Raw genomic sequence first — 72,089 nt, 5'->3', positions numbered from 1 at the left:
GTTGGAAACTACAATGTATAAGCATGAATTAGGCTGAATCTCAGAATGCACAATGCTTATTAGTTATGTTGTGGAGTTTGAACAACCCCTTGATCCAAAATCGCTCGTAATCTTCCCTTGTAAATATAAACTTTTGGTGTGCATGGCTGCTTGTCCCTTGTCACTCTATTGTCTGATCACCTAGGTGAACAAGAGTGAACTAGGCATTGAACTAAGTAGTGTACGCTTGTTGTCCCTCCATACTCATCCGCGCATAATAGTGTGGTGTTAGAGCTTTGTGTGGGTGGAATGAGATGGACACTTTTAAATAGCTATTCCAGGTTGGTAATTAGAGTTAGTTCAGATCAAACAAGAGACTTCACATCTGACTTAAGTATGAGTGAAACACAAAACTGGAACTGAAAGGAGAGCGACACTGAGACTGAGAACTGAAACTAGAATTGTATTATTCATACCGGAATGTTGTATACAAATTAAGTCAAGGTAATAGGCTTCCAGCTTAATGAGAGTTACAAAGTACAAATAGCTCTTGGCTACAAATGTGTAATGATATTGGTCTTGGGAACTCGGGGATCGGATCTCCAAAACAAAAGTAACGGGTCTGATTTATAGCTTTCTATTGGCTTCTGACTGACTGTTCCTTGTGTTGGTTACTTTAGATTCCTTCTTGCCTTTCTTGATTTACTAAAATTTATTAGTCAGTTAGCCTGTGTCAGTCCATCGGACCCGCTTTTTTTGTTAGGTGGTTTCTTCTTTGGAGGTTTGTACAACACTTTGAAAGATTCTTGTAAGCTGGGTCCAACATTCTCTCTTTGGATTATGCGATACAGAGCTTCCTGCTCTAGCTGGTCCCTTCTGACTGCTGCCATTTCAGCTTCATATGACATTAATGCATTCCATGTCTTTGTATCAAGGTCATAGAGGGGCTTTCCTCCGGTCAAGCGAGCTCTAGCCAACTTATGACAATGTGAGGCAGTATGAATCCACCCTTGAGGTAAGGATTGATTACACTTGACCCTAGCTTCAAAGAGAATTTCGGCCATCTGTCACAATTGGGTTCAGAGGATGCCTTGTTGGCTAGCTCCTTTTCTAGATTCTTTGATGCTTCCAATGTGAGTTTTAGTAGTCGATTAGTGATTTTAATTAATTCTCTAATTTGAATATTCCATTGACCCGTTTTGAGGTGAAGTTTTTCTACTACTCAGCAAGTGGAGGAGGTTAGTCTACACAAGGAGCATGTTCAAGCACTCAAACTAACCAGCCTCAAGACCATACAAAACATTAGGAATAGTCTGGATTAACCCCAAAATTAGGACCAGTCTCATACTCAAGGCCAGACTGGATCCTAGCAAGTAGCCATGCAGCAGGCCATGGTGCTATATACAGAAAGCAACTAGAATAAAAGCAAAGGAAAGTTAGTGGAGTCCAACACAAACTCAAAATTGGGCCAAGGCTATTCAATTGAGTTGCTAGCTCTGAACAAAGACACTAAGACGACAAAAGGCCTTACAAATTCAAATTCTTCTTGATGACTTGGCATACTCGGATCTGGAGTGATTTCAGATATTGTATGCGGGAGCTAGAAGAATGGTGAATTCCTGGAAATCTATTAGCTACCACAATGAACATATTTGTCAGCTTTCTCCACATCCAATTGCATTCAAGTTCTAGAAATAATCCTTCAACGGTGACTTACAATGAAGGTCGCCTAGTCAACCCTCACCTAAAAACCCAGTCACAGTGATCAAAGAGGTATTGATCCAGGTTCAGAGTTTCGAGTATCTGAATGGCTTCATTGATAAAGTGCATCCTCTGATATGAGACAATCTCTATCGGGCATCCATATCTACAAATGGTGTTTTCATACAAGAATATAAATATTGATATGGTTGTATTGTTTGGTAAGGCCTTGGCTTCAACCCACTTGCTGACATAACATGTGTCCATGAGGATATACTTATTCTTCCTTGGAGTAATCTTATTAAATGGTCCCATAAAATCTAGACCTCATTTCATGTGGATGTACTGGAGTCAATGGTGTCATATTAGAAGTTGTTGGCCTTCCCATTCTCTGGTAAATATCACAAGTCATACTGAAGACTCTAACGTCAGACATCGTTGTTTGCCATCAAAGGCTTACTTGGAGGATTTTTTAATAAGTTATGTCAGTTGAGAAGTGTCCTCCTATATCTCCATTGTGAGCTTCAATAATAACTCGCATTCGTCCTTTCATTGGCACACACCTGCAAAGCACACCATCAATGCCCAATTTGTAAAGTGCTCCAACAATGATGGTGAATTTCAGACTTTTAATAATCTATACCTTCTTATTATTCTGGGACCAATCGTTTGGAAAACTTCTCAGCTGAAGGAAATCATAAACATCCTGCCACACTGGGTCTGCTGGCTCCTCCTCAAGTGTGTTTTGAAATAACTCGACATTTATTGGCTTATCTCTTAACGATGTTTCTAAACAACCCTCTATGGTTCTGAAAAGGAAGTCTGTTTTTCTTGGCTTATGGAAAATATTAAATTCAAACTCCATTAAAAACATCATCCATCTGATTAGCCTTCTGTGTATAACAATGTTGTTGATCACAAACAACGTGGAAGTAAAATAGTTTTCCCAATAGATAGTACTTGAACTTGGTAGCGTTGAATACCATTCCCAGTGCTTCTCTTTCAGTGGTTGAGTATCCTTGTTTAGATGTACTAAACCTGTGACTAACGAAGTAGACTAGGTAGTCCATCTTCCCATTAATCTCGATCAGTATTGCTCCCATCCCCATGCTAGAAGCATCTACATGTACATGGAAAAACACATCTACCTGTACATGGAAAAACACATCCCAGTTCGATTGGCAAAGGACTAGCTTCCTGTTGATCGCATCCTTTAAGCATTGAAAACTTTGCTCACATTCTTAAGTCTAGATAAACTTGTTTCCTTTCTTGGTTCGTTCATATTGAGGCAACCCCTTAATTGCATACATGTGAACCTCCTGTAAAATTTGATATATTCAAGAAAGGAACTTAATTCTGATACTTTGTTGGTGCTCTGGCTTGTTGAACACATTTCATTTTATCATTAGCCATTTCATTCCCATTTATGGACACTATATGTCCCAGAAGTTGTCCCTTTCAAACCATAAACACTCACCTGAAGGGATGAGACAAATTCTCTTTTCTTTGCACCTCTCAAAGGCCATCTCCAAAACTAGTAAATACATTTCTTAAGAGGAGAATATGGTAGGCATCAACAAATATGGTCAAAAAGTTATGCAAAAACTCACTAAAAATTTCCATCATGCATCGTTGAAAGGTTGTCGGAGCGTTGCACAATCCAAAAGGCATTACCAGATACATAAAGGCTCCCCATTTAGTGATGAATATACTCTTGGCCCTATCTTCAGGTGCAATTCTGAGTTGATTGTGGCCATTATATATGTCCATGAAACTATACATTTCGTGGCCTACAATCTCATCTAACATCATATCTATAAAGGGTAGTGGAAAAGGATCTTTAATTTTCTGCCCATTCAACTTCCTATAGTCCACACATACCCTTAGTTTCCCATTCCTTTTAGGGACTAGCACTTTGGGAAAGAGCTAGTCACTACTCGCAACTTCTGTGATGAACCCAACTTTGAGAAGATTATCAATCTCCTCTTTTACTTTCTTGGCATAATTGGGGTTCATCATGTACCTCTTTAACTTGACTGGTATGGCATTTGGCTTCAGTGGTATCCTATGTTGGCATACCTGTGGATCGACTCCTTTTAGATCCGTATATTCTAAGGCAAATAAATGTTTGTACTTCTGGAACAGTTGCTTTGACTTTCTCCTTAATCTCTGACCTTGTTGATTTTAATCATTCTGGGATTTTCTTCTGAGCCAAGATTAAACTCTTCATCTTCCCAATCGTCTGGGAGTAACCAGCTTAGGCCTCCTCCCTTCCCTTTAGCCATGGATTCAACTTCTTTCTCCATTCTAATACCAAGATTGCTTACTTCTAGAAGGCCATTCTGACTCTCTAGTTCTTTAGATGTTGGGTTTCCTTCATTAGAATTTTCTAAACTGGCTTTCCCCTCTGATCAGAATTTGAAGTGGTTTCCCTCTCTGTTTGTTGCTAGCTGTTCTGGTGGTCGTTCATTTAACTGAACTATCCTCTCCCCAGGGTTCATCTTAGTGAATTGATTTGAGTATTGTCTCTTTTGTCCCTTGGCCCAATCCTTATCCATGAGCACAATACTAAGGTTTATTTTTGTGAGTGGAAAAATATTCATTTAGGCAAGCATCTTTTCTACTTTCTGCATCCCATATTTCTTGCATAATTCATCGGGCCTCAATGAATTCTTTGTCATAAAATCTAATATCTTACCAACCCAAATGATTTTCTCACATTAAACCGATCACTTAATGTGGGAGAATAAACGGAAACAAGGGTTAAGATATAGATGTGCTTATAGATCTATTTCAACACAGGGCCAATGGTAAAGGGGTCCAAATGAGAAAAGGTCTATCAAAGAGCAAGGTTAACCAATGGAGTAAAAGACCTTAGGGTTGTCTTCCTAAAAGCCTCCAAAGGTAAGTGTTAAAAGCCTTAAAGACATAGTCTTTAATTTTTACTCTTTAGTCACTAAGGTCCAAGCAGGCAAGGGGGCAACTTGCTTAAGCTAGGGCTGTGCTTAAGTAGGGGGCCTGCCTGCTTACCAAGATCAAATATCTTGCTACAAAGAGGGGGGTGAGCCCTACAAAGGAGGGATGTGTGTAGTAAGTATGCACCTCACCAAGGACCCATACTCTTATGAAAGGAAAGAGGCCACATGTCAAGTCAAGAGGCACATTACTAAAGCAGGTAAGGGGGCAGCTTGCTTAAGCAAGGGCTATGCTTAAGCAAGGGGGGTGCTAGCTTAACCTCACAAGAGGGAAAGAAGGACACTTGTCAAGAGACTACACAACTTGCCCCAAAGGGAGCCAAGCTCTCATTGGCCAGAGGGCTACATGGCCCAATAAGCTTCAAGGAAAGCCTAGGGAAGGGGGTTGACCTAGCTCTCTCTCTCTCTCTCTCTCTCTCTCTCTCTCTCTCTCTCTCTCTCTCTCTCTCTTTGATTTGAGCATCCCACGAGCTCTCTCACTCTCGTTCTTCCCTTCACACACTCTTGTGAAGCAAGAACTCCATCCCCTTCTCCAAGATTGAGAAGTTGAGTGCCTACTACCACAAGCTCTTGGCTATGGATGCAAATCCACACAAGAGAATCCTTATGCTTGCTTATCAATCTCTCTAATCTCCATTATCACTATGCTAAGCTATGCTACAAGAGATATGAGTGATTATGTGCAAGGGGTTATTGATTTCTCGTAGAGCTACTTCTACTTCTCTCTTCTTCCTCACTCCCTGCCAGCTCTCCTCACCTGTCATGGTGTTTGAGGTCTTGGGATTGAGGCTGGGCATTTTCCAAGTTCATGCTAATCATGTTTATTGTTTTTAACATGTTAATGCTTGGTGAGTGAAGCTTACCATCTTCGTCTCATCAAGAAGGTCTCAAGGAACACAAACAGCTGTATTGTAAACAAGTCTCCCGTCATGGAAGAATCTATAATACAAATGCCTATTGGAGGGGTCCTTATTGGTGTCAATTTCTCTAAACTCTCACTCTCTTTTACAAGTATTGCTCATGCCATGTTAATGAAGTAATGTGTTAGTGTTGCTCTCCATCCAAGCTCTTTCTTTCTCGTTATACATCTACACACAAAAGAATGCTCAAGGAAATGCTCAATATGTTATTTACTTTCCGCTCCAACTCAAGTTAAAAGGCTAATTCCATTACATTGGTATCAGAGCATTTGGTTTCTCTTTTCTTGCTTAAGAAGAGAGGTCCTTAAGTAGCCTATACATGATTGATGTTGTTAATTATATTAGGGTAAGTGGAACTGGGATCTATTATCCATTTTGTTGAGCCCACTATGTGGGGTATGGTGCAACTTTGGGAGCTTTTGACTTAATAATGGAGTCTTTTTAGACTTTCCTACGGCTTTACCATTATTGAGCCATAAGAAGTCCCAAAAGGAGCTAGCCCTCAGCAACTTTGCTATGTTATACCTACTCCTCTACTCTCTATAATTAACCACTTTGAGCCGTGGGTGTAGATACTTAAGAGCCGATTTTCAAGGTTTTGAATTGCCAAAGCATACACTAAGTACATACATAAATTTTGTTAACATGGATGACAATAATCAAGAGAGTAGAATGAACATTGATAGGTTTGATTTTGCATATGAAGGTGCTAATGATGATGCTCCCATGTTTGTGAATTATCTAGTCACTAGGTTGCAGCAAGCTATGGGCAACCCTGCTTTGCAAGCCGAAGTTACTCAACAAATTCGTGCTTATGGAATTTCCCTTCCTCTCCAAGAGGAGAGAGAGCTTAGGAGGCCTCTTGAAGAGACCCCCAAAAGAAGACTCTCTCCCATACGAGAGGAGGAATCCAAAGAGCAAGAAAGCAATGAAAATTTAAGTTCCTCTGAAGATGTGGCTCCACGAAGACAGTGGTCTTGACGATTGCCTACTCCTCCCAAGAGGAAAAGATCAACAAACAGTCCTTCTCCTCGTCATTCCAAAAGAGAAGAGAGGAAACAAAGGGCTAGGAAGAGGTCACCCTCTTCTCCTTCATCTTCACCTTCCTCCTCTTTCGATGAAAGCTATGGATATTCTCCTAGAGAATGCAAGAGGGGAGGACATCGGAAATCATTCCCTGCATGGAGAAGTTCCCAAAAGCTAAAGAAGTTCAAGGAGGGAGGAAAGAGTATCTCTTTTCTCACTTATGATGGCACCTTTGGTGCTACCGACAAATTGTTGGCCTTCATCCAACAATTTGATGTGGCCTTTGGAGACGAGGGCTTTACAGAGTCCTCCAAGCTACACCATGTAGCTATGCATTTTCAAAAATCAGCTTGTCAATGGTGGGCCAGCCTTCGTGGCAACGACGAAGCCCCAAAGACATGGAAAACTCTACGAGTTTCCATCATGAAGCAATTCCTTGCAAGTGATGGAAACGAAAAAGTGCTTACAAAATGGTGCAGCTTGAAGCTTCTCTCCCATGAGTCTATCCACAAATATGTAGACAAGTTTTGGGATTTACATCTCAAGGCTATCGTCTTTCAAAAGATAGACTTTGCCGAGCAAAGGCAGCAATTCTGTGCGGGATTACTTGAAGAGATGGCCGGATACATCAACTCTCAACGGCCTGGCACTATTAGCGAAGTAATCCATCACACCATGGTTGCTTTACGTATCAATTTTCATCAAGGGGCTGGACGTAATGTCAAACCCATGGACAACAAAGGCAAAAATGATGCAAAGGGGAAGACCAATGCTCAAAATTCTTCCCAAGGCACTTCCAACAACAACAACAACAATAATCGGTCCAAGGAGAAGGGAGTTTACAAAGGTAAAAACAAACTCTCTCCTGAAGAGCTTGAAGCTTTTCGCAAGGACCATAAGTGTTTCAAGTGTGGGGAGCAAGGACACGGCTATCGTTCTTACCCCAAGAAGAATACTTGCAATGAGACTCCTAGGGCTTCCACCATGAAAGCTCCAAAAGAGGATTCTCATTGCAAAGGCTCATCACTCTCCTATGCTTGGGGAAAGGTAAGAGAGCATGATGCATTCATCTTGTTTGACCCTAGCTCTACTCACAACTTCATATCAACTGAGTTGGCCACCAAATTGGGCATTCAAGATTTCGAGATGGGAGATATGGTAACGGTTGACGCGGCGGACAGCAAGCCTCTGTTACTCCCTTGATTGGGAAGTTGAGGCTTCATGTCCAAAGCTATGTCGACAAAGAAGACTTCTTCATCTCTCCTCTCCAACATGAGGATGTTATCCTAGGGGCACCATGGTTTGATCGCATGGTTGCCAATATGAAGTTCCCTGAAAGGAGAATTTACTTCACTTACAGGGGAAAGAATATGTATATAGATGCTAGTGAGAGTGGTCGCACTATTCCACTTGTAAATTCTCCTGCTTTTGATAAATCAAAGAAGAGCTCAGTTTCTGCGTATATGAGTTTTGTCAAAGACTCTCCAAAAGATCCTAATGTTTCATCAAAAGTGAATGGTAGGAATCAAGAAGAGTTAGACTTGTCTAATTTTCTAAAAGGATTCCAAGATGTGTTCATCGATGATATCCCTATGGACTTACCTCCAAAACAAGGGGATGATGACCATCACATTGAGCTCCTTCGTGGACGCTCACCACCTAACAAGCCTCCTTATCGAGTCTCACAAGCTCAACAAGAGGAGATCATGAGGCAAGTACAGGAAATGGTAGACAAAGGGATGGTGAAGCCTAGTTCCTCTCACTTTTGTTCTCCATTCCTTTTAGTGCAAAAGAAAGATGGTACATACCGCATGTGTGTGGACTATCGAGCATTAAACCATATCACTATCAAAAACAGATTTCCCGTGCCTCGGGTAGAAGATCTGTTTGATAAGCTACAAGGCTCTACCTACTTCAGTAGGATTGACCTTAAGAGTGGCTATCATCAAATAAGGATAGTGGGTGAAGATATCTTAAAGACCACGTTTCACACAACATTTGGTCTTTATGCATATCTAGTCATGCCTTTTGGTTTGACTAATGCACCAACTACATTCAATCATCTAATGGATAAATTTTTTAGACCATACCGCAAATTCACTGGAGTGTTCTTTGATGATATCATCATCTACTCCAAGTCTTTGGAGGAACATAAGCAGCATCTCCAAGTGGTTTTTCAAGCATTGAGGGAGAATAAGATTTTCCTCAACCAAAAGAAAAGCGAATTTTTCCTTCAAGAGATTCAATACCTAGGTCATATTATCTCTCAAGATGGTGTCCGTATGGATCCATCAAAGTTAGAGGTAATAAAAGCATGGCCTAACCCAAAGAATCTACATGAGCTAAGAAGCTTTATTGGTATGTGCGCATATTATAGACACTTCATAGCAAAATTCTCCCAAGTAGCAGGACCACTACATGACTTAACTAAAAAGAATGTTAAGTATGTCTGGACTGCTAAGGATAAAAATGCTTTTGAAAAACTCAAGGAGAAGCTTACCTCTCAACCAGTCCTCATGCTTCCCGATCTCTCAAAGCCATTTGAGGTCCAATGTGATGCTCGTGGTGATTGCCTTGGAGTAGTTTTGCTTCAAGAAGGGCATGCCATAGCATATGAGAGCCGATGACTCAATACTGATGGTGAATGAGTCTTGGGCATTTATGAGAAAGAGCTTTTAGCTGTTCTATATGCCCTAGACACATGGAAGCACTACCTATTGGGGATTCCATTTATTTTGCGAACCGACCACCAAAGTCTCAAGTATTTCATAACGCAAACCAAGCTCTCCGACAAACAAATGAGGTGGGAAAATTTTCTTTCGCAATTTAATTTTCATATTGCTCACCTTGCTGGTAAGCACAATCAAGTGGCTGATGCACTTTCATGACGACCAAAAGTTAATGCAATGTCTATTGCTATTCACAATGACCTATCTTTTATGATAAATGAGTATGCTAATGACCCTGACTTTAGAGACATAATGTCAGCCCTTGCTTTGGGGAAGAAAGAGGAACCATTCACCTTGCAAGATGGTTATCTTCTCCACGGCAATAGGCTATGTGTTACCCATTCCCTTCGTGAGAAAGTTATGTATGAATCCCATGCTCCTTCCTATGCGGGACATAGAGATATTCAACCTACTCTTCAAGGAGTAGAGACATACTTCTATTGGCCTACCATGAAAGTGGACATACAAGAGTATGTTTCAGAATGCGTAGTATGCCAAAAGACCAAATATGATAGAGGGAAGCAACCTGGATTACTCCAGCCATTGCCTATCCCAAATTCACCATGGGAGAGTATATCCATGGATTTCATATTTGGATTACCCAAGTCTATCCATGGGAATATGGGAATATGGACAATAGTCGACAGGTTTAGCAAACAAGAACACTTTATTCCTGTCAAAAAGACTATTAAGGCACATTAAACGGCAACTCTCTTCATATCGCAGATTTTCAAACACCATTATCCACATCCATTGTGTCAGATAGAGATCCTAGAATGACCAGTAATTTTTGGAAAGGTCTCTTTGAAAATCTAGGAACAAGGTTGAACTTCTCTTCGCCCTATCACCCACAAACGGATGGCCAAAGTGAGATAGCCAATCTTACGATACTCGATCTACTAAAGACTTATGTTACAGAAGTAGATCAACGCTCACAATGGAAAAAGTACTTACCACTTGTAGAGTATGCTTACAATAATATTGTACATACTTCTACGGGAAAGGCACCTTTTGAGATCATTGAGGGAAGACCTAAAAGTCCCTTGCTACTCAAAGTACATGGGAAGATTTTCGCCGCCGATGAGTATAGCCGTGACCTACAAGAATCTTTTCAAAAGATTAAGGAGGCTATATCCATCTCTAAACAAAGGCAAAAAGCTACTGCTATAAGCACAGAAGGGCCTTAACGTTCAAAGAAAATGATTGAATCTTACTCAAGTTTCCTAAGGCTCGATTAAGGCAAATGACGGGCAAAAATCATACGGGCCATCAAAAGTATTATGCTAAACTAGCAAAAAGATACTATGGTCCTTTCCAAATCTTGAAGCCCATCAATGAGACGGATGATCAACTCATGTTGCCCAACCATTGGCTCATACACAATGCCTTTCATGTAAGCCTACTTAAGCCCTACAAAGGAGAGCCACCAAGTGAACCAATTATGGAAGATCCTCCCGAAGTTGAAGACCAAGAAGAGGTACTACAACCCGAAGCTATCCTTCGGCATGAAGACAAGGTACTAAGACATGGTTAGATTATCCGACGGTATCTTATTAAATTCAAAAATTATCCTTTTGAAGATGCTAGATGGATGCAAGGAATACAGCTTAAGGATAGTATGAACCTAGTCAATGCTTACAATGTTACATTAGAGTAAGCAAATGTACAAATTTCTTTTGAATGACTCATGTTTTTGTCTTATAAGACTAATTATCTTTTTATTATGCACAAATTCAAATAGTATGCATGCTTAGAATCATGTTTGTGAGGACGACGTCTCTCAAACACCAAGTAGAATTTGTCACTCTACTTTGGGAGAATGAAATGGACTAAAGAGCATACATGCTTGCAGCAGCTATGTCTCCCAAGCACCAAATGGATTAGTCATCCATCTTGGAAAGATGTCGTAGGGTAAAAAGGGATCCTCTACCCACTAAGTAAAATTGACTAATGACTATGACTTTATCTCTTTTACCTCATTGTCGAAGAGGACTATGATTTCAAGAGAGAGGTCATGTCATAAAATCTAATATCTAACCAACCCAAATGATTTTCTCATATTAAATTGATCACTTAATGCGAGAGAATAAACGAGAACAAGGGTTAAGATATAGATGTGCTTATAGATCATTTCAGCACGGGGCCAATGGTAAAGGGGTCCAAATGAGAAAAGGTCTATCAAAGAGCAAGGTTAACCAATGGAGTAAAAGACCTTAGGGTTGCTTCATTAAGGCCTCCAAAGGTAAGTGTTAAAAACCTTAAAGACATAGTCTTTAATTTTTACTCTTTAATCACTAAGGTTCAAGCAGGCAAGGGGGCAGCTTGCTTAAGCTAGGACTGTGTTTAAGCAGGGGGCCTGCCTACTTACCAAGATCAAATATCTTGCTACAAAGAGGGGGGCGGCCCTAAAAAGGAGGGATGTGTGTAGTAAGTATGCACCTCACCAAGGACCCATACTCTTATGAAAGGAAAGGGGCCACATGTCAAGTGTAGAGGCACATTACTCAAGCAGGTAAGGGGTCAACTTGCTTAAGCAAGGGCTGTGCTTAAGCAAGGGGGGTGCTAGCTTAACCTCACAAGAGGGAAAGAAGGACACTTGTCAAGAGACTACACAATTTTCCCCAAAGGGAGCCAAGCTCTCATGGGCCAGAGGCCAGATGGCCCAATAAGCTTCAAGGAAAGCCTAGGGAAGGGGGTCGACCTAGCGCTCTCTCTCTCTCTCTCTCTCTCTCTCTCTCTCTCTCTCTCTCTCTCTCTCTCTCATTTGAGCACCCCACGAGCTCTCTCACTCTCATTCTTCCCTTCACACCCTCTTGTGAAGCAAGAACTCCATCTCCTTCTCCAAGCTTGAGAAGTTGAGTGCCTACTACCACAAGCTCTTGGCTATGGATGCAAATCCACACAAGAGAATTCTTATGCTTGCTTATCAATCTCTCTAATCTCCATTATCACTATGCTAAGCTATGCTACAAGAGCTATGAGTGATTATGTGCAAAGGGTTATTGCTTTCTCGTAGAGCTACTTCTACTTCTCTCTTCTTCCTCACTCCCTTCTAGCTCTCCTCACCTGTCATGGTGTTTGAGGTCTTGGGATTGAGGCTGGGCATTTTTCAAGTTCATGCTAATCATGTTTATTGTTTTTACCATGCTAATGCTTGGTGAGTGAAGCTGACCATCTTCGTCTCATCAAGAAGGTCTCAAGGAACACAAACAGTTGTATTGTAAACAAGTCTTCCGTCATGGAAGAATCTATAATACAAATGCCTATTGGAGGGGGGACCGGCTCCAACTAATCTGGTTCTTTATTGGTGTCAATTTCTCTAAACTCTCACTCTCTTTTACAAGTATTGCTCATGCCATGTTAATGAAGTAATGTGTTAGTGTTGCTCTCTCCATCCAAGCACTTTCTTTCTCACTATACATCTACACACAAAAGAATGCTCAAGGAAATGCTCAATATGTTATTTACTTTCCGCTCCAACTCAAGTTAAAAGGCTAATTTCATTACATTCTTCCAGCTTCTAGTATTGTTAGTTTTTATATGCATCCTTTTGCTGGCCCCTTGGATAGTTAATGTCTAATTTGCATAATCATGTATAGCACTAGCAATTCTGAGCCAATGTCTGCCTAGAAGCATCCCATATGCTCCTTGTACGTCAAATACTAGAAAGCTGGTCTTAAATTTCTCCTTGCTCACTCTCATTTGAATGTTTTCCACTAGTCAGTAGCTTGAACCACTTTGTGATCAACCATCCTCATTGTGAATGGTACTAGTTTCAAATCTGCGATTCCCAGCTTTTGCCTGAAATGTTCCCCTAGGATATTTACACCAGCGCCACCATCCAATATAACTCCTAACAATGATTCCCATTTCTTTCTTAGCTTGTAGTCCACCTGGATAACTGGAACCTCATCGCGCGAATAGCTGTCAGGTCCACTGCTCTGGCTTCACTCTCAGCTTTTCTCTTATGCCTAATGAACTTTGGAGCTACTAGTAATGTTAGCTTAATGTCATTGAGTTGGACCGTTAACTTGTGTATCCTTTCACAAACTTTGACATATATCTCATCATGTTCATTATGAGAGCTATTGTATGAACTATAAGATTTTTCATCCTGACTATCTTCACAATTTCATTCTATTGGTTCCTGTTGTCTCGTTGATGTGGCTGGCTCTGAGATGGATTCTTTGATGGGTCAATCATTAGACCAGTGGCTCCAACTTCGGCCAAGTTTGATCTAATTTACCGTTCGTCGTTTGCCAAACTCTGTGTCGCCTCAATCATGGACTCACTTGGTCGAGATGCTATCATCTCATTCTGGTTGTTATGTCTTTTTGAAGACTGGGGGTGGTAGCTTTTGAATTGTGCTAGCCTCATAACATTTTGGTTGTTCTGACAACTTCTTAGCTAAATATTCAGTGAGTTTTGCCACAAGCTCCCTCTGATCCTTCCAATTATCCACTACCTTTTTCTTGCCCATAGCCTTCCAGACTGCGCTTTGTTTCTCCCACTCTTTGGTTTCCGTAGTTTTATTTCCCTCATTCTCATCTGGGATCCTCTATGACGACCCTCTTACTACTCGGATCGACATTGGTTCTGGTGCCTTCTGGTCAGGAGTTTTTGGCTTTGAACCTTCTAGGCGCTGAGCTGCAAAATTTCCAATAGTTGTTGAGGCTTTGTTTCTCAAAATTTCCTTTACCTCTACCCCTACCAGTGCCTCCTTGGTACCTACCCGTGCTAGTACCTTTCCGTTTTCTTGACTGAAGGTCTTGTTTCGTCCAGCTCTAGGAGTTCTCCTTAGGAGAAGACTCACTATCACTAGATTGTCTCCTTTTGTGACCCTTTTCTTTCTTAGCTTGTTGTTCCACTTTCAAAGCTAGAGCTGGAATTGGAGTCTTCTCCTCAAGAGAAGACTCACTATCACTGGATTGTCTCCTTTTGTGATGCTTTTCTTTCTTAGCTTGTTGTTCCACTTTCAAAGCTCTTTGTACCAAGTCATTGAACTTCTTTGTTGGCGTTGGAACCTCTTGTTCCCTTAGCTTTCTACTTCTTAATCTGTTCAAAAACCAAGCTCTCATCCTCTTTTTGGAAGGAGGTTCTTGTAACTGTTTGGTCAACTCTTTAATCTTCTCAACATAGCTCCTGACCAACAACTTACCCTGGTTGATCTTGTCGAGCTCACACAAAATGTCTTCATCTCCTCTATTGTCTAAATACTCCACTATGAAAGCTTTAATTAGCTTATTGTATGATATGAGTTGACAAGTTGGGTAATGGTAATACCATCTTTGAGCTACCTCTTTCAATGTCTATGGAAAATACTCTCCCCATTCATCTTCATCAATATTCTTAAGCTCAACATATTGCTTAAAGGCTTGGATATGAACATTGAGATCATCCTTCTTTCCACCTTTGAACACTGGGAATGAAATTTTCAGATTACAGGAATGTTCAGTAGTATGACTGGTTCTGGCTTTGTGAATTGGCTTCTTCTCTCAGGATCTTCTTTTATTGTAGTGATCCATATCGGCATTCCAGTCCTTGTTAGTTTCAGTTTCTGACACTGTGTTCTCTACTTTCTTCTTTGCTGATTTATGCATTGATTTTTGACTTCGTTTACTGCCCTCGCTTTCTTCATTGTGTTTTCGGCTTTTCTGGGATCCATGGCATCGGTTCCTTCATTTAGCCCATTCAGCCCGCCTTTTTCTAGAATGAGTGGAATGTTCGGAATCCCGTCAGCTGTCCTTGGCCTTGGGGCCACATCCGTCTCATTACCAGGTTCTTGTTCAGCTTTAGAGCTGCGCTCCTATTCCTCCTGAATTAGACTGACACAGTTTGGATCATCCATGAATCTAGTAGCTGACTGTCGACCTCCTGTACCTCTTATGGGAGGCATGCATGATATTTGATAGCTCTAACACCAAATGGGAGATAGTTCGCTTGTCTAGAAGAACTTAGCTCAGCCAGTGTGATCGACAAAATGGAATGAGCTAGACACTTTCAGACAGCTATTCTAAGTTGGTAGTTAGAGTTAGTTCGTATCACTTAAGTATAACTGAAAGACAAAACTGGAACTGAAAGGAGAGCGACATTGTAATGGGAATGGCCTATGAACTTAGAGAATAGCGGAATTTAGAGTGAGCAATTTTGAGAGCATAGAGGGTGAACTTAATTGGTAGTAGCAACTCTATCATAACACTTAATTAACTAGGCATGAACAATACTTTTACAAGAGAGAGAGTGTAGAGAATATGACAACAGTTGAGGACCGGATTTATGTGGAGCCGGTCCCCCCTCCAAAAGGCATTTGTATTATAGATTCTCTCATTAAGAGAGACTTGGTACAATACAATCTTTGTGTTCCTTGAGACCTCCTTGGCAATATGGATATGGAAGGTTCACACACCAAGCTTTTGCATAATTTAAACAATCAATCTTAGCTTGAAAACAATCAAGAACTTGTGAACATCATTAATCTTTGTGTTCCCTAAATCATTTGAGTGCATGAAGATGTATACTTTTATGCATCAACTTGTGCTTAAAGCAATAATTAATCTACCTTGCAATACAATTAATCTACTTGCAATAAACCATTAGCCTTCTTGCAATAAGCATAACATGCACTTGTAGAAAGCATTAACTATCCCAAGCCTCAATCCCAAGACCTCAAACACCTTCGAAGGTGGAGAGAGCTAGCAGGGAATGAGGGTAGGGAAGAGGAAGAAGAAACATTTCATAGGAGAAAGAATTAGTTCCTCACTTATCATACTCTTGTTGCTAGCATACATAATAGCATAGTAATGGAGAAGAAAAAGATGGCAAGCTTAAGCATTGAAGCATAGCTCTTGGTTGGATTTGCATTCCATAGCCAAGAGAGTTGGTGTAGGCTCTCTACTTCTCAAGGAGCTTCGAGAAGGAGATGGAGCTCTTGCACTTTGCATAGCACCCCATGAGAGTGTTTGTGAGTGTGTGTGGGTGAGTATACCCCCTAAGCAACCCCCTAGCTTGCTTGGGTCGACCCCCCCTTGTAGCTCATGCTTGAAGCTCATTGGACCCCTCCAGGCCTAGCCAATAACAAGCAAGAGCCATTACAAGCAACAGGAGTAGCCTTGGGACAAGTGTCCCCCTTTGCCCTTTGAGAGAGAGGACTTGATAAATGCAAAATCAATTAATTAAATATCCTAAATTATCATTGGACCCCTTGGGTGGCCAACCAATAGGCTTCAGGCACACCATGAGGGCAACATGAGGAGGAACTTGACAAGTTTCCTTGCTGCCTCTTCAAGCTGGGGTTTCCCTTGTGTGTGTGTGTGTGTGTTCTCTCTCATCCCCCCCCTTGTAGGCTCGCCCCCCTCCTTGTAGGGATCTTTTTGACTTTGGATGAGCAAGCCCCTTAAGTCATCAAGCATGACAAAGCACTTGAACTAGGGGGTGTTCCCACAAGCATCTCAGGCAAGCATCTCAAGGCACCTCAAGCACCTTAATCATGTAGCAAGTGAAGCACCTCAATCATGGAGCCAGCCAAGCACCTCAAGCATCTTAATCAAGCACCTCAAGCATGTCAAGCACCTCAAGCACGACAAGCACCTCAAGCAGGACAAGCACCTCGAGCTTAGGCCGGGTTTCCACCTCAAGCTCAGCCCTAGCTTGCCTAAGGTCAAAGGACTTTTACACACATATATATAGGTCTTCAATGAAGCTAACCCTAAGGTCTTATGCTCCATCGGTTAGCCTTGCTCTTTGATAGACCATCTCTCATTTGGGCCCCTTAACCATTGGCCCCGTGTTGAGATAGATCTATAAGCACATGTCTATATCTTAACCCTTGTTCCCGTGTATTCTCCCACATTAAGTGATCAGTTTAATATGAGAAAATCATTTGGGTTGGATAGATATTAATTTTTATGACAGACATTGAGACTGAAAGGGATCGGATCCTCGAAAATGAAATAATGGGTCCTATTTATAGTTTTCTAATGGCTTCTGATTGACTGTTTCCTGTGCTCATTACTTCAATAACTGATCTCGATAATTACCAGCCCAGGCATCAGAGTCTGGCATCCGTTCCCACCGTTTATAATGGGAACCATGAGGTCCTTGATTTACCCACATGCCACATGAAGACAATGAATTAGGGGGTGAAATTGTCACTATGGCACGGGGTCCCTCACTTGGTGGGATCTAGGGCCCAAATTAGGTGGCACAGAGTGGTTTTGATCTTCGCCGTTTGATTGCCTAGGTGAACTAAGGAGTGAACTAGGAATTGAACATGGTCACGCGAGTCTTAGTTATTAGTAAGCCTCGACGGGTTCTGACAAAGGCAGGTACAAAGGCTCAAAGCATCACGGGCAGCAACGAGTAGTGAGAGGGAGAGTGAGGCGGATACGAGAGAGAAAAAGAGAGCTGATCAACAAGGAACCGACATAGTTTGAAAATTGTGCCTTTTTAGACATGGTAACACAACTGTGCCAGTGGAAAGTGCTTTGTTGTCAGAGGTTGTCATAAAATATAATATCTAACTTTACCAAATGATTTTCTCATATTAAACTGATCATTTAATGTGGGAGAATAAACGGGAACAAGAGTTAGAATAGAAACATGTGCTTCTAGACCTGTCTCAACACGGGACCAAAAGGAGAGATGGTTGCATCTCAATAGGAGTCCAAAAGGAGATGGTCTATCAAAGAGCAATGTGCAATAAGTGCTTCTAGACTTCCCTCAACAGGGGACCAAGAGGAGAGATGGTTACAATAGGGGTCCAAAAGGAGGTAGTCTATCAAAGAGCAATGTGCAACTAATGAAGCTTAAAAGACCTTAGGGTTAGCTTCATTAAAGACCTCCAATGGTTAGTGTTAAAAGTCCTTTGACCTTAAGCAAGCTAGGGCTGAGCTTGAGGTGGGAACCCGACCTAAACTTAAGCAAGCTAGGGATGTGCTTGAGGTGGGAACTCGACCTAAACTTAAGCAAACTAGGGTTGTGCTTGATGTGGGAACCCAACCTAAACTTAAGCAAGCTAAGGCTGTGCTTGAGGTGGGAACCCCACCTAAGGTGCTTGTCATGCTTGATGACTAAGGTACTTGAGGTACTTGCCACATTTAATGAGGAAGTTGCTTGAGAAGCTTCCTATGCATGGGGGTAAGATGCTTGAGTCAAAAAGAGAACCTACTCACTTAATGAGGAAGTTGCTTGAGAAACTTCCTATGCATAAAAATCTCAAAGTTAGGGGAATTCTAAAAGAGCACATGGGACACATGTCAGATTCTCACTAAGCTTAACCACATGGATTGGTTGGGCTAAAGAGGGGTCCAATGAGATTCTACTTCCATCTAACAAATATCTAGATATTTTCAAGCTCTCTCTCTCTAAGGGGTAAGGAGGAGACTTGTCAAAAGACTACCCATATGCTTGACTGCATGCTAGATGTGATTGGCTAAGGGGAGAGGGGTCCAATGAGCTTGTAGCAAGTAGAATTTTCGCCCAAAGCAAGAAAGGGGGGTGCTAGGGGGATATACTCCACACACACATACTCATTTTCAAGGCTATTCTCACTTGGTGAAAGTTGAGGAACACCACCTCCTTCTCCAAGCTTGTGAGAGTGAAAGCCTACACCAACACTCTTGGCTATGGAATGCAAATCCAACCAAGAGCGATGCTTCAATGCTTAAGCTTGCCATCTTCTCCATCTTCATTACTATGCTATTATATATGCTAGCAAGAAGAGTAATGATAAGTGAGGAACTATTTCTTTCTCCTATGGAATGTTTCTTCTTCCTCTTCCCTATCCTAATTCCTAGCTAGCTCTCTCTACCTTCGAAGGTGTTTGAGGCCTTGGGACTGAGGCTTGGGATAGTTAATGCTTTCTTCAAGTTTATGTTATGCTTGTGATGCATGAAGCTTTCCATCTTCATTGCATCACCTAGGTTACAAGGAACACAAAGATTGTATTGTACCAAGTCTCTCTTGATGGGAGAAACTATTATACAAATGTCTATTGGAGGGGGGAACGGCTCCTTATAAATACAGTCCTCAACTATTGTCATGTTCTCTAAACTCTCTCTCTTGCAAAAGTATTGTTCATGCCAAGTTAACTAGGTACCATGTTTATGTTGCTACCATCAATTAAGTTCACCCGCTATGTTCACAAAGTAATCTCTCAAAAGTGCTTCACCTAATTTCCTAATTCCGCTATTCTCAAAGTTCATAGGCCATTTCCATTACAGAGGTGGTTGGGCGATGAAAGTGGAAACTAAGCCTCGTCTAACCATGGTGTTTATCCATCCTCAAGTATAAGGGGCGGTGGAAACACGCTTCTCTCTCAAGGCCTTCCACCCCGTCTATAAGTGACACGGGGTATAAGTGATGGGATCTACGACGGGGCGCCTTTTCGATGGGGCGGGGGGGCTTTGGGCCATTGGATCAACGCAACAGGAGGAGGGGGGGGGGGGGTAGGGGTGTGTGTTTCTAGCACTCGTGTCACCACCTTTTCAATGTGTCGCGATAGGCGGGTTGGATAGGGAGCGTGAGTCCTGTGTGGGAGGTAAGGGGTTGAGTCGCGGCTCGACGATGGGGAGTCTAAATTTTTTGTATGACGAAGATGGGATCAACGGTGTATTGATTCTCCGCCCTAGATTCCATGACTCTCTCACTCGTGGCCTTTATAGACGAGGGTCTTCCACCCCCCTGCTCACATGACATCATGGTGGGTCCGGGGAGAGGCCATTTCCTTTGACCCGATGTAGCCGGGCCACCCTCAACACTAAGTAACACCTAGGCAAAGTAATGGAATCGACGATCAGGGTTGGGGGCAGGATCTCGAGGCACACTTAACCTGGCCAGCGCGAAGAAAGAGGCGCGTCGTCGAAAAAATGGGAGGCACTAACCTGGCCAATGTGAAAAACGAGGTACACCGACGCGATTTGAACCCATGACCTCGGGGTCCGGGTTTAGGGTCAAATGGGCTAACCACCTCACCCGTGTGCTCATTGTGTATCCCAAACCGTTTTGATGTTATAATATTGTGAGTTCGGGGTGCATTGTCCACGTTGTTCAGGTTTAACGCCTATCCAAGTTTAATTTTTGAGCAGTCCAAGTTTAATGCGTGTTCAAGGTTTAGTTTTTGAGCAGACATCTACGATTGCGATCTTTTCGATTTTCGTGCGTGAACTTTCCCGTTGTCGATCCCATTACTTGGCCCCCCATTAAATATAGGTGTTACTTGAGGCTACGCCACGCTATTGTGCCGCCGCTCCGTCTGAACCTAGCCTCAATTCTCGCAATGCTCTAAGGTGGCGGATATTGCAGGAAGAGGATGCGAGGCAGGGCGTTCGGCAAGCTTTTCTTCACCGATGCGCTGCAACGTGCGAAGGATCCTCACCAGTTGGGTTGTCTGCTGAAGGAAAGCCTTTTTCACAGCTCGTGCCATGAGCTCCCGCAGAGAGAGGTTTTGGGTTCATCAGTTTTCACTCGAGATGCCCCTGCTAGTGTACTACACCAGGATTGTGGCACGGACTCATTGATCACGAAACAACAACATCTGTTCCCCCCACGTAGTCATCTAACAAGAACTATTGTGCACCATCCTCATCTTTGTTGTCAGGGCCATCGTCATCTTCATCGTGCTCATTTCAGTACGAGCTCCTCAGCGGACATTGACGCGGACTCTAAGAGCACAGTTGAAAGCCTTCCTGCAAAGGGAACAAAGCATAGAAATGCCCTTACTCTTAAGCTCAAAGCACTTTGTGAGTCCAGTTTAAGTGATCGAGAAGCCCTACATGCACTGGAAGCCTCGGTTTTGGAAATCAAGGAGTGCGATGATCCTGAAGGGCTTCTGGCAGGTGCAGCATACTTGAAGTTAGCCACAGTTTATGGCACATCGCATAGCCCAGATATAATGAAAGGGCTCTTGTACGCAAAGAAAGCAGTGAATGCCTATGTACCGCGTGGGCCAACCTTGAAACTTGCAACCTCTTACTATATATTAGCACTAATCTATATCACAATGGGTGACTGTCAAGGTGCTCTTGTTCAGCTGGAGGAATCGGAGTGCGTCATGAGGCGCATGAAGGTGACACCATGTGATAAGTATTGTGTGGCCCTCAAACATGACGTACAAACTGTTATGGGAGAGGCCTGTGACCAGTTCTGCAATGAAGTGAAATTTGAGGTGCAATCCCTCCTTGGAGTCGCCAAATTGCGCCTTGGAAGGCATGATGAAGCTGCTGCTCATATTAACAAGTCTGTCAAGTTTAAGCAAAAGCTCTTACAAGCTGGAAGCTCTGCTCTTGGAATGTTCTATGTTGACACAGCTGAGGACTTGAAACTTGTAAATGATCACAAGACAGCCGCCCTGCTATGCCGTAGAGCTGTCAAAATACTCTCAAAGTGTTATGGTTGTAACTCAGTGGGTGAAGCAAAAGCTAGAAGCTTGCTTTCAAATATCTACTATGACCTGGGTAAATTTGAGGAGTCCTTGGCTCAGAGTAAATCGGCAAGAAGAATATGGAAGCATCTTGGGAAAGTGGAAGAACTGATCTGTTCAAGTCTCAATGCAGAAAGATCTTTGGTTTGTCTTCACATGTGGAATGAGGCAATATCAATGCTAGAAGAGGTTATTGAGGCTACTGAACCAGGGAACAAGTCTCAAGGCATAGCATTGATTTTGGCTGCAAGGGTTTGTGTGCTGTCCAACAATGATGATTCCGCAACTCGTTATTTTAGGAGGGCTCTTGAAGCATTAGAACATCAAGGGCCATGCGTACAGATGGCAGGAACCTTATTGTTGCTCTCCGTTGCCTACGAAGACAGGAAGGAGTTCCAGCAAGCAGCTGTTGTGTGTGAAAAGGCCAAGGAAGTTTTTGATCAATGCCCTGGGAGTGAAGCTGTCACAACTGCAGCTGAAGTTGAAGGCAAGGTAGGTTGTCTACTTGTTCATGCAGGAAGGCATGAAGCCGCAATATTGCCCCTAGAGAATTCCATTTCAAAGCTAAAGCATGTACTGGGCAAGGATCTTTTGTATGCTCACTTTTACCTTGGTTTGGCATATCCTCAAGTTCAAAAGTATCAAGAGGCATTAGAGCAATTTGAAGCTGCCAAACGTCTATCTAACTGTATAGAAGTTGGCATACCAATGCAAGTAGCAATTTACAGCAATCTTGCAGCCACATACAGTGCTGTTTGTAGGTACAATTCTCTTTCACCTTGACGCCTTGAATTTTAGCTCATTCTGTCGGTTTTTTTTCAGTAAATGATAAAATGAATGTCTGCTGAAAGCATCGAAGTGGGAGATACTTCGTTCTGCTTAGTCTTCTGTCATATATATTTCTTGCTGAAACACCTTGTCGAGCATGAATCTATAACTGGCACTTTCCTTTGTAGTTGAATCGGGCTTGTCTTAGATTTGTCTGGACTCTATGTAAACATCCTTCAAGGCGTTTTGTCTTAATGATGTGCGTATTCTATATCACAGAATGGTGACTTGTCACCTGTATGGACGACCTGTGAGAGAGAGAGAGAGAGAGAGAGAGAGAGAGAGAGAGAGAGATGAAATGTTATATTAACGTCTTCAAAAGGCCAAAATGACCTATGAGACCAGAAAGTTACAATGTGGTGGATCTAATACAAAGTCAGAGTAACAAGAGTAACAAGATGACAAAATAAAATACTATGGAATCCTAAACTGCTAGGTGTGAACTAAGCAGCTAAACAGCTAGCTGTTGTGACATTGGCAACTTCCATAAGCTGAGTGAGGGTAGCTACTCTGTCCTTTGTACAGTAATCTCGAAGCTCTTTAGGTAGCCCACAACAATATTTCTCAATCTGCTCTGTCAGTGGCACAAACCTGTAGGAGGTTACTGAAACCAACGCTTTACAAAACCTCCGATTGTACTCCTGTAGGCTCTTGCAAGTAGCCGCAGTGAGTTGGTGCCAATCCGTCAGCTTCAAATTCATTTGACAGTCACAGATGCAAATATTTACTTGAGGTATACCCATGTAGTGGGTGCCTGTCCTTGCATCAAGAGGGTCATCCACCATGTAAGCGCATTGTCTTTCAAGAAAGTGGGAGCTTTCTTGACCTTAGAGGCCTCTGTAAAATTCCTTCCTGCATAAGCTGTATAAATTGCTGGAGGAAAGTAAGAGCCTTTGCCTTATCCTCAAAGCCGCTGAAAGTGATAAACTTTACAGTTGCACCACCTTCTTTGTAAGCTTTCGGCTTTTCCAGTGCCCCCAAATTGTCATAAGGAATTGTCTGCAACATGGACACTGTAGTAGGGATCATCGGTGCGTCTTGGCCATTGACATTTTGCGTCATAGGTGCCAATATTTGGCTGCTGTCAAGAAAAACCAGCCATGCCAAAATTACCCTGTGGCACCCCAAACTAGCCCTGGTTTCTCTGAAAGCCTCGCTGGATGCTGATGCTACCATACATGGGGTTTGGCATCATGCCTTGCATACCCCAAACACCGTTCCTGGCATTTATTGCTGGTTTTCAGGCGCATAACCAGCCATACTTTGGAACACAGATCCACCCCCGAAATACACAGAACGTACCGTGGGTGGTGGAAAAACCTGATGCATTGCCTGGAAACTGGTTCCCTGTCCCTATAACGCAACATGCGGGCTTGGAAAGGTGGCGGACTGAATTGGCAAAGCCTGTAGAATAGGTGTCCAAGATGGAAGGAACCTTTTTGGAGCCCTTGACTCTGCAACATGCGAGTGCTCCCTATCGTGCTGGGACGCATGACCTGGGCTTGAGGGCTATGTGAGTTGCCTTGACTGCTGTGGCACTGGTGGCGCTTGCAAAAACTCCATAAACCTTGGGTTCTTCACTTACCAGGAAAAACGTTCACAGCGGCAACTAACTGAGTCCTGAACGCATCATCTTCAAGTTGCCTAGTCATGAAGCCATGCACTGGTGGAGCATTCACATCAACAAGAGGTACAGATAGACGTGGCCGTGAACTCTCGCCAACCTCAAACCATGTAGGAATTTCCTACCTGTCCTTCGCAAAGGAACCCTCTTCCATAATGCTGTTCCCTTTGTCGGCCATAGTTGTAATCCCGCCACCTTGTACTCTGTGTCTTCGCCGCAAACCAACCGAGGCTCACTTCTTGAGGAAAAAGTGATCGTGTCTTGGGACGAACCATGAAACCGGCCAGTAGGGCCGCAAACTTTGGCTTTCACCCGAAACTTTACTTTAGACTTTAGAACACAGAGAAGCTTGCAAATAAAACGTGACGGGAAATAACACTTCAACATACACGGCTTGGAAGCTAGAGTGCTACCAAGCAGACGCCGACACCTGTTGGCCTCAAAGACTGGCGCCCCTTTCTGTATTTCTTTATTATATTTCAATAGGGAATAAAACTTGTGATCTCCTATGAGCTGCCCCGCATAATCTAGGCTGAAAATGACCTGATCTGGCCCGATTTCGGCAGCATTATTGTACTAGGACGCTTCATAGACAATATCCCCACACAATAGGTGACGTTCCCGACGCATACGGACACTTTGCAAAACTTGGCAAGAATCTGCAGCACGCTGAATTCTCTGTTTTCTTCCCTGAAAATGCGCCAGAACACTTGCAAAACGGTCCCCTCGTGTCCCCGGATCTCCTGGGGGTATTAGGACCGTTTAGGGCCGAAACCCTAAACCTGCAAAAATACACAACAGGCTGTATTTGTCTGTTTTGGGCTCCGTTTCGTGAGCCGGTCGCATCCGTAGCAAGTCCTCGAGCTCCCTCACCTGTAGGGCTGCTTGGCCTCGGAATCAGATGAGATTTCTCGCGTGAAATCTCTCCGAATTCACCTGTACCTGCGGGGGATTAGCAACTAGCTAATCCAGTACCTGTGCAAGAGGCTCGTCTCGCAATCGCGCATGAACCCACACAACTGTACATACAGATGAATAGCCGTCGAGTGGGGCATCACGTTTGTGTATTCAAATGGGGAGAGAGGTGCACGAGAGCGGAATCATTGCGCTACATAGAGCAAGGGAGAAGGCAAGCTTTCCATTAAAGCTTCATCACCTGCACCAACTACTTACACACACTCTGTAGTCACTTAATGATAAAAAATCAGCTCTCTTGAAATGGGCACCCCCCCTCTTCATGCAAGCTTGGCAAGTCACTCTGGAGCCGCCACATGGCACCTTTTCCCGCATTGGACTTCCAACTTAAAAATATCTCAACCGCTTGCTCAGTTGACTTAGTGACAGAGTATTGAAATGTTCCTCTTGTCATTTTGGAGCTAATGACGCGAACAAATTTCATGGCCCAAAATAGCAGTTTCCTAAATTTTAGGAGATGCTTCTATTGGACTCTCATTGGTCATCTGACCATCTTTCACCACTGGGACCACGCCCAAAAATGCAATGTAGCCCAGTTCTCGGGTGATTTTCTCCGGGTGACCCCACCTTGTCACTGTGTCTCTATGTAGTCAATTTCCTAGTATCCATCAACTTATTAAGTGTGGTGAGGGGACCTAGATGACTTTGAACTGAGCCTAGACACCCTTTTACTACTGGAATTCCAGTGCCGACCAACTTCCCGTCTGTGGGTGAAACTACCGTTTTACACTGGCCATACAATGTCCAACCATTTGGAGCTTCAAAAAGAGGGTCTCAAAAATTAAGCGAAAATCATCGGAAAGAAACCAACAACTAAGGTGAGCAGTTGCCATGTCCTTGTGACATACACCCTCTGAGTAGGTGTGGCCAATGTAGGTGTTTTTTTTGAGCCGACTTCAGAGGTGAACGGATGGCCGTAAGCCAGCGGGAATGCATTTTGTCAATCGGGTGCTTGATAAAAAATTTTGCATACTGAGGATCTTTTGAATACTGGAGCATCTGCTGGGCACATGCATCAGCCTGCTGTTGACGCTGCATCTCCATTCGTTCATACTCTGTAGGTGGAGGTGGCCTGTACCCCCCTTCCGAGTCTACGGAAGGTGGCCGACGTTTGTTTGAATCTTCAATGTTCCCCCCCGAACCCGAGTGGTCAGTTGCAACAACTTCCTTCTGGCGGGATTCATCAATTGAATCCATGTGTGCCGCGATAAAAGAGATCGGATTCCTCGTAGAAGGAAAAATCGATTGAGCTTTGATACCACTGTAATAGATTTGGGCACCCCTATTAGGTTTCAAGCCCATTTGATGGTTGTATGGGAACATCTTTTATAGCATGCAATGCACCTTCAGTGTGCATGGAGTTTGCATGTAAGGTGCAGCGGAAGTGAATGTTGAACTTTGCTCAAAATGAGTGCTCCGAACTGTGCTCAAGGTTCCTTTTACTTACGGAAGGGAGAGCCTACCGTTCCTTTAGTGAGAGAGTGCAATGGACACAAACAAAGTGGTGAACACTGTGAATGAAGGTGCACGAGACTAAGAGATAGAGAGAAGAATACGACACCAGAATGTTGTCAAACCCTCCTCCGAAGGCCCCACTCTCTATGGCGAGAGCGGTCTGCTATTAATTGCACAAATCTCTACAATGCTTTGGACTTGCCGACGATGTCGACGACAATGAGGACGATGACGAGACGGGCTGAAATCTGAAAATGCTAATGGCTGAAATCTGCAAATCTTTATTTGCTGAATTCTGACACTATGTTGGTGACGACGTCGACGACGACGATGCGACGACGACGCGCTGAAAAACGCAGATGCTGAAATCTGTGTTTTCCGGGTTGAATCTGCAAACTTTGCGGGAGCTGACTGTGCGGCGAGGATCTGCTGTGGGAAGGTGAGATCTGCGAGGTTCGGGACGTGTTCTGTTGTGTCTAAAGGCTGAAAACTGAAAACGCTGGTCCTAGGGCTGAATCTGTCACGATGGAATTGCAAAACGCTGAGGGCTGAACTGCAATCCAAAAACGCTAGGCTGAATTCTGCTTTTTGCGGTGGAAATCTGCTAAGGTTGGGAATCTGCTGTCTTCTGGGGTCGCCGGGGCTGATCTGCTATACAAAATGCTAGGGCTGATCTGTCTTGCAAAAACGCTAGCTTCTCAGTTGGGCTGAAAACGCTAGGTAAGTTGCGGGGGTTGGTCTTGCTGAGAAGTTGCCTGTTGAGCAAGTGCTCCTGCTGCTTCTTCTGCCAGAAAGTGCTAGCGCTAGGTTTCTATATATGCAAACTTATGAAATTTGCCCTATCTAGTTCCCAACAAAAGTCACTTAAAAATAATAAGTGAAAAATTTCAAAAATAGGAAAAATAGGTCTATGCACCGTAAAAATGCTCCTGATGGATTCTGATGGTAATGTTGATGATCATGTTGTGCGCAACCAGAGGATATGCATCTACTCTAAGTGCTTGGGCATGCACGGTCTGCGAACAGATTCACAGAAGTGCCAGAACACTTTCTATTCTAGACTGGCTTGACTGAACCCTGGTCATGCTGTAGCTTGTCTACGGATACATAGGTTTGGATGTGTCACATGACATCCTCTCCTTTTCAAAGTGAGGTACTGGTACCGGACTGTATGGCATCGAGGGAGATCGCCAATAACATCCGGAATCCTGGAAAGGACGCTTCGCTAGACCACTCTGATGCGCGGGTCATGCGATACTTGAACTTCATAAAGGTCTGCAACGCTTGCTTCTTTGGGCCGCGCCGAAAGCGACAGTCTTCTGTAGCTTCATCAATGCTTCAACTTTGTCTATGGACGTAGGTCCATCTTCTTCAAGAATCTCCACGGCTGAAAATTCCTGAAACCACTTCCAACACAAAAACATGAACATACCCATTCCATGTAAAGTGAGCGGAAAAATACTATTCCTTCGAAAAAAGTGTGCATGCAATGTAGATGAACAAATAAACGGAGTGCCAACCCGTTCACCAAACACACGCAAACAATGGGGTTGAATCTTGACTGTTTGATCCAAATCAATCAACTGGGGCAAATCACAATGGAAATGCCGATGCTTGATGCTCAATCCTTCTTGTGCTCTTTTGGATATTGTGTGATGCCAAGGAAGAGACATGGAATGTGACTTCCCTGAATGCATACTTTTCAGCTTTTCATGAGAAATCCGCATACATCCGTGCTCATTCATGAGTGAATCGTGCTCAACGTACAATATGGCATGCCTATGAAAAGGGATCACATAAAGACGGTGACTAAAGTACAAGAAAGCATCACGAATGAAACACTCGATTAATGCGTGCTGACTAATCATTTGAACACATAATACTTCCTGTGGGGGTTCTTTGGACCTCGACTCGAGAGCCAAGATCGGTTCTTCGGGATTGATGGAATCTTCCTGTGGGGGATCTGTGGACCTCGACTCGAAAGCAAAGATAGGTTCTTCGTGATTGATCGAATCTGCAATGAGGTTAGCTTCACTAGAGAAAGTATCAACTAACACATCATCCTTGTGAACAATTACATCATCTTCATGCAAATCATCATGCTTGTGAGAAATCACATCTTGATCATGCAAATCATGCTCATCATTACGCTTATCATCATGCTTGTCATTATCATGCAAATCCTGTGTGTCTTGCTTTGGAGAAGAAGAGACAGAGAGTCTCCTTTTCTCGAATCTCTTGCATCTGTGCCTGAACTTGAGAAAAGAGTCGCAACATTTCTTGCATTTTTGCTTTGTTCTCGCGATCAAATTTTGCTTCTCTTTCGTCGTGCTCACGCGCTATGGATGCCATTCTGTCTTCGTATTTACGCTCAATTTCTGCTTTTCTTGCTTCGCGTTCTAACTTGTTGTCCATAAACATCCGCTCCAACTCCTCCATAGGAGTTAGTGCAATCCTTGGCGTAGATGGGGAAGGGGGAGGGTCAGAAATACCTCCTAGTGCGGAAAATTCTTCTTCGCCACCTCCATGCTCATCACCTTCATGCAAAGTATCCATTCCGCTTCGGGTGATGACCATCCACTGAGGTCTTTGGTTCTTAAGTTCACGAGGAACTTGGGTTCTTGTGGGTCTTGGGTTCTTGGGTTCTTGAGGTTCTTGAAGTTCTTGGGTTATTGGGGGTCTTGAGGTTCTTGAGTTTTTGAGTTCTTGGGGGTCTTGAGGTTCTTGAGGTTCTTCTTTCACTTGCAATCTGTGCTAGAGAAGGATCTTCTCTTCACCTGAGTTCTGCTCTTTTCCGCGGTGCACCCCTTGGCGGCCTTGCGGTCACACCAAGGTTGCTTTTTCCCACTTCACGTCAATTGGCCCACTCCACTTCACGCTAAGTGCACGGTCCGCTCTCAATGAGTGAAAAGAGGCACAAGGGGAGGCTGGACAAGCCCTTCTTTCTTGGGTTTCCTGTCACTCTTCAAAAACACGATTAGGATTCGACACGCCCAAGAGGTCTTGGGTTATGTGCGACCGCAACAAGCAAAACAAATTCTGTGGTTCTTGTGGTTCTTTCCTTGAGCGATACAGAACACTGCCAAAGCTCTGATTTCAATGTAAGGTGCAACAGAAATGAATGTTGAACTTTGCTCAACATGAGTGCTTCGAACTGTGCTCAAGGTTCCTTTTACTTACGGAAGGGAGAGCCTTCCGTTCCTTTAGTGAGAGAGTGCAATGGACACAAACAAAGTGGTGAACACTGTGAATAAAGGTGCATGAGATTGAGAGATAGAGAGAGAAGAATATGACACCAGAATGTTGTCAAACCCTCCTCCGAAGGCCCCACTCTCTATGGCGAGAGCGGTCTACTATTGATTGCACAAATCTCTACAATGCTTTGGACTTGCCGACGATGTCGACGACAATGAGGACAACGACGAGACTGGCTGAAATCTGCAAATGCTAATGGCTGAAATCTGCAAATCTTTATCTGCTGAATTCTGACACTATGTCGGTGACGACGACGACGTGTTGAAAACGCAGATGCTGAAATCTGCGTTTTCCGGGCTGAATCTGCAAACTTCGCGGGATCTGACCGTGCGGCGAGGATCTGTTGCTCGAAGGTGAGATCTGCGAGGTTCGGGACTTGTTCTGCTGTGTCTAAAGGCTGAAAACTGAAAACGCTGGTCCTAGGGCTGAATCTGTCGCGATGGATTTGCAAAATGTTGAGGGCTGAACTACAATCCAAAAACGCTAGGCTGAATTCTACTTTCTGCGGTGGAAATCTGCTAACGTTGGAAATCTGGTGTCTTCTGGGGTCGCCGGGGCTGATCTGTTATACAAAATGCTAGGGCTGATCCGTGTTGCAAAAACGCTAGCTTCTCAGTTGGGCTGAAAACGCTAGGTCAGTTGCGGGGGTTGGTCTTGTTGAGAAGTTGCCTGTTGAGCTAGTGCTCCTGCTGCTTCTTCTGCCAGAAAGTGCTAGCGCTAGGTTTCTATATATACAAACTTATGAAATTTGCCCTTCCTAGTTCCCAACAAAAGTCACTTAAAAATAATAAGTGAAAAATTTCAAAAATAGGGAAAATAGGTCTATGCACTGTAAAAATGCTCCTGATGGATTCTGATGGTAATGTTGATGATCATGCTGTGTGCAACCAGAGGATATGCATCTACTCTAAGTGCCTGGGCATGCACGGTGTGCGAACAGACTTACAAAAGTGTCAGAACACTTCCTATTCTAGAGTGACTGGACTGAATTGAACCCTGGTCATGCTGTAGCTTGTTCACGGACACATAGGGTTGGATGTGTCACGTGACATTGCATGCTCAGCTTCCACTTATATATATTGTAAGGTTTTTACAAATAAAAAAAGGCGTTATTTTTACAACAGTGTCGAGCTCTCTCTTCTCTCTCTCCTTCTCCTGCTCCTTGCACTCTTCCTCTCATGGCCTGTACACACTACCATCCTCCGTAGCTTAGTGATCCTAACAGTGGTATCAGAGCTTAGGTCTTTGTGCACGGTGGCATCGATGAATGCAAGCAGCAGCTTGAAATTGACGTTTTTTTTTGGATCTGCAAAATTGGATAGTAAGCAGCTCTTGTAATTGAAGCTTAAGAAGGCTTTGTGGGATCAAGAAAGAGAGGATCGCTGGTGAATAGAGACGGACAATCTTGAATATCTTTTACAAATTGGCAGTAGCGCTAGAGCTTTGAGTTTTTTGTTATTTGAATTAACGTTAGCTGGGCCTTGAAGCTAAGGTTCTCTGTTTTGCAAAAGAATGAGTTAAGACTTGTAGGCAACGTTTTTTCTCTTAGGCCACGGCAAGGTGTTGCTCGATTTTCAATTTCTCAGAAATGATGTACTCGGGCACCTTTCAGCTTTGCAATTTAGTGCTAGTGCACATAAAGCTCGAGGAGTCTTCATCAGCTGTTAAAGCACGCCTCTTCAATTGGCAGAGATCTCTTTGAGCTACTTCAGTTCAGATGTGGAGGTTGGACAATGGCTAGATGAGGAAAACGATTTTAGGCATTTTGTTCATGCAAAGGTATATGATATATGCGAAACAATCAAGTTGCAGTTACTCACTGATTTTGGTATGCTCAACAATAATGACAAAAAGGCTTCGTTGCAACTTGCCAAGGCTGCATAAATTTTTATAAGCTTACATCGGCATTTGAGCCATGTGCAAAGATTTTTCATGTCGGCAAATATGGCTTTTCCTTTAATGATGCGTTTATGGAGGATATTGACAATGATGAGGATGTACATGGTAGACATGAAGCCTCACAAGCAAGTGATATTTATGTATACCCTGGTCTTCTAGTGAGACATACTGTTATCAAGTCTAGAGTATTATTTCCAAGTCATAGTTTTATTTTGTTAATTGGAAGTTATTGTCATGTCCCAGAGTTGTACGGGTTATAGACACTGCCACACACACACACATAAGTGGTAAGATCTCCCGAAAAATATCAATTTTTGTTCAAGTCCTATTTTGTTCCACTTCTCATGAGGTTATTGGGTACACCAAAAACCCAAGGTTTGTAAAAACTCCATGCTATTTTTTGACCTACACCCTATTTGTTCAAGGGGGGGTTCATTGCCATAACACCAGGTTATGGGTGTACCAAAACCCTTGGTTGTGAGAGAACCTAAAACTCACGGTTGACGAGTACACCAAAAACTTGGAAGTATCATGAGAATGGTTAATCTAGTTTAGGTTTGAGGGGGGGATTCTTAGGTTTCAAGCCCGTTAGATGCGTGTATGGGAACATCTTTTATAGCATGCAATGCACCTTCAGTGTGCATGGAGTTTGCATGCTCAACTTCCACTTATATATATTCTAAGGTTCTTACAAATAAAAAAAGGCGTTACTTTTACAAACACCGTCTCTCTCTCTCTCTCTCTCTCTCTCTCTCTCTCTCTCTCTCTCTCGTTCTTCTCCTCCTCGCACTCTTCCTCTCATGGCCTGCACACGCTACCATCCACCGTAGCTTAGGTGATCCTAACAACCCCAAGCCGAGAATCTGATGCAACACACGGAGAGAAACTGAAAACAACTTAACATACAAACTGACCCAACATGAGAAACCTACCTCACATTGGCCGGGCACATCCACAAAACAGCCCTCACTCCCTAGCACTTGTCCTTGGGAGAAACTGGTGGTTTGGACGAATCCAGATAGATGCCTGAACTTTAGCACGGTCGAAACCACGGCGCCATTGTCGAAAATGGACACTGACTGCACGAATGGCCAAAGAACTGATCGCAATGACCTTGATCGCCCACTCAGGGGTCTCAAACTCGGCTTGGTATTAGCCACGTTTGAGGAACTGCACATTGATGATCTTTCCCACCTGTGAGAGAAGATGAACCTGGAGGAGATCGCGCTGCTAGGTGGGGTGCCGATTACCTTGTAGATGACAGATTTGGCTTGAAGACGCTCCACCTGTGATGCAATGCTTGCTTGCTCCGTCGGCGAGAGAGCAAGCCGTCTAGTAGGCTCTGCGGTGTCGGGCGAGGGGGACTTTTTCTTTGTTATGTGGGAAGTGACTGATGGTGAATGCTCAGGATGAGTGCTCAGTGCGTACTCAAGGTTCCTTTAACTTCATGAGAGATAAGCAAAGACTAGAGAGGAGAGAATGATACCGTGAGTGAAGGTTCTGTGAGCGACAGAGAGAGAGAAAGAAGACTAACACCAGATGGAGTCCCAACCCCCTCTCCAAGGGCCCTCCTCTCTATCGCTAGAGAAGCTTTAGATTGCACAAATGCTGATACAATGGTCCTAGATGCTGAAAAGCTGATGGTGCTTGATTCTGTGAGGCTAAGGGCTGAAATGAAAAAACGCTGGTGTAACTGATGGGAGCTGCAAGTGTTGACGAGGCTACGGTATGAAATCTGAAAACACTGGGCTGATGTGGGGGCTGAATCTGAAAACGCTAGGGCTATGGCTGAATCTGCAACTTCTGAAAACGCTATGTTAGGTGCAGCGGAATGAATGTTGTATTTTCTCAAGATTAGTGATCTTTATTTGCTCAAGGTTCCTTTTAGTTCTTAGGGAAGGAGAGAGCCTTCCGTCTTTATGGAGAGTGCTATGATCACGAACAAAGTGAGTGGATATTGTGTGTGCAAGTGAATGAGACTGAGAGAAGGAGAGAGAGGAGATACGACACCCGAGAGTCCTCCGAAGGCCCCACTCTCGTCGGCGAGAGTGGTCTACTTTGATTGCACAAAGGTGTACAATGCGTATGCAATGGACTGATGCAATGGGACTATGCCGACGACGACGACGGTAATGACGACGACGACTTGATGGCTGAAATGTGAGATCTTCTAATCGCTGAATTTCATGGTTGTTTTGGTGGCTGAAAATGACTATTTTGGCTGCGTTTTCTTGGGTCAAAGATTGGGGAACTTCTGCAACCAATCTTGCTACTTTGCTACAGGCTAAAAACCTCCGTTTCGACTGCTGAATTTCTCATCCAAAAACGCTGGGGTAGATGATCCCAAAACGCTGAGATGGCTGAAGTAATGCTGGCATTTTGGGCTGAATTCACTTCTGCTCTGCTGAGGCTGAAAACGCTAATGGTCTGCAAGAGTTTGCTGGCGTTTTTGGCTGAAAACGCTGAGAATAGCAGAGGCCTAGCGTTAGTAAAATGCTGCAATGGCTGCGATAATCTGCGACAATGCTTCACAATGCGGTGATGGCGATGGTCTGCAAATGAGGAAACGCCAAGGATGGGAACTTGCCATACTGGTAGGTTCCTTAATATATTCAATTCTACGTAGATTCCATGCGGATCTTATCGGCGACCCAAAAAAGAGACCCTGCGCTCCTACCTACACCTGGCTGCCTGCGCTTGCGCTTTATCTCCTGCATGCTTGCCAAGGCGGCATCCCGGCAGTAGCGCCGAAGCAATAAACCCTACGGGCTCCAGGAGACTCCAGCTCGTCGCATCTACTCAGATTCTCCACTTTCCCCACTTTTTTAAATCGTAGGCACATACTTGCCGGGCGAGGATGGGGATTCAAAACGCTGGGGGTGCTGGGAGGTATTGCTAAGAAGTTGCCTGTTGAGCGGGAAGCTCCTGCTGCCTCTTCTGCCAGAAAGTGCTAACTTGGGTTTGCTTATATATTAACTTAGCAAAATTGCCCTACCTACTTTTGTTGGAAAGTCACTTAAAAATAATAAGTGAAAAATACCAAAAATAGGGAAATAGGCTAAATGCACTGGAAAATTCCCCTAACTGATGCTAATGGATTCTGATTGGAATTCTGATGATCATGCTGTGTGCAACCGGAGAATATGCATCTATGCTAAGTGACTGGGTATGCACGGTCTACGAATAGACTCACAAAAGTTCCAGATCACTGCTAATCTAAACTGACTGGACTAATTGAACCCTGCTGTGGTATAGCTTGTCCACAGACACATAGGGTTGGGATGTGTCACGTGACACGCTAGGGCTGAAAATTGACGGCGATGCAAATCTGCTAGTGTAGAATAAAAACACTGGTGGGCTGAATATGCTGATGGAAAAACGCCATGGATGCTGATGATGATACGGCTAGCAAAAACGCTAGAGGTGCTGAGGTATTGTGGGTACTTGGTGCCGGTATTGAGGGTACCGAGTTATGCTTGAGAAGTGACCCGTAGGGTCACTTAAATATGGGATTAAAGCTGGGTTGGGTAAACTCATAAAAAATCCCATGATTTCAAAAAATGTCACTTATTAATGAGTAAATAAACTCACTTATAAGAGGTGCTTCACATGTAGATAAATACCTAGGCTGGGTACTAATGCAATTGTATGGAAACACTCTCCAATGCCTACACCTAGCAGACACTGGTTGTGCTCATGGGCAATAAGAGGGTATACAACTACTCTAAAGTGTCTTCCTGCACACAGGCTCACAAGGGTGCCAAAACACTTCCTAGGCTGTCCTAAACCCTAGAAATAGGAGTTAGCTTGTCCACAGGCCAATAGGTTTAGATGTGCACATGACATCCCTCGTCCCTTTGAGGAGAAGCAGAGGCCTCCATTTGTGTTTGTTCCTGCAAGGAGGGCGGCGGCGGAAGGATTCTCCTTGCTATGAGCCTACTGTGGCAGAAGGGCCCGAACAAGCACGGAAAAGAGGGGATGCGAGGCGAAGGGGAAAAACAAGTGGCTGCAGGATGTAAAATGCTGAAGGATGATACAGATTGAGGAAGGAAGGTGGGCGGGTTGAAACGGCTGAGGGAGAGAGATCCACGTCGGGTTGGGGGGGGGGGGGGGATGGGAGGCAGCGGGAGGGACAACAGAAAGTGCTAATTTTTAATTTAACACTTTAACTTTCATACTTAAGACTAGTCTGAGACTCAAGAGACTATAAGATTGTTGAATTGATTGATTGAAACTGTTACACAGGAGCTCCTCGTATAGGAGACGAAGAGACACGTGATCAGTCTAGTTTTATTTAAACGGAATGTAGAGGGTTGCTGAAATTGGTCTCCACAAATGACACCAAGTAAAGGTAGTTTGGGGATGATCCAATAGATTAAGGGCAATCAAGCAGTGCACAATAAAAACGGAAGATGTTTCTGGGATTAGGAATCTCATGCAAGATTGGGTCCAGTACTCATACTTTTGGAGTTTAGTGGTACTTTTTGAATCAGTACATACTTGTACGTACCATACGAATCATTTGATCTTTTCCTCGTCTCTATTTTGTACAATATTTGTTGTCATGACTTATAAAGATCCTTGGACCACATAACAACCTTACAATATGCAAAGGCACAAATTAAAGATAAATAAGAGCACACATTTTTGCACTCACCTCGTGGCACGCACACATTGTACAAACACACATTATGGGTTGTAGAATGCACACAATATACTAATGACAATGGTGTTTTAAAAAAAAATTACATGTTTAGTTTGGCTTGAGAATTAAGTGTGGGGAGTGTAGTGTATATTTCTTTGGTCCTTTAAGTGCTTTACTGTGAAATTTGCAAAACATGGGGAAATCTTGTCTTACTTGACATACTTTTTCTTAGAGAGTGTACCATATTGCATGCTGTACAACCCTGTACCATACATATCACACACGGTCCCACCTTGCCTAGGATAGAGGATACAACCCTAATGATCAGAAAACGCAACGTTTTGGGCCGGAATGGGGCAGATATGGCAACTACTCATACACCATAGGGTTGCCCACAATGCCCAGATAGTAGGAAGATAGATCCGGCAATACCCCCGCACGCGTCCGTAGTACCCTAACGGGAAGGTGAGGAGAAAATCAAGGTCAGGACTATGTCCCATCGTCCGTCGTCCCCCTCCACTCCATCACATGGAGGTAATCGGGGGAGTCCGCCACGCACGGGGACTCCAGGACCCAGTTTCGAGGCCGTCGGCACATAGTCGGCGGGTCTCATCGGCGAGCGTTGGCAAGGTGCTACATGCGGACGGGTTGTCCGTTTTGCACGTTTCGAGTACTCCACGCGGAGGTCTCGACTTCCTCTTCGAACTCAGCCATGCACATTCACGAACGCGCGCCTGAGGCGCTCCTCGTTCGCAGCCGACGGCTGTCGGCAGATTCTTAGTCGGTTCACATCGGCGAGCGTCGGCTCGGTGCTACACGCGGACGGCTTGTCCGTTTTGGACGTTTAGGTACTCCACGCGGTGTCACGTGACACATCCAACCCTATGTGTCCGTGGACAAGCTACAACACAACAAGGGTTCAGTTCAGTCAAGTCAGTCTAGAATAGGAAGTGATCTGGCACTTTTGTGAGTCTGTTCGCAGACCGTGCACGTCCAGACACTTAGTGTAGATGCATATTCTCTAGTTGCACACAACATGACCATAAGCATTCCCATCAGAATCCATCAGAATCCTTCAGGGAAATTTTCTAGTGCATTTAGCCTATTTTTCCTATTTTTGACATTATTCACTTATTATTTTTAAGCGACTTTTGTTGGAAAGTAGGTAGGGCAAATTGAGTAAGTTTGTATATAAGCAAACCTAGACTAGCACATAATGGCAGAAGAGGCAGCATGAGCTCCACCGCTCAACAGGCAACTTCTGAAGCAAGACTCCTAACCCTAGGCGATTCTCCCAAGCAGAGTCTCCTAGCGTTTTCCTCAAGAAGCCATCGCCAGACTTCAGCCTTGGCGTTTTCCATCAAGCATCATCGCCATCCAGTCCTTTCCCTAGCGTTTTGCATCAGATCTTCACCGCAAGAAGTCTCAGCCCTGCGTTAGTAAAAAGCCTCATCAATTTCAAAGTTGTAATTTTAAAGTTCTACTCTCTACCAAAAAAAAAAAAAAAGCCTCATCGCCATCTAGTTCTGGCCTAGCATTTTCAGCAAATACAACCTCAGCCATGCAGCGTTTTTCAGCAATGAAGCACCTACAGATTCAGCCCTAAAAGAGTAGCAAATTCAGCCCAAAGATCATCAGTTTTCAGCCCTACAGTAGATGTAGATTTTCAGCCCTAAATACCCGCAAAATCAGCGTTTTCCTTAGCATTTTCGGCAACAGCAGATTTCAGCCCATAGCGTTTTTGGACAACAGATAAAGGATTGCAGATTTCAACCTTAGGTCGGCTTCGCCATCCCCGTCGTCACAGCCAACATAGCCTAGTTTTGCATCAGTCCCATGCATTCAGTTTGTACCGGTTTGTGCAATCATAAGTAGACCACTCTCGCCGACGAGAGTGGGGCCTTTGGAGGAGGGTTTTACAACGTCTCTGGTGTCGTATCTCTCCTCTCTCTCTATCTCTCAGTCTCATACACTTGCACGCACAGTGTCCATTCACTTTGTTTGTGATCATAGCATTCTCTCATTAAGAACGGAAGGCTCTCCCTTCCATAAGAACAAAAGGAACCTTGAGCACAGTTCGGAGCACTCATCTTGAGCAAAGCGCAAACATTCATTCCGTTGCACCTAACATTGGTATCAGAGCTTTGGCAGTGTTCTGTATCACTCAAGGAAAGAACCACAAGAATCACAAGATTTTTTTTTTGCTTGTTGCGGTCGCACGAACCCAAGTTCACTTGGGCGTGTCGATTCCTAATCGTGTTTTTGAAGAGTGATAGGAATCCCAAGAATGAAGGGCTTGTCCAGCCTCCCCTTGTGTCTCTTTTCACTCATTGAGAGCGGACCGTGCACTTAGCGGCCGGCCAATCGACGTGAGGTGGGAAAAAGCAACCTTGGTGTGAGCGCAAGGCCGCCAAGGGGTGCCCCCGCGGAAAAGAGTAGAACTCGGGTGAAGAGAAGATCCTTCTCAAAAACAGATTGCAAGCGAAAGAAAACCCTCAAGAACCTCAAGAACCGCAAGAACCTCAAGACCCTCAAGAACCCAATTTCCTCGTGAACTTCAGCACCAAAGATCATAGTGCATGGTCATCACCCGAAGCGGAATGGATACTTTGCATACAGGTGATGAGCATGAGAGAGGCGACGAAGAATTTTCCCCACCAAGAGATTTTTCCCTTCTCCATCTACGCCACAAAGTGTACCAAACTCTATGGAGGCAATGGTCAAGACGATGATGGACATGATGGCCAAACAAGAAGAGACTCGCATTGCCTTGGAATGCGAACGCGACGAACGAAAAGATAGAAAAGCACAAAGAAAGGAGGAAGCTGCAGCAAGACGCGCGGTTTGGGAGGCCGAGCGTGAGGCTCAAAGAGAACTACGCACTCAAGAATTGGTTCGACAAGTACTTGCCTCGAAGTCCGAACCAGCCAAAGATCGTGGGAGTTCATCAAGTGGCGCAAGCCACGATGCAGATTCCAACAACCCAGTCACAGAGAAGTTTACTTTCAGTAAGTATGATTGTCACGATTGTGACTATGTTAACAGCAATACATCTACTCCTAGTTGCAGATACGCGAAGTGCCATGCCAAGGAGGACACCTACGCTTGGATAGTCACACCCCTTCACCCAAAGGACGTGTCTCTTCACCAAAAGCCACACTCCTTCGACGACTGGTCACACCCCTTCGCTCTACGGGTGCGACTCTTCGCCCAATGGTTGCAGCTCTTCGTCGAAAGGATGTGTCTTTACGTATAAAGTCATGTCTCTTCACCAAGAGACGTGTCTTTTCATTTGTGTCTATTCGTCTCCTATATAAGGAGCCCTTGTATCACACATTCAATCAATCAAACATAGAGTCTTCTAAGTCTTGTCTCGAGTACAATTCAAGTTTCTTTAGTCTTAATCATGAGTTTAAGTACTTTATTAAGGATTAGCACCTAGAATCCTCACAGTGGTATCAGAGCAAATTTTTTCCCGGGACGCGAAGGTTGTGAGCCTCTCACCCTCGCCGCTACACTCTACCCCTTTTCCCGGAGTTGTATGGAAGCAGAAGAACGGTGGTACACCCACATATGAGTATGAGGTAACTTGAGTGTTTTGTCCAATTCATACCTATTATATGTCACAGATAACAGACGTGTGTGTGCGACGTACCCGGAGATTTGCGTGTCCTTATGCAAATTGGCCGCTCGTACCCTTTGGCATGAAAGGTCTCCGCCATCGGGTACACCCTTTGGGAACCTAGTGCTACACCTCTTCCCAAGAGACACCATCTCTCCCAAGCGGCACCTCTTCAAGCGGCAGCCCACATCAGCAGCGTTGAAACGCTTCTTCAAATACCCCTTCGCTGGTCCTCAAAAATCATACACGCTGCCTGGACTTTTATTCCACGCTGGACATTTTCCACGCTGGCTGAATTAACTGGCTGGACTTTTTACGTTTCCAGAAACCTTACGCTACACAAAAGTCTACGTTGGCTGAATCTTTATAATCACTTAAATTATTAAGAGTGTCCGCCCACCCTCACTTAAATTATTAAGAGTGTCCGCCCGCCCAAACTTGACCGCCCGACCAAAAGTGACTTGATTTAATTTACCAAAGGACACATTTTAAAAAAACAAATGGAAGGCAGCGAACTCTTCTTACGTGAAATCTCCAACGTTGGCAATGCTGCACACACATTCCCTCGCGGTGATTCCCGCTTGCCAGCCTCGCACTCCTCATGGAGGATGTCGCCTATGATGATTCCGTTCCGTACTTGTCGTACGTAGACGAAGTGCGAGAAGAAATTCTCCCAGAGAATCCGATTCTGCCAGAACCTACTCCTGCGTCCGTTCCCGAACGCATTCTAGTTCCGGAAATTCCCGCAGACATTCCATCGCAAACATTCTCAGAACCTGTTCCCGAACCAGAATCTACATCTGTTCAAGAGTTCCTTTTGAGGCGTAACCATGCCAAATTCCCAAGATGGAGGTGGTCAATCTAACGATGCTCTTACTCTCATCAAGGAGCAGATGGCCACACTTTCCATAAGCCTCGCATCACTTCACACTCGCTTGGATGAGATGCATACGGAAAACACTTCTCGAAGTCGACGTGTTGCTGATTCGACATATTCTTCCGAAGCTTCAGTGGACAAACCAAACGAACCAGATCCAACTGAAGAGGTAGACAATCTCGAACTTCAATTACTTTATAAAATTTTTAATGCTGCACAAAAGAAGAAGCTTGATGTTAAACTGCCGGAACCATACACTGGTCGCTGCGACAAGCGCGTGCTGGACCAATGGCTGTTCAAAATGGAGATGTACTTATCGAACACGGACTTAGTCGAGAGTAAAAAAGTTGCACTTGCTAGTTCTCTGCTCAAAGACACAGCATTTCTTTGGTGGCAACGACGGGTTGCTGATGGTAAACACACACCTTCTTGGGATAAATTCCGGCGTGCTATTCGCAAGGCGTTCGTACCTGTCAATGTGGATTTTCATGCCCGGTCCTCTCTTCGCTGCCTGAGCCAGACAGGTTCCTTGGCCGCGTACATCACAGAGTTCCAAAGACTAACTCTGGAGATAGAGACCCTTAGTTCCTCTGATAAACTTCACAGCTTTATCGACGGACTCGAACCCAACCTGAAGGACGATGTGCACAAATACAACCCTACCACCTTGGATGCTGCAATTGCCTATGTGGAGCGTCTTGGCGATAATCGGCGCCCTACACGGAATTTTTTCCCTGGTAACAGATTTTCAAACAGTGCTCACTTTTCACAGCGCGATCGTAGAGACAACTATAGCCAAAGTCAGCAACATCAGTCTCAGTTCAGACAGCAAGCAACGCAACCTTATTCAACTTCAAGGTTCTATTCTCAAGATCGACAATCTGAAAGCAGATCTTCTTTACATGTTCTTCCACTTGATCGAGGTAAAGGACGTGATTTTTCTCAAGATCGGCATTCCAATACTCAGCAAGGCTCTTCGTCAAATGCATCTTCAACTTCAAAGAAGGAAGGATTATGTACAATTTGCAGTGGTGATCATAGATGGTATCAATGTCCAAAGAGACCAAATCCGTCTAATTTGAAAAGAAATTCCAACGCGGAAACATCATCGAATCTTGAACAACCAGATTCTGCTAAGGATAAAGGAAAATCTGTGGTCAATACGATTCGTATCTCCGAGGATACGACTATTCTTATGAAGCATGCTCAGTGCAATTCTTCAGTTTTTGAGCCTCTCTCAAAGCAAGTTTTGAGCCTTCTTGGACTACTCAATGGTCGCTCCATCAATATTTTGGTGGACAGCGGATGCTCGAATAATTTCGTCAGCACTTAGATAGTTCAACAGCTTGGTTTACCAACTCAGAAGACATCTCACTTATATGATGTGGAATTAGCAGATGGATCAATTTTGACTTGTGATCAGACAGTTCGACAGTTGCAGTTCGAGATTCAAACTCATGCAGATCAACTGGATTTTGAAGTCATGCCTTTATCTTATTACGACATGATTCTTGGTCAGCATTGGTTATTCCAATATGATCCAGCAATTAGCTTTCGAGGACATACTATCAATTTGTTCAAAGATGGACGTGAATTGACTTTACATGGGCTTTCTCATGCGGAAAGAGTGATTCAAGCCTCACGTGTACTAGTCAAGCGACATGATACAATGGATTATGAAGAGAATATGATTTCCGATGCAGATACAGATATTATTATTGATGAATTTTTGAATTTATTAACTTCTCCCGAATCAACTGATGAAGACAAAGATAAAGATATAGTTGCAGATTCCGAGTCTGAAGACGACTATGCTTTCTTTGATTCTTTACTGGATGATGATATGCCAATTACAAGTCATGAAGTTACAGTTCCTGAAGATGATTCTGAAGAATTTTGGGATTCGTTATTGAAAGATGATTACAGTCTCAAGCCAAAGTTCTCTCCAGTGATTACTAAAATTGAAGTCACCCCATCTGAAGAGTACCTTGAGAAGATTTCCTCTTCCCCAAATATTTCACAATTATTGGAAGATTTTGAACCAAAAGGCTTACATCACACGCAGGATTTTGAAGATCAACCTCTTGTTGCAGTCAACCTGATTATGTCAGATTCCTCTAAAAAGTCTTTGAATAATGCAATGATATGGGATTTAGCAGTCAAAGCAAAAAGGTTTCGCAAGAAGCAAAGGTTCAAGACAAAGACTTCAGATAACTCAAAGACTGAAGATTTTCGAAGATTCAATGCGTTTCCAGAGTTCTATCAACATCAGAAGTCATTTCTTTGACATGGGCTCTCATTTCAAATGAGAGGGAATGTCACGATTGTGACTATGTTAACAACAATACATCTACTCCTAGTTGCAGATACGTGAAGTGCCATGCCAAGGAGGACACCTATGCTTGGATAGTCACACCCCTTCACCCAAAGGATGTGTCTCTTCGCCAAAAGCCACACTCCTTCGACGACTGGTCACACCCCTTCGCTCTACGGGTGCGACTCTTCGCCCAATGGTTGCAGCTCTTCGCCGAAAGGATGTGTCTTTACGTATAAAGTCATGTCTCTTCACCAAGAGACGTGTCTTTTCATTTGTGTCTATTCGTCTCCTATATAAGGAGCCTTTGTATCACACATTCAATCAATCAAACACAGAGTCTTCTAAGTCTTGTCTCGAGTACAATTCAAGTTTCTTTAGTCTTAATCATGAGTTTAAGTACTTTATTAAGGATTAGCACCTAGAATCCTCACAATGATGGTAAGATGGATGCCACGGTTATTCATTCTTGGTTGCATCAATTTAATGCTTATTTTGCGACAACTAAGAAGACAGGAAATAACAAAGTTTTGACGGCAGCCATGTACCTTGCCGGTGATGCCATCAATTGGTACCACGCATGGCAAAAGGCACAGTTAGCCGTGCACCTAGAGGAAGCCGACGAATTCACGCCCCTTTCCTTCAATTGGGCTGATTTCCAAGACAAGCTCAAGGCGCGGTATATGCCACCTCAATACCTCGTACGATTGAAGGACGATTGGCGCGCTCTTAAGCAAAATGTATGCCGGTTATGTCTTTCTCTAATCGTGTTTTGCAGCTAGGTACCCAATTACGCAAGTCGGATGATGAATGCAAAGAGACATTCCTTTATGGATTGGACGAGTATATCAAGTACGATGTCGAGGTGCTCGATCCAATCGATCTCAACAAGGTGGTAGCGAGTACTCTCGTACAGGAGATGAAGCACAACAAGGGAAAGCCTAAGGAGAACAAGACTTCCACAAGTACCTCTCAGACTTCTCAGAACTCTCAGAACGGTAAGAACGGTAACTCTTCTAACCAATTTTCCAAGAGTCTCTCAGAAAAGAATTCTTCCAATGAACCTAAGGATAAGGCTAACACAATTGCTAAACCTAAGCTTACTCCAGATGAAAAGGTAGCACAAGGAATTGTAGGAGGGTACATCACGTTGGAAGAGCAAAGCACTTATTCTAAGGAAGGTCGTTGTTTTCATTGTCACATTAAGGGTCACATAAAAAGAACATGTCCTAAGCTTGAATTGAACGAATCTAAAGAATCCACAGAACCCACTTCCTCTGTCAATGCAATTACTGATAACACGAGTGTGCCCCAAGTTTCTCTTGACCCTCCCATTGACGATTCTCTCATTAAATGTTATGGTCATATGTCGGGGCAGCGTTTTGTCATATTGTTTGACCCAGGTAGTATGCATGATGTGATCAATCCCTCTCTTGTTGAGAGAGCCCGCCTAGAAGTTAGTCAGAAATCTCCTCTCGAGGTCTCTGGCTTTGTTCCCAGTATGGACTCTCTCATCACACAGGAGTGTCTTGGTGTGTTGTTTACAATTCAACAAGATGTCTTCAGTAGAAGATTTTTTGTCTCTCCCCTCTCAGGATGTGATATGATTTTGGGCATTCGATGGTTTCGTGAGCTTAACCCTCTCATTGATTGGGAGGCTAACACTGTCACTCTCTATGCCAAAAGTGACTCTTCTATTGTCATTCGTGGAGAGGAAGTTGTTCATTCTCCCTCTCTCATTGCTAATATGCATGACAAGATTGAACGGATTCAGGAGAAGGAGACTCTCGCAGTCTCTTCTTCTCCAAAGCATGACACACAGGATTTGCATGATTATGAGAAGCATGATGGATTAAATGATAATGATGAGCATGATGATTTGGATGTTAATGATGAGTATGATGATTAGCATGATCAAGATGTGATTTCTCACAAGCATGATGATTTACATGAAGAAGATGTGATTGTTCACAAGAAGGATGTGTTAGTTGATGCTTTTTGTAGCGAAGCTAACATCGTTACAGATTCGATCAATCACGAAGAATCGATCTTGGCTTTCGAGTCGAGGTCCACAGATCCCCCACAAGAAGATTCGATAGATCCCGAAGAACCAACCTTGGCTCTCGAGCCTAGGTCCAAAGAGCCCTTACAGGAGGTATTATGTGTTCTCATGATTGATACGCACGCATTGTTCGAGTGTTTCATTCGTGATCGTTTCCTGTATTTTAGTCAGCGTCTTTATGTGATCCCTTTTCCTAGGCATGACATATTGTATGTTGAGTACGTTTCACTCATGAATGAGCACGGATGTATGCGGATTGTTCATGAAAAGCTGAAAAGTATGCATTCAAGGAAGTCACATTCCATGTCTCTTCCTTGGCATGACACATTTGTAGAAAGAGCGCATGAAAGTATGAGCACCGAGCATGGGCATTTCCGTTGTGAATTGCCACAGTTGATTGCTTAAGATCAGAAGATTCGATCTCATTGTTTGCGTGTGTGTGGTGAACGGTTTGGCACTCCGTCTCTTTATTCATCCACATTGCATGCAGAGTCCTTTAGGAAGACGAGATTTTTTCTAGTCACTTTACATGGAATAGGTATGTTCATGTTTTTGTGTTGGAAGTGGTTTCAAGAATTTTCAGCCATGGAGATTCTTGAAGAAGGAAGAAGCACGACTCTAGACAAAGTTGAAGCATCGAAGGAGCCATAGAAGACTTTGTGTCGCTTTCGGTGTGGCCCAAAGAAGCAAGTGCTGCAGACCTTTATGAAGTTCAAGTACCGCACGACCCACACTTCAGAGTGGGCCGACGAAGAGTCCCTTCTAGAATTCCGGATGCTATCGGCGATCTCCCTCGATGCCATACAGTTCGGTCCCAGTATCTCACTTTGAAAAGGAGGGGATGTCACTTGACACATCCAACCCTATGTGTCCGTGGACAAGCTACAGCACGACAAGGGTTCAGTTCAGTCAAGTCAATCTAGAATAGGAAGTGATCTTGCACTTTTGTGAGTCTGTTCGCAGGCCGTGCATGTCCAGACACTTAGTGTAGATGCATATCCTCTAGTTGCACACAACATGATCATAAGCATTCCCATCAGAATCCATCAGAATCCTCCAGGGGAATTTTCGAGTGCATTTAGCCTATTTTTCCTAATTTTGACATTTTTCACTTATTATTTTTAAGTGACTTTTGTTGGAAAGTAGGTAGGGCAAATTGAGTAAGTTTGTATATAAGCAAACCTAAACTAGCACTAAATGGCAGAAGAGGCAGCAGAAGTTCCACCGCTCAACAGGCAACTCCTCAAGCAAGACTCCTAACCCTAGGTGATTCTCCCAAGCAGAGTCTCCTAGCGTTTTCCTCAAGAAGCCATCGCCAGACTTCAGCCTTGGCGTTTTCCATCAAGCATCATCGCCATCCAGTCCTTGCCCTAGCGTTTTGCATCAGATCTTCACCGCAAGAAGTCTCAGCCCTAGCGTTAGTAAAAAGCCTCATCGCCATCCAGTTCTGGCCTAGCGTTTTCAGCAGATACAACCTCAGCCATGCAACGTTTTTCAGCAATGAAGCACCTGCAGATTCAACCCAAAGATCATCAGTTTTCAGCCCTACAGTAGATGCAGATTTTCAGCCCTAAATACCCACAAAATTAGCATTTTCCTTAGCGTTTTCGGCAACAGCAGATTTCAGCCCATAGCGTTTTTGGACAGCAAATGAAAGATTGCAGATTTTAGCCTTAGATCAGCTACGCCATCCCCATCGTCATAGCCGACATAGCCTAGACTTGCATCAGTCCCATGCATTCAGTTTGTACCAGTTTGTGCAATCATAAGTAGACCACTCTCGCCGACGAGAGTGGGGCCTTCGGAGGAGGGTTTTACAACGTCTCTGGTGTCGTATCTCTCCTCTCTCTCTATCTCTCAGTCTCATACACTTGCACGCACAATGTCCATTCACTTTTTTTGTGATCATAGCATTCTCTCATTAAGAACAGAAGGCTCTCCCTTCCATAAGAACAAAAGGAACCTTGAGCACTATTCGGAGCACTCATCTTGAGCAAAGTGCAAACATTCATTCCGCTGCACCTTACAGGCGGAGACCTCGGCTTCCTCTTCGAGTTCAGCCATGCACACTCATGAACGCGCGCCCGAGGCGCTCCTCATTCGCAACCGACGGGGTTGTTGGCAGGTTCGGCCCACCCCGACCCGAGGCGGTCCGGGGCATTTTCTGCAAGTTTCCAAGTTAGCCCAAAGTGGCCTGAGAGAGTTCCAAGGGGACCTCTTAGATATGCGCTCAAGGCGTGAATAGCCTCGTTCGCTCAACATTGATCCTAAACACGCTTCCGCACTCAACTAGACTTCATGTACGCGTGGTGCCACGAAGGCTCCCGTGCGCGTCGAGCTAGACGTGATCTCGGGCCGTTTTCTGGACGAGCCCATCAACGAGCCGCCAAAGGGACTCAAGTCAGTGGACGCGAACCTCCCAGCACGCGAGCTCCAAGCTCCAAGTTGTGGGCCCTTGTTTCTAGGTGAAGGTGTTCATCTTGAGTGTCCCGAGCAGCCCCGTAACACTCAAGATGAACACCTTCACCTAGAGGCCAAGATTTGCAGCAAAGGAAGCTCGATAAGGGGGCATGTTGCCACTTTGGCAAGGAGGAAGAAGCTGGTGCAGTTCCAATCAAAGCATTGATGGGAATGCAAACTTTGCAGCCAGGTATAGATCTATGTTTGCCTATGGTAGCTCAGTACTAGGGTTTAAAAACACAAGCTGGATGGGTGGGCCAAAATGGGGTAAGCAGCTGCAAATTGAAACAGTTGAAACCTCTGATGGTAGCCTCTTGCAACATGTCGTAGGGTCTACAAGTTGTCCTCATCGTCTTGCTCTGATACCATGAAGGAGATGAGAGAGGAGGATATAGTGATGGAGACAAATAAGTCCGACTGTGGGGGGAGAGATACGAGTGAGAACTAATGCTAGATTATCGCTCAAAGAATGCCAGAAGGAGATTTCATACAGAATGAGGCTGAGGGGTTTCTTTCGTATGACCCATGAAGCCTAGAATGATGAACAAATGGCCTAAAAATGGCCACTAGACTAATGACAAACAAAGTCCTGGGTAATAATAATGGGCCAAAGTGGCCTAAACAAATTTGTGGACAATGCCTAGTGAAGATACTATTTTAGAATGCATATGCAGGGCCGAAATGGCCATACAACTATTAGATGCAGCCTGATACCACCATCTAGTGATGACAAAATCTCCCACAGGATTGTGTGCACGTCTTTGTGCACCGAAGTAATTCTTCAGGACTGATTAAAACTCTGATGAAAATAAGGCATAAGTGGAGTTTGCATATTCAATGACCAAAGTTTTTCAATCAGTAGATTTTCTTATTAACTGCTGCCATTATGTGACAAGGTCTGCCACAAGAACAATCATGTACTGTGATACTTCATTTTCTAGTGCTAATTTGAATTCAATTTGGATATGTTTTGTACTCCATAGTTGACATTTGTGCCATTTTTGCAGGCTTGATGAAGCAATAGAGTGCCAAAAGGTAGTTGTTGATTTGCTAAAGGTAAACACTGTTGAAGATTATACTCTTGAAGAAGTCAAAATGAGGCTCACCTCATACATTCAAGAAGGAGAGGCCCTTAAGGAAAGTGCTTGGCACAACAGACGAGATGTTTGAGGCCCTTAAGGAAAAGTGCTTGGCACAACAGATGAGATGTTTGTGTTGGTTTTGCCTTCTGTAAGCTCCTGTGTGTGTGTGTGTGTGTGTGCGCGCGCGCGCAAGAAAAGGAGGGCTTGTACCCTTTATATGTGCTTGGCACAACAGATGAGATGTTTGTGTTGGTTTTGCCTTCTGTAAGCTCCTCTCTCTCTCTCTCTCTCTCTCTCTCTCTTTGTGTGTGTGTGTGTGTGTGTGTGTGTGTGTGTGCAAGAAAAGGAGGGCTTGTACCCTTGATGAAGCAATAGAGTGCCAAAAGGTAGTTGTTGATTTGCTAAAGGTAAACACTGTTGAAGATTATACTCTTGAAGAAGTCAAAATGAGGCTCACCGCATACATTCAAGAAGGAGAGGCCCTTAAGGAAAGTGCTTGGCACAACAGACGAGATGTTTGAGGCCCTTAAGGAAAAGTGCTTGGCACAACAGATGAGATGTTTGTGTTGGTTTTGCCTTTTGTAAGCTCCTCTCTCTCTCTCTCTCTCTCTCTCTCTCTCTTTTGGAGAAACTCAGGGCTGTATATTACCGAGTACAAAATAATCCCAGCGGATGCCAAAATAGCCTATCATGTGGGGTGTACAAGCTGAATGAAAGGAGGAGAGCCACTATAGTGACTACTGGACTAGAACAATCTCATGGTGGTTGGTGTGAGGAGTGGAGGAGAAACCACTGAGGAGGGGCATAATGCCAAGTAATCTGACCACCTGTCAGTGTGAAGAAGAGTGGGGATCGTGCCCAACGCCGAAGGAAGGCAAATCGACGAGCCTCGGCTGTTCTAGATGTACCGGAGGACGAATCCCACTTCCAAATGAGGGTGTGAATGGTGTCCAGCCAAATGGCAGTGAGGATATCCTGAAGGAGCTGTGGAGCCGCACTGAGAATGTGAAGACAACGAGCTCTCCAAATATTCCATAGTGTAATACTAGTGATGACTGAGAAAACTGCATCACGTGTCTGCGTATCTCCCTGCCAAGCAATCTGTGGTAGCATAGCCAAAGTCCCTCGTCGATAACCAGTCGAGGTAAGCATGAAGGCTGGATTTGTGGCTGAGCCCTCGTAGAAAAGATGCGGGCCGGGCATCGACATCAACCATGAGACAGATCCCCAAGTAAGAAATCCATGCTGAACACCTGATCTGCTGAGTAGAGAGCAAACTGCAAGCCACACTACATGGGAAGCTGAGCATGACCAAAGATAGTGGGCAGGTGGCTCAAGTTGGCGCAAAGGGCAGCGAGTACATAACGGATCATGACCCATAGTAGCTAGCCAAGTCCCAACTGGTAGTCCCGCATGAGCAATCATCCAGATGAAAAGGAAATACGACGAGCAACATGTAAATCCCAGATCGCGAACCAAAACTACTGCAGATAGGCATGAGAGAGGCCTGAATGTAACGCATACGAGTGGGATGCTGTGGTTGCTGTCTCATCAAAGCTAATCTTCCAATCCTGACAGTGTACTCAAAGAAGGATACAGGTGCACCTGTGGGATCTGAGTGAGGCCAATGCCACTCTCCTGGGTCCCAATAAAGCTGCGATAGGGCACAGCCCTCCCACACCCAAAGCCTCCAAAGTGCAGCATCAGCGGAAGCAAAACGGGGGTCAACACAACGATGCTTCCCGCGTGAGCCAACTACTCGTATGGCCTCCCATCGGGCGCTGGAGGAGATAAGTAGTGGAGAAGTGGCAGCATATATTAATCTAGCATGAATCCCCTGAGAGTTGTCAGTATCAACTGTGAATAGCATGGTGTCCAAACGAACTAATAAGAGAGTGCTCTAGTCAAAGAGGCCTTCCCAGCCACAGTGAGGGGGCATCTGAACCGTGCCGCGCATGACTGCATCCCACTGTGAAGGAACGGCAGAATCAATCTCAAGCAGTCTGTCTGGCACCCCGCGACCAATGTCATAATGTTCTGCCACAAAATCTGCATCCAGCATACGTGTCTCATAAAACAACCGCATAGAGGCAGCAGGGCCAGAGTCCCAAGCAGCCCAATCAATGTGAGTCCTCTCTCCAAGCTGACGAGGTGGATTAACCGAAGAATCAAGAACTGTAGCATTCCAAATGAGAGGCTAGGGCTCAATCTCCTCACGACATGAGGGAGGTGAGTGTACGATAGTCCGTCTCATGGAAACCCAAATCTGAAGGAGCGATCGGAGAAAGGGTGAGAGGGTGGAAGTGGACAAGGGAGCATCTATAAAGAGAAAACGATACCCTGAATGCCAAGTATGACCGTCTCTAGTGCCGAGTCGTGGAGTCACTGTGCAAAGAGCAGCCTGAAGAAGCATCTTCCAAGATTCTTGGCCGGGAAAAAGACCCCGAACAATAAGCTTGGTAAGAAGTGCGCGGCTCTGTAACTCTGGATCAATGATGCCAAGGCCTCCCTCTGACGTAGGACAAATGATCGTGGACCAGCGAACTCTAGCACGAGTATCAGTAGTCCCATCTGTGCCACTCCATAAAAAGTTCCTTACTAGTCGGCGGAGCTGAGCTATCACACTAGAATGTAACATCCAACAAGAAGCCGTATACCATACTGTAGCCAGAATGACTTGGTTGGCGACCAATGCACGGCCAGCCAACGACAGATGACGTGAAGACCAATGGCATAGCTTCCTGCGAATAGACTGTAGTACGGGTACAAACTGCTGCTGCGAGGAAACATCAAATCCAACCTGAAAGCCCAGGTATCTGCATGTCTGACCCTGCTGTAGCCATGTGAAACCATTAGCTACCCCCCAAGTAGGTATGTCATCACTGCCAACCAATAACCCAAAGGATTTATGCCAGTTAATGCGTGCACCACTAGCAATGCAAAAAACCTGTAGGCCTCCCGCATTGCATCAAGAGCGGGTAGCAAATAGCGCAACATGAGCATAGTGTCATCAACAAACTCTTGATCGATAAGGTATGGAGCTGTAGGTATTGGCATGGTCAATCCCCGAAATGCACGACTCTGAGCACGAAGAAAGTCAGACATAGTCTCTCCCACAAACAGATACAGATATGCTGCTAAAGGACATCCCTGACGGACAGATCGAGAAAGCTCAAAATTGCGACTGACACGGCCACCAATAGTAATAGCGCCGCTGGCAGTTCTGAAGAGAGCGGAAATACCTGAAATCCATCTCAAAGGGAAACCCATCCTTGCTAAAGATCCTTCAAGAAAGTCCCAGTCAACACGATCGTATGCTTTCTCGAAGTTTAGGATGAAAAAAGCGAGAGGTTCAGAATATGATCTTGCCCACTCTACTGTCTCATAAAAAGTGAAGATATTATCCAGGATGCATCGATCCATAACGAAGCCTGTCTGAGAAGTATGAATAATATCTGGTAAGAACGACCGTAAGCGATGGCTGATCAGTAACGCTAATATCTTATAGACCGAAGGGAGTAGGGTAATAGGTCTCCACTGTCGGAGCTGAGTGGTGTCACCCCCCTTCGGAATAAGAGATACGAGACCTGAACAAAGAGCCGGATGCATATATCCTGATGCAAAGATGTCCTGACAACCGCGAAGCAGTGGTATATGCAATACATCCCAATATGTCAAAAAGAAGGCTCTAGTGAGGCCATCCTCGCCTGGACAGGAGGATGGATCAAGACTCTCTATAGTAGCATGGAGCTCTGTAAGTGTGAACGGCGCCAACAAGATCTCTGCCATAGTGTTTGTACAACGATGTGGAGTGTGCTGCCAGATTTGCTCACGGGCAAGTAAAACCTCAGGAGTGCATACATCAGCAGTGAACACGGTCTCAAAATAATCTGCAGACATATCAAGAATAACATCAGGATGCATATGTAGTGTCCCCTGAGCATCGCACAAAGTCCGCAGAGTGGTGCCAAGAGGGCGTTCTTTATGCGCCGCGAAGAAGTCTTTATTCATTCGATCAGCTTTAGCTATCCAATGAGACACTGAAGCATGATGCGTGAACTCAGACCTAGCCTCTTGTACGCGACGAATCTTTTCTGTGAGCTCTGTCTGTCTAGCAGCGAGATAAGCATCCTGAGGCCACTCCTCAAGCAAGCGCTGAGTGAAACCAAGAGGGATGTGAAGATCAGACTCGCGTACTCTCAACTGACGATGAATGATAGCAGTCTGATCACGACAGTAAATACTAGACTGAGAAATGCAATGAGCAAGAAACTCTCCAGGGGGTCCACAATAAGAAGCATCCGTGGACCACAAGTCATGAATCTGCTGCTGCAATACTTGAGTGGTGAGAACACTGTCAGGGATGCGGCAGCCTCGTCTCTGAGCAGAGGATCGAGTGAAGGAGATAAATAATGATGTGGGAAAATGATCTGAGAGGCTGGTTCCTCTCCATATAGTAGTAAATCCGCCTAGAGCTGCTGCCCAAGGGCCAATGTAAAAACGGTCAAGTCGCTCTAATAATCTCCCCTGTTGTCGTTGAAACCCCCAAGAGTAATGAAGAGTAGCAGGGTGAGGACCAAAAGAGGGTATGTGCAAGGCGTCAACACCTTGAATAGCTAGAAGAAATCGATCCCAAGCTGGCTGCTCATCGGGAGAAATGGATGATAGAACGGGAGGTGTGGTGGCTCGCCAATCAAAGTCGCTCTCAATGTTGTTGAAGTCATCTCCAACAACCCAAGAGTCTACAGCAGGTAGAGCAACAGCCAAGGAGGACCAAAAAGTAGCCCTCTCCCGAGGGGTAGTGGGTGCGTAGACTGACATAAAACCAATGATAGATTCCCGAATCCGAATAGAAACATAAACTGCTCTGCCAACGACTAGTGTGCCATGCTACTGAACTGAGGCCAAGTAACGTGGCCCCACTGAGATGCATACACCGCAACTCTGACCATGAAGGCCCAGAGCAGGCTCCCAAAAAGTGCGGGCGCCCGATGGCATGAGATTGCGAAAAGGAGTGGCAATCTTATGCTCCTGTACTAGTAGTATATCCACAGTGCCCACTACATGAGTGTGTAAATCTCTGCGAAGTAAAAGCTTACGAGAACCTTTTACCCGAGAAGTCTGTAAACCATTAGCATTCCAAGAAAGTACATGTAAATCCATAGACTGCATGAAAGAGTAGGTATAGTATCTGACTAACTGCGCATCTTCTTGGAGGCAGCTGGACCATCCAAGGGGTGAGCTTCAGGCGGTAGGAAAGCAACCCGCAAGCCCTCTCTAAAATATGGTGTCTCATTGCACCAACTGCGAACCTCAGCTTGTTTACATTGCATTACCGATGCTGCAGCCTTGACACCCCAAATGTGCATAGACATAGGAAGCACCACATCTGAGGATACATGAATGACCATAGGCAGTGAATAGCAAGCATAAACATCACTCCACTCCAAAGCACCAATACATGAAGGATAGTGAGGAGACAAAACATCGGGGGCAGAAGTAGACAACCATAAATGTAGCTAAGCCATAGTTTGGGCGTGCACAAAATGGAGAACCTGATCCTCGGACCATTCCTGAGCAGCGTGGAATGGAAGGAAAAAGGAATGCGTAGGCTGAGAGCGACTGCCAATCAAAGAAGGAACACAACCTGTCTTGTGATGCATAAGGTAGAGCTGTACCCGCAATGGTCCGTTTGAGTCACCGCACATCTCAGCCCGATGAGTGCCCCAGGAAAGAGGGCAAGAGCTGAGAAAACTGCGTGGGACGTAAGTATGAGCTGCTGAGGGAGGTGGGGGACCAGAAGGTGGAGGGGGGAGAGCAAGGATAGGAGGAAGAGGAGGAGGAGGGAGAGGTAGTAGCGGTGAATGATCCATCTGCATGGGAATAGGAGCCTCGGGAAGAGGGGACGGAGCGAGTGGAGGAACAGCAGGTGAAGGAGGAGCTGGTAGCAGAGGTAAGTGATCCTGTGCTGAAGAAGAAGATTGGTGAGGAGAAGCAGGAGGTAAGGGGGTGGTGGAAATTTGAGAGGGAGCAGGAGAGGTAACACTAGGGGCTGCATGCATTGAGGGTTGCGGACGAGGACGGAAGGAATGGTTAAGACCCACTGTCTGCCATGCTGCCTCAGTAGGAGCTGAAGCAGAGGGAGGAACATGGAGGGTCGAAGCTCTAGGAGCACCTGCAGGTTGAGCAGGTGCTCGAGTAGTAGTAGGAGGAGCCTCTTGTTGGCGCTGACCACGTGGCTGAGCATGAGTGCCACGAGCCTGCTGCTGTTGTCGCCGATGGCGTGGCAGTGTGGGGCATTCTCGCGCCAAGTGTCCCATCTCGTGACAGCGTAAGCACTGCCCTGGACGGCCAGTGACTACCATTCGGCAAGAGTAGTCTTGATCGCGCACAGCCACAGTAACTGAATCTGGTAATGAAGTATCCCCAAACACGAAGACCTGAATGAGAGGTGGATCAGATGAGAAGATGCAGGATCCTGGAACTACTGTGCCAAAGTGAGCAGCAATCATCTGAAGGAGATGCTCATCAATAAAATGAAGAGGCATATCCGGGAAGGAGAGGGTCAGAGGGAATCTGGGAATAAGGTGACGACTGTCAAACTCCTCAATAGTAAACTCGGGATACCACCTCGTCAAGTATATCATCCTGCGATCAGAGAGTATCGGAGAGCGAGCCAGGAGAGCTGAGGTAGTGGTGGGATCTGAAAGACGTACCGTGAATATGTCTCTGCCAAGGAATGTAAGCTCCGAGATCCGTCCCTGAGTAGTGCCCAATGCAGTTTGACACCAATCGCGTATAGAAGATCGAGGTGGAGACTGTCCAATCATCCGGCCAACCAAGGCATGCTGTGCCAAGTGTTGTACTTTGGAGTCAATGCGTGTCAACAGATCGCCAGTACAGTCCACGCGACAGGCAAGTGGTGATGGAGCGCCGTGTGTAGCACTCGAGACCGGCAAAGCCGCCATGAAGAATGGGCGAAACTGGCAAACGGGAAAAGCACGACTTGAATTGAAGGTTGGACACTCTCTCTCTCTCTCTCTCTCTCTCTCTCTCTCTCTCTCTCTCTTTCGCTTGCAGGCGATTGAAAGAGGCGCGCGGTGAGGGTTTGGGACAGTTAGGGTTTTCGGATTTTTAGGGTTTCGTGGAATTAGGGTTTCGAAAAAGCTGACTGTTAGGGCTGCAGGGAATTAGGGTTACGCCGGCAGCAGAGCACGCGCAGGCAGCAAGGGCGTGCAGGCAGCAGAGCACGCGCAGGCAGCAGGCTGAGCGCGCGACAGGCAGGGAGCAGGGCGCGCAGCAGGGCAGTCCGGGCGCGTGCGGCAGGCAGAGTGCAGGGCGCGCAGGCTGCAGAGTGTAGGGCGCGTGCGACAGGCAGGGAGCAGGGTGCATGGCAGGCACCCTCTCTCTCTGTGTGTGTGTGTGTGTGTGTGCGCGCGCGCGCAAGAAAAGGAGGGCTTGTACCCTTTATATTACGCAATCAAAATAGATCAAAGCCCGAATGCATTAGAAAATGCCCTTAGGTGTTACGGATGAGCTGTTAGTGAACGAACCTTGGAATGTTCATATAACAGAATACCAAACCACGGGAAAAACTACCAGGGATGTAGGGTTAAAAAATAGGGAGATACAAATGAAAAGCCGAATGGGTACGAGTGAATGATTACCGTAGAGGAGAGCAGCTGTAGAAACAGGCCACTGAAAAGGATGAGAGGTCGAAAAATCTGCCAAAGGATCCCTGATATTAGACTTTATGCTTTCTACCAAGAGGTGCAATCCAGCTGCTGCATTTTTCTCCAACAAAGAGCAGGCTACATCCAATCAAGAGGAGAGGTCTTCAGCCACTTGCATAGAGATCTTCACAGCAGCAGGACAAGTCAATGAAGATATAGACAGAAAAACAATCGAAACTTGCATAGAAATCTCCTAGTCGAAGGACAAGTCGGTGACAAGGAAGCTTGCATATAATTATTCAACTAAGCAGGAAAAGATTCCTTGGAGAAGAGACCCCTCAACCACCCACCACCATTACACCTATCGACCACGGAGAACTCCACAAACAGGAGAAGAAAACATTAAAACAACCAGATAACAAGCATCCAAGCACAGCGCTCACTCACCCACCCCACCACATGCAAACACACGCCAAATGACTAGACAATCCACCAGGCAAAAGCAGACATCGCACACAAAGAAAATAACCACAGAAGGGGGGCGAACGTGGTCCCCCACGTGGGTCTCGGTGCAGGCATGGCTCTCCCCCCCTCTCTCTCTCTCTCTCCCCCCCCCCCCCCCCCCCCCCCCCCCCCCCCCCAAGTGTGGTAGGTTATGCCATTTCCCTCTTGAATAACAGGTCTTGAGTTCATCTCCTCGTCGGCTAGATCTTTAAGGTCTCTTGGGATAGTTTCCTACGATGTTAAAACTCTCTTCTTCTTCTTCTTCTTCTCTCTCCCAAGTGTGGTAGATTGGTTATGCCATTTCCCTCTTGAATAAAGGTCTCGAGTTCAACTTCTTGTCAGGTAGATCTTTAAGGTCTCTGGGGATAGTTTCCTACGACGTTAAAATACTCTTCTTCTCCGGTGTGTGTGAATAAAAAGAGGAAAACGGTTTAACCTTTCTATCACCCAAATGTGGGATTGGATATTCCATTTCCCTCTTGAATAACAGGTCTCGAGTTCAGCTCTCCTCGTCGGATAGATCTTTAAGGTCTCTTGGGATAGTTTCCTACGACGTTAAAATACTCTTCTCTTCTTCTTCTCTCTCTCAGGAGGTTCCTACGACGTTAGAACCTACGACGTGAGCAGATGTTAATACAAAAGTCCTATTTTTATTTTCTCTGACTTCATTGAGCGGCCAGGAGATATGTACACATATGTGCCACTTAGGGTTAGAGTGGCAATTGGACAGCTCACAGTCTCATCTCACAGACTAGAGTTTTGAGGTTTGGCAGGCAGCACAGGTTCACAGGGAGTGGAGGACATGCAGGGTATGTAGAGGTGGGGTGGAGAATGAGGATCACTGTGTATGCAGATGTCCAGCATATGAGATCATACGAGGCCGATATACAGCCCTTTAACATGAAAGCAGTTGCTGTGCGCTTATAATATCACCTCCTAAGCTTATGTTTTTCATTCAGGGCTCAGTGAAGGAGGTTGCGCTATGGTCTTTGTCATGGATTATGGATTATTCTGCTCTTGCAGGGTATGCATTGAGGGGCATTTATCAGCTTTGATTGCAGCCCAGAGAATCTGACAGCAAATTGTGTCTGTGGTTTGGCATGCATTAAGCTCAAAGACAGTGAAGCCACCATCTTCTGAAGGCAAGATGGTCTGGGCTCTGCTCAAAAGTCTGCAGGGGCAAACGTGTGACAGGATGGTGCAGGGTTTACTCTTAACCTTCGTGAGAGGAGTTTGGAGATGGGAGTTGTTGCACTCATAGATGGCGCCGGGAAGGAAGTAAATGCATGGAGAAAAGCTAGGAAGGCCTAACAACAATCGCCGGCATTGTGTGCAGACATGCAAAGCGCATCACCCTAGGCAGGACAGGCTGGGTGATATTGGTCGGCAGTGCTATCATTTGGTGTAGGAAGTTTCAACGAATGACTCACGGTTTGCAGGAACTAACTGGGCTGGTTGTAAATCCATTGAAGACCATCTCACACGATTGAGAAGACCCCCATGTAAATTGATTCTGCTTTCTTGCTATGTCTGGAGAGCTCTAGATCAACACTTCTGGGTGGTTGCTCATGTTTTCAGTGAAATGGTAGCATGAATGTGTTATTTCTTTGTGGGTGAGTTGAATATGTACCGGTTGCTATAAAAGTTAACACCCCTCAGAAAGGAAGTGGCTCAATACAAATGTTGGGCTGGTATGTGTGTAGTTGATCAATGATGATGATTACATTGTGCTAATTTCAACAAAAATGCACTCACATGTGTTTGGTGTGTGCGCACACGTGTCGTGTGTGTGAGAGAGAGAGTGAGAGAGAGAGAAACTAATTGAAGATGTTTTTTTTTTTTTTTGGGGGGGGGGGGGGAGAGAGAGAGAGGGAGAGAGAGAGAGAGAGAGAGAGAGAGAGAGAGAGAGTATTTACATTTAACAAATACGTATAAGACGAGGAAATTACACCATTATCATATAATCCTAATGTCCAGCACAAGAAAGACAAAAGACTAAGGTAACAAACGCAAAAGATGTAAAAGATAAGTGAATCTCCTCCTCTGTAAAGAACCTTGTAGGACTTGCTCTATGACTCCCAATAATGGTTTGGATGTGCTGCTGATAAATATGTTGGTGATGTGTGTGTGTGTGTGTGTGTGTGTGAGAGAGAGAGAGAGAGAGAGATTATTTGGTTGGCAAGTGAGCTCACTCAAATTTCCTTGTAGATGCTCGAGATCAGTGGGGCTAGCCATTGCAACTCTCTCTCTCTCTCTCTCTCTCTCTCTCTCTCTCTCTCACACACACACACACACACACACACACACACACACACATAATAGGTCTTGAGTTCAACTCTCCTTGTCGGATAGATATTTAAGGTCTCTTGGGATAGTTTCCTACGACATTAAAATTATCTTCTTCTCGGGGGTGTGCGCGCTAATAAAAAGAGGAAAATGGTATGTGTGGTAGATTGGTTATGCCGTTTCCCTCTTGAATAACAAGTCTTGAGTTCAACTCTTCTTGTCGGATAGACTTTTAAGATCTCTTGGGATGGTTTCCTATGACGTTAAAATTCTCTTCTTCTCTTCTCTCCACACACACATACACACACACACACACACACACCTCGTTGGTCCCTCACCGTACTTCCCCTCTTAACCTCCACCATAAATGCAACTCCATCAAACCTACCTAGTGTCTGTAGTAGATCTGCATACACCCTAGCATGTGCTCAATCAATTAAGCACTCATATGTTCCTAATTGCAGGAAGTAATTGTTAGGGATGAAGTGAGGAGAAGAAGGTTAACCTAGTGCCAACCTACAACTACCTCCATAACATACCACCTCATATACTTGAATGCTTATTTGGATATTAACTCTGTAAGAAGCTTCCTTAGTCATTTTGTATATGGCTTAAGTGCCAAGAAAATGTGTGCGTTAGACCAAGTCCGTTTTTGGATGGTCCTTTTTGAACTCTATCAAGGATAAAGCTTGTAATGCGAAATTGGACTTTTGTTTTGAAACACAATCCATATGCCTTTGTAAACCAATACACAAAGGTTTATTGGAAGAAGTACATGTGCTAACTTGATCTTCCTAATATATCCACCCAACCTTATGTATTGACAAGGCAAGAGAAGAATTATGGACTTTGCTCTTCACTTTAATAACTGAAAAGGTGATTGTCATAGAAAACTTTACGAATACTATGAAAAACTCTTTTGGGACCAAGGAAAAATTCTATCAAGCAGATCCTAAGCCTAGATAAGGAGATCATTGAGATCAAAATAAACTTCTTTGTTACATGCTTAGGCAAAGCACCCAATAATCCTAGCATGCAAAGCCTATATGTTAGAACAAGCTAAGCTCAGGCTAGCAGGATAGACTTTATCCTACGTAATGAAACCCAAGTAGAAGCCCTACAAAGAATATACCTTACATGTGAACCATTTCTCATTAAGAACACACACCGACTACCCTACCTAATGGCCACATATAAGGTCCACAAGAAAGCCTTTAGATGGATAACTAATGGAGCAAACTCTTGCTTCTTTGAGTTATCCTTACTACTAGCTTGCGTCATCTATCCCTTTTTACAAAAAGAGAGCCTTCTATTTAAACCAAGAAGCTCTCCTACGCCATAATATAAAGATCCAATCTTGGTGGATTGTAGACTCCTACCCACAACAACTAATGCCATTTTTTAATGCTATGAGATTATCCCACATGAAGGGATCATTGGACTTAAACCTAGAATAGCCCAACTCATTGCACATGCCTATATGACCAATCGTAGAACAAGTACTTATCATTCCCAAACTGATTGTGTCCTTGGAAGTTAGTCTAATATAGAGTATAAAGAAGGTATCTCCATTACTAAACAAAAAGCCATCTTTACTATTTCCTAGCTTTCTTGACAATATGATTGTCCAAAGTAATGGCAAAACCTATAGACAAATCAATGGCATTCCTATGGGACTAGCTTGCTCACTACTATGGTGCAATCTCTACTTCCATTCTTTAGAATATGAATACATCTCAATGATTTTATCATTTATTAGATTCAGCAGGCCGTTTAAGGCATTTATATTGCTTCTCTTTCAACATCGCATTTCGAGATTGTTTGCTCATCAAAATTGTCTACCTAGTTATTAGAGATGTAGTCAAAATCGCCAACCTATTGGTCTTGATCTAGTGTTTTTGTTTGTTATCTCATTAATGTGGATGCATTTCATTGTGCCTAACAAGATGACGTAGTCTCTATGCCCCAACTGGGTCAACTTTGTATGTGTTGACATTGCTATGTTACTTCCCAAACAACTATGTTGCATCGTCCATCGTAGAAACCCGCTAACACTTTCTTTTAAATCATTGTGAACTTTAGAAGATTGGGGATGTAGCTTATGAACTAGAGTTCAAGTACATCCAATTTTTCATGATAACAAGTTGAAAATCACTTTTGTTCTTCATGTCGCTCAAGAACAAGTTGTCAATGTTGTGGGTAAAATGCCTCTTTGTGAAGGAATTCCCACTTAAGTTTTTTTTGAAGAAGAATGCGGGGGAGGGGGGGGGGGGGGGGGGGGGGGGGGGGAGGGGACCCTATTCCCATCTCTTAAAAGACTTTTCTTACCTCTTGCCACCCAATATCAGATTACCTCTTTTAGACTTTGAAAAGAGTTTCTATCTATTTTTCATTTGGTGTTTTCTTGCAGTAGGAGGCACACATGCACATGGTTTCTTAGCAAAGACCTACTTATTTGCAAATTGAAGGTTGCACAATTTTGGATGGTTCAAGCCCATGCTACCTTGTATATAAATTTTGAAGTCTACCTCTAGATGTCAAATGAAAAGGCGAGGAGGAATTCAATGTAGATATATTTTTTAAACATTCAAATTTTACCTCATCATCAAAGTGTCGCGTCGGTGGCAGTGAGTGACAGGTTATCTATAACACTCAAGAAAAACCTAGGTTTATGTAAGCCTAATTACTTTCAAAAATTTTGAGGCTTACTAGCTTGGGAGGTTTAGCTTTTGGTCAAAGCTTGTCAAAGGCTACAATTTTTCCTAGCATGTGCTATTGCTTTCGTGCATGTCCATCAAGCTTCCTCTTTCTTGCCCCTTACATTAGCTCTAAGGGCACTTAATGTGGGTTTCCATAGCAATCTCCCATCATTGTCTTTCACTTACACATGCATGAGGATAGTGGTTATGTTGGGGATGGTTTGCATATGTCTAGCGACCTTATGGGCAAGCACACGCTTGGGATAATAATAATTACACGCTCCTTGTGGGAAAGCTCTAGCTCTCAATAAGTGGATAGTGATGGGAGACTAAGTAAGTGTAAAAATCCCCTCAATTTACTAGAGACTTCACATTTCCACCTTAAGGCATATGCACACGACAGCCTACAAGGCCTAAATATGACTCAAGGTGCAGTTTTCCTGTCAAAACAAGTGCTATGAAAATAATGACATGCTAGAATGTGGAAATCAAGTGTTGTTTTCTCATGTACATGTATACATATGAGTATGGTAAAATATGTGAATCTATGTGGATACTTGTCTTTCTAATGTACATCTATGTACACATCTCATGTTACACAAAGCATGTGAAACTGGCACTTAGAAAAGTATGTGTCAATATACCTTTGAATTTAGGCCCTAGTCGAATGCCAATTCAAGGGGGCAATGTGGCAGCAATTAGAGACAAAGAAGCAACAAAATGTGGTCATATGATGGCTCACAATGCTGCAAAGATAAGCACGCACGTGCACTGTCATAAAATAAGCACTGCAAAGATAAGCACGCACGTGCACTGTCATAAAATTTAATATCTAACCAACCCAAATGATTTTCTCATATTAAACGGATCATTTAATATGGGAGAATAAATGGGAAGAAGGGTCACGTTCTCTAATACTCTCTCTCTCTCTCTCTCTCTTGCAAAAGTATTGTTCATGCCAGATTAATTAAGTACTATGTTTATATTTCTACCATCAATTAAGTTCACCCTCTATGTTCTCAAAGTAATCTCACAAAAATGCTCACTCTAATTCTCTTAATTCCGCTATTGTCAAAGTTCATAGGTCATTTCCATTACATTGGTATCAGAGCATTTGGTTTCTCTTTTCTTGCTTAAGAAGAGAGGTCCTTAAGTAGCCTATTAATGGTTGATTTTGTTAATTATATTAGGGTAAGTGGGATTAGGATCTATTATCGATTTTGTTGAGCCCACTATGTGGGATATGGTGCACACCTCGGGAGATTTGTTCTTAATAATGGAGTCTTTTTAGACTTGCCTACGGCTTTACCATTATTGAGCCATAACAAGTCCGAAAGAAGCTATCCCTTGGAAAATTTGCTATGTTAGACCCACTCCACTACTCTCTATAATTAACTAATTCGAGTAGTGGGTCTAGATACTTAAGTGTTGATTTTCAAAGTCTAAGAGGAGTAGCAACTAAGGTTTTGAATTGCCGAAGAATACACTAAGTAAACACATAAGTATAATTAGCATGGCTGACAATAACCAAGAGAGTAGAATGAACATTGATAAATTTGATTTTGCACATGAAGGTGCTAATGATGATGCCCCCATGTTTATCAATTATCTTGTTACTAGGTTGCATCAAGCTATGGGCAACCCTACTTTGCAAGCGGAAGTTAATAACTTCGTGCTTATGGGATTTCCCTTCCTCTCCAAGAAGAGAGAGAGAGAGAGCTTATGAGGCCTCTTGATGAGACCCCCAAAAGAAAACTCTGTCCCATACGAGAGGAGGAATCCAAAGAACAAGAAAGTAATGAATCCCTAAGTTCATCTGAAGATGTGGCTCCATGAAGACGGTGGTCTAGACGATCGCCAACTCCTCCCATGAGGAAACGGTCAACACAGAGTCCTTCTCCTCGTCACTCCAAAAGGGAAGAGAAGAAACAAAGTAAGAAAAGGTCAAGAAAGAGGTCACCCTCTTCTCCTTCTGCTTCACCTTCCTCCTCCGACGAAAGCTATGGCTATTCTCCTAGAGAATACAAGAGGGGAGGACATCACAAATCATACCCTGCATGGCAAAGATGACAAAAGCTCAAGAAGTTCAAAGAGGGAAAAAAGAGTATCTCTTTTCTCACCTATGATGGCACCTTTGGTGCCACCGACAAAGTATCGGCCTTCATCCAACAATTTGATGCTACCTTTGGAGACGAGGGCTTCACGGAGTCCTCCAAGCTACGCCATGTAGCTATGCACTTCTAGAAATTGGCTTGTCAATGGTGGGCTAGCCTTCGTGGCAACGGCCGAGCCCCAAAGACATGGAAAACTCTATGAGTTTCCATCATGAAGCAATTCCTTGCAAGCGTTGCAAAGGACAGAGTACTTACCGAATATAGAAGTTTGAAGCTTCTCACATGAGTCTATTCACAAATATGTGGACAAATTTTGGGATTTACATCTCAAGGCTACTGTCTTCCAAAAGATATACTTTGCCGAGAAAAAACAACAATTTTGTGCGGGATTACCTGAAGAAATGGCCAAGTATGTCAACTCCCAACGGCCTGGTTCTATCATTGAAGTAATCAACCACACCATGGTTGCTTCCCGCATCAATTTCCAACAAGGGCCTACACGGAATGTCAAGCCCATGGAAACCAAAGACAAAGTGATGCAAAGGGGAAAACCAATGCCCAAAATTCTTCCCAAGGCAATTCCAACAACAACAACAACAACAATCAGTCCAAGGAGAAGGGAGTTTACAAAGTTATAAACAAACTCTCTCCTGAAGAGCTTGAAGCTTTTCGCAAGGACCATATGTGTTTTAAGTGTGGGGAGCAAGGACATGGCTATCGTTCTTGTCCCAAGAGAAATACCCGCAGCGAGACTCCTAGAGCTTCCACCATCGAAGCTCCAAAAGAGGATGCTCATTGCAAAGGATCACCTCTCTCCTATGCTTGGGGAAAGGTAAGGGAACATGATGTGTTCATCATGTTTGACCCTGTCTCGACTCACAACTTCAAATCAAAGAAGTTGGCCACCAAGTTGGGCATTCAATATTTTGAGATGGGAGATACTGTAACTGTTGACACAGCTTTCAAGGGACAGCAAGGCTCCGTTACTCCATTGATTGGGAAGTTGAGGCTTCATGGCCAAAGCTATGTCGACAAATAAGTCTTTTTTATCTCTCCTCTCCAACATGAGGATGCTATCCTAGGGGCACCATGGTTCAACCGCAAGGCTGCCAACATGAAGTTCCCTGAAAGGAGAATCTACTTCACCTAAGGGGAGAGAGCATGTATATAGATTCTAATGAGTCTGGTCGTACTATACCACTTGTAAATTCATCGGCTGTTGATAAGTCAATGAAAAGCTTAATTTTTGCGTACAAGATTTTTGTCAAAGAATCACGAATGACGCTAATAATTTATCAAATGAAAATGGTAGGAATCAAGAAGAGTTAGACTTGTCTACTTTTCTAAATGGATTCCAAGATGTTTTTATTGATGATATCCCTATGGACTTACCTCCAAAACGAGGGGACGATGACCATCAAATTGAGATCCTAGTCGAGTTTCCCAAGCTCAACAAGAGGAGATCATGAGGCAAGTACAAGAATTGGTAGACAAAGGGATGGTGAGGCCTAGCTCCTCTCCCTTTTGTTCTCTAGTCCTTTTAGTGCAAAAGAAAGATGGTACATACTGTATGTGTGTGGATTATCGAGCACTAAACCATATCACTATCAAAAACAAATTTTTTGTGCCTCGGGTAGAAGATCTGTTTGATAAGCTACAAGGCCGTACCTACTTCAGTAGGTTTGACCTTAAAAGTGACTATCATCTAATAAGAATAGTGGATGAAGATATCCTAAAGACCATGTTTCGTACAAGTTTGGTCCTTATGAATATCTAGTCATGCTTTTTGGCTTGACGAATGCACCAGCCACGTTCAATCATTTGATGGAGAAAATTTTAGACCCTATCGCAAGTTCAATGGAGTGTTCTTTGGTAATATCATCATCTACTCCAAGTTCTCCAAGTAATTTTTCAAGCATTGAGGGAGAACAAGCTTTTTCTCAACCAAAAGAAAAGCAAATTTTTCCTTCAAGAGATTTAATACTTAGGTCATATTATCTCTCAAGATGGTATCCGTATGGATCCATCGAAGTTAGAGGTAATAAAAGCATGGCCTAATCCAAGGAATCTACATGAGCTAAGAAGCTTTATTGGTATGTGTGCATACTGTAGATGCTTCATAGCAAAATTTTCTCAAATAGAAGGACCATTACATGACTTAACAAAGAAAAGCGTTAAGAATTCATGGACTGCTAAGAAGCAAAATTATTTTGACAAGCTCAAAGAGAAGCTTACCTCTCAAACAGTCCTCATGCTTCTGAATCTCTCAAAGCCATTTGAGGTCCAATGTGATGCTTGTGGTGATTGCCTTGGAGCAGTTTTGCTTTAAGAAGGGCGTGCCATAGCATATGAGAGCCGAAGGCTCAATAGGGATGAACGGGTCTTGGGCATTTATGCGAAAGAGCTTTTAGATGTTCTACATATCCTAGACACATGGAAGCACTATTTATTGGGGATTCCATTCATTTTACAAACAAACCACCAAAGTCTCAAGTACTTCATGATGCAAACCAAGCTTTTCGACAAACAAATGAGGTGGGAAAATTTTGTTTCGCTATTTTATTTTTCATATTGCTCACATTGCTGGTAAGCACAATCAAGTAGCCGATGCACTTTCACAATGACCAAAAGTTAATGCGGTGTCTATAGCAACTCGCTATGATCTATCTTCTATGATAGATGCGTATGCTACTGACCCTGACTTTAAACATGTAATGTCAGTCCTTGATTTGAGAAAGAAAGAGGACCATTCACCTTGCAGGATGGTAATCTTATCCATGGCAATAAGCTATGTGTTACTCACTCCCTTCATGAGAAAGTCATGTATGAATCCCATGCTCCTCCCTATGCGGGGCATAGAGGCGTTCAACCTACTCTTCGAGGAGTAGAGACGTACTTCTATTGGCCTACCATGAAAGTGGACATACAAGAGTATGCTTCAACATGTGTGGTATACCAAAAGACTAAGTATGATAAGAGGGAAGAACCTGGATTACTCCAGCCATTGCCAATCCCTAATTCACCGTGGGAGACTATATCCATGGATTTTGCTTTGGATTACCCAAGTCTATCCATGGGAATATGGGAAATATGGACAATAGTCAACAGGTTTAGCAAGCAAGCACAATTTATTCTTGTCAAAAAAACTAATAAGGCACACCAAATGTAAGAACTAGGGAAAACTAGACTGACGATCCTCCTCCCAACCTCCCATTATATAGGCGGACTCCTAGCCCCTTGCCCTAGACGGATCCCCTGTCCACACTATACACTAATGTTTTCCCAATTGGCACCTTCTTCAGGTGTTTCTTTTCACTTGATTAAGGCTTGTCGTCGTATGTGATGTCGTGTACGCAACTCATGATAATCCAGAACCCGTTCAGGTTCATGCGGTAAGGTAGGAGGTTCAATGTAATCAACCAAAACTTGTTGGTCAATGACGTTGTCGTCCCCATGTAACCGCTTTCGTAGACCACTTACATGAAACACTGGATGAATGCGAGAATGTGATGGTAGTAATAGTTTGTAGGCACAATCATCCACTTGCTTGAGTATTTTGAAAGGCCCACAATATCGGGGAGATAATTTAGGTGTCGGTCCAGTTTTCAGACTTTCTGAATGTTCTGGCACACATAAAAATAATTCCTCCCCTTCTTCGAAGGTAACTTGCTGACGTTTTTCATCAGTGTATTTCTAATACCGATCCTGTGCTTGCCGGACATTCTGACGAGCAAGTTTCAGCATATCCATGTGGTCTTGGAGAAAATCCTTAACCTGTTGGAGTTTTTCGGTTGCCAACCCCACCGTAACTGGTGACCTAGGTTGAAACCTGTACATGAGCATGAAAGGACTAAAACTTGTTGTGACATGCTTAGAACTGCTGTAGGCAAACTCGAGAATAGGTAAGTAATTCTTCCTAGTCTGACTATTTTTGGCTGACGTATGCTCTTAGCATATCCTCTAGCACCTGGTTAACCCGTTCCGTTTGACCATCCGTTTCTGGATGATTAGCTGTATTGAGATTGAGTTGTGTACCCAATCGTTTAAATACAGCTCTCCAAAGTGACTGTTAAACTTGGGATCACAGTCACTAACAATGTTACTTGACAACCCATACAATTTGTATAGATTGTCCACAAATAACTTGGCTAGTTCCGGTGTCTTAACCGTTGATTTGGTCGGAATAAACTTACATAGTTTAGTCAACCTGTCTACGACCACCCATACTGAGTCATGACCTCGTATAGTGGTTGATAAACCTACAATGAAATCCATAGAGATACTTTCCCATTTTCCATTGGGAATTTCCAAAGGATGTAAGAGTCCTCCTGCTTTCAGACTCTCTGCCTTGTTAACTTGACATTTTTGGCAATGCAAGACATAAGCTTGAACAAAGCCATGTAGACCTGGCCAGTAAAACTGTCATCGTACAAGAGGATAAGTTTTTCTAATCCCCGGGTGCCCTGCAATTGGACTATCATGACATTCATAAAGAATTTGGCGCCAAATGTCTGTGTCCGTCGGTACACAAACTCTCCCCTTGTGGAGTAGGTACCCGTTATCGATGGTAAAATGCTTCCATCACTGTAGTTCATCACTTGATAAAGGAGAACTAGGTGTGGAGGTTAACTGTACACTACCTGCATTGGAGTGAGAAGGATCCCTCTTTTGAACATGGCTCCACACTTTGGAATATGTTTCATATTGCTCATATTTTCCCTTGAGAGAATCTAAAAATTCACTACGAAGTTCCGTGAACAAGAGCAAATTGATCTCTGGCATTCGACTTAGAGCGTCTGCCACTACATTGTATCGGCCTTTGTGATACCTTAATTTGGCATCATATTCCTGAAGGATCTCGGCCCACCTAGCTTTTCGACCCTTTAAATCTGTTTGTTGTGTCGAACTGAGCACCATACAGATAGTGCCGCCATGTCTTCAAATCTCGAACTGAGCACTATCCATAAGTGTCATGAATGTTGTGGGTGCATTGGTTAACCCAAAGGGCATCACCAAAAACTCGTAGTATCCAAACCGTGTTCGGAATGCAGTCTTAGGTATGTCAGCAAGCTGAATACGGACTTGGTGATATCCTAACCGCAAGTCGATTCTCGTAAAAATGCGAGCATGAGTTAGCTTATCAAATAACTCATCTACTCTTGGCAATGGGTATTTTTTCTTAACTGTAACCGCATTTAAGCCTCGGTAGTCTATGCACATGCACATACTGCCGTCCTTTTTCTTCACTAAAAGGATAGACGAAGCCCATGGTGAAGAACTGGGTTGTATGAACCCTCTGCTAAGGTAGTCAGCAAGCTGACGTTCCACCTCAGCAGCCTCTGAGTAACTCATACGGTAAGGTGGTTTACTAACAGGTTTACAGCCTGCATTCACGTTGTCGAGAAATTTGCGGTCTTGCCAGGAAAGCACCGGGCTTATGGCTGTGAGAGTTTGTGAGAGAACTCAACAAAAACTATATGAAGGAGTTAAACCATAGATGCCATGAAGACTAGGGTTTGGAAAGAAGTGCAATCAAAGAAGACTCACTCTTTCTCTCTTGCACTCACACACACAAAGAAAGAACACAAAAGAGAATGTCAAAACAATACGAAAATGAAAACATCAAGGCTATGGTCATATCGTATCATGGCTAATATGAAAGGGTTAATAGATGAGTTAATGGCATTCAATCTTGACTGACCAAATAGGCTACGAATTGTTCTTTGGAATTGTAGTTTTGTGCTTACCATAATATATATATTTTGTTTAGTGATTGGGATTAATTGTGTGTACAAATCCTCTTGGTTCATAGCAAAGAGAGGTAGTATGATGGGATCCGGTGATAGAAGTATTTCATTAAGCCTTTCTGGGCCAAAGAGAAACACTATACGTTGTTGAAAGTGTATTTTTCGGCTAATCCATACGTTAATTCTAATAGATCGTACAGAGTGAAAGCGATAGAAATGATCATCATGTGGGTTATTCATCTAGGATAGTATGTGAGAAATGTAGATATGAGAGAAGTGAAGAGATGAGAAGTTTCCCTCCCAAGCCCTATTCTTGCCCGTAGGCAATAAGGATACTGCGGGGAGAGATGTACCTGTAGAAAAGAGAACCTAGAATTTGCAAAGAGGATGAATTACTAAGAATGAGAGAGATAGGTTTGGTTAAGGAGATGAGATTAGATACATACATACATACATACATATATATATATATATATGTCGGATTAGAGATGAAAAAGAAAACAACAACAAATCAAGAAAACATCAATGTAGAACACATCTTACTTGACAAACCCTTCGGCACCATTATTGATGGAGAGAGAAGAAGAGGGGAGCACTCCACTTTGATTGATACGCCAAGTACAACACCTTCTTTGATTAGAGTTGATCTTCCAAGGATAGCGTACAAGAATGGCTAGTCTTCCTCTAGGAGAAAGTGTAGGCTTGGGCTTATGTTAATGGGGCTAAGTACAATTAGGCATTACTACTCACTCCCTCAAGAATTCCTCTCATCAATAGCTTGAATGCTTGAGTTCCTTTTCAAGGAAGAAGAGGTCCCCTTTTATAGGTGAAGGGAACCCCCAAGGGTTTACACAAGAAGAGAGGAGCCAGTGTGAATAGGAATTGGAAAAGTTGGAAATGAGCTGTCCCTGCATGATATGGGCAGACTGGGGTCCAGTATTTTGATCATATCTCCTCAACCGTGGCTCCAAATAAACAAGTAAAAATATGGCCAGAAACTTCAGCTCATTAGCTACGATTTTTATTTTAAAATCATTTTCCAATTCGGATTGGAACCTTGTGTAAAAAATTCATGAAAATAGGGTCCATTTCTGGCAGCCAAAGTCTTCTCGTGGTCCCCTTAGCCTAGACTTTCATTTAATTCCAAAGGACACCTCATGCCATATGAAATCATGACATTGCTCCTTGACAAAGTTTTGTAATCATGCTTGCAATAATGCATTAAAATAAGTGTATCTTTGAAATCATGCCATCTAGTGTCCCACTAGGATTTGATTCCCTCCTAGTAGCTATTTAAAAAGAAATATAAGAAAAATATAAAAAATACATAGAATATATATATATTGGAATTTACCCTAGATATAGGATCTAGCTAGGGTGTGAGATGATAATGAGATAGTAGAAATAAAGAATCAATGCTTTTAGCCCTAAGTTAAAGAGACGGAGCTATTGAGCTTTTCCCATAGTATTTTCTGATGGTAAAGTAAGGATAGGTTACCCTTGAGAAAAATAATAGGATGAGATAGAAGGCTTATTATTATACTTAAATATGCATGTACATTATAGGAAAGATAATTATGTATCTAAAAAGTTACAAGATAGATCTTGTAGCATGCGTTTCCACTATGTACGTGTCACAGCACGACAACGTCAATGCCATGTTGTACTGAGCGTGTCGGCGGAAAACCTGATGGCAAATCATTAGGAAAGACATCTTGAAATTCTTTTCATAATTTTTGTAATTGATTAGCAACGTTTGCTTTTGTAGAATTAGCAATTGGTGGAATAGAGGAGAGAGAAGCATGCGGCGTTGAGGAATGTTCAACAGACTCAATGTTAGAAAGAAAATGAGACAGTGAGTAACACAAGAAAACTTGTTCTATTTCATTATCAGAAACGAGCTGCATAAGCTCAACAGTACAAATCAGTGGTGATGAAGGTATATCCTTTTCTCCTAACAACAACACATGTGTGCCATGGCAATCAAACATCAAGCTGTTGTGCTCATAGCTACGCTTCAGTGATGGTCCTAGGCTATGCAACCACTCCCTACCAAGAACCACATCAGCCTTTTCCATGTTCATAACCTAAAATTCCAAACAAGTAGAGTACCCTTGTACTTCCAATGGTACAACTCGGCATTGAGTATCCCATATTTCAGTATCATGTCCATTCATCATTGCTACCTTGTAGCGATGGATACTCGGAGTTTGAGGCAGT

General features: G+C 43.9%; 1 protein-coding gene across 1 annotated transcript; it reads left to right on the top strand.

Moving 5' to 3' along the window:
- The first annotated feature begins 20,550 nt into the window (after window positions 1-20,550).
- On the top strand, window positions 20,551-49,109 carry LOC147455511 (protein KINESIN LIGHT CHAIN-RELATED 3-like). The gene is made up of 2 exons (XM_086514274.1): window positions 20,551-22,509; window positions 48,772-49,109. The coding sequence occupies exons 1-2, from the start codon at window positions 20,639-20,641 to the stop codon at window positions 48,932-48,934; spliced, it is 2,034 nt and encodes a 677-aa protein (XP_086370400.1). The 5' UTR covers window positions 20,551-20,638; the 3' UTR covers window positions 48,935-49,109.
- Window positions 49,110-72,089: the final 22,980 nt, after the last annotated feature.

This window comes from Adiantum capillus-veneris, chromosome 6, assembly GCF_014529385.1.
Source record: "Adiantum capillus-veneris isolate H3 chromosome 6, ASM1452938v2, whole genome shotgun sequence".
Taxonomy (NCBI): Eukaryota; Viridiplantae; Streptophyta; class Polypodiopsida; order Polypodiales; family Pteridaceae; genus Adiantum; species Adiantum capillus-veneris.
This window is presented reverse-complemented; position numbering and strand designations above follow the sequence as displayed.

What these genes read in the sequence shown, in the direction of transcription:
- LOC147455511 (XM_086514274.1), top strand. Translation starts at nt 20,639, where the DNA reads ATGCGAGGCAGGGCGTTCGGCAAGCTTTTCTTCACCGATGCGCTGCAA. An exon ending in ACATACAGTGCTGTTTGTAG is followed by an intron (nt 22,510 to 48,771) that starts GTACAATTCTCT and finishes CCATTTTTGCAG; the next exon opens with GCTTGATGAAGCAATAGAGT.